At 45.6% G+C, this 62,151-nt stretch overlaps 2 protein-coding genes across 2 annotated transcripts in view; both read right to left on the reverse strand.

Moving 5' to 3' along the window:
- med6 (mediator complex subunit 6) overlaps positions 1-8,939 on the reverse strand; it is a 10,086-nt gene extending 1,147 nt beyond the window's left edge. The window contains exons 1-7 of the mRNA XM_046308687.1: positions 8,807-8,939; positions 8,350-8,512; positions 6,978-7,069; positions 4,334-4,416; positions 3,595-3,703; positions 264-382; positions 58-85 (exon numbers count right to left, since the gene is read on the reverse strand). Coding sequence (XP_046164643.1) covers positions 58-85; positions 264-382; positions 3,595-3,703; positions 4,334-4,416; positions 6,978-7,069; positions 8,350-8,512; positions 8,807-8,828 — 616 coding nt within the window. The 5' untranslated portion in view covers positions 8,829-8,939. The remainder of the gene's footprint in view (positions 1-57; positions 86-263; positions 383-3,594; positions 3,704-4,333; positions 4,417-6,977; positions 7,070-8,349; positions 8,513-8,806) is intronic.
- Positions 8,940-30,226: 21,287 nt separating this feature from the next.
- On the reverse strand, positions 30,227-60,658 carry map3k9 (mitogen-activated protein kinase kinase kinase 9). Its single transcript, XM_046309650.1, has 12 exons — positions 60,464-60,658; positions 57,341-57,536; positions 47,966-48,146; positions 43,587-43,735; positions 39,835-40,010; positions 39,396-39,636; positions 37,071-37,199; positions 36,599-36,757; positions 35,872-35,992; positions 35,523-35,635; positions 31,523-32,407; positions 30,227-31,395 (listed from the first exon to the last, which is right to left on the reverse strand). Exons 1-12 carry the CDS (start codon positions 60,602-60,604, stop codon positions 30,800-30,802), a joined length of 3,087 nt encoding a protein of 1,028 aa, XP_046165606.1. The 5' UTR covers positions 60,605-60,658; the 3' UTR covers positions 30,227-30,799.
- Positions 60,659-62,151: the final 1,493 nt, after the last annotated feature.

The raw sequence follows: 62,151 nt of genomic DNA on the forward strand, positions 1-62,151 counted from the left end.
AAATCCCATTGTAAAAGAATAACAAATGGTTCTGTAATATTAGCTGTACACTCTTACCTGGGATGGGCTTCTCACCAGGCTTAGGCTAAAATTGTTGCAAAATAAAAAATAAAAAAGAATTACACACAGAATATAGATGAGCAAATGTGAACCTCATTAATACACTGTTACAACTGAATGAATCGGTGTAGATGTATATTGGCTGAGATATTAGCAACCACGATCCCATAATTCTGACTAAACTGATTGTTGGCGTGTCGTACCTGATAAAACATCGGAGGAAACTTGGACCTCAAATCGAGTAGAAGTGTGTCAACACGTTGCCTCTGGAACAGGGAACTGGGTTCCTCTTTCTTCTTCGACTTCGGCTTGGCTTTAGCATCTATAGACATCCAATTTTTAAAAATCACAAGTTATTGGTCACATATACATGGTTAGCTGATGTTATTGGTCACATACACATGGTTAGCAGATGTTATTGGTCACATGGTTAGCTGATGTTATTGGTCACATGGTTAGCTGATGTTATTGGTCACATACACATGGTTAGCAGATGTTATTGGTCACATACACATGGTTAGCAGATGTTATTGGTCACATACACATGGTTAGCAGATGTTATTGGTCACATACACATGGTTAGTAGATGTTATTGGTCACATACACATGGTTATCAGATGTTATTGGTCACATACACATGGTCAGTAGATGTTATTGGTCACATACACATGGTTAGCAGATGTTATTGGTCACATACACATGGTTAGCAGATGTTATTGGTCACATACACATGGTTAGTAGATGTTATTGGTCACATACACATGGTTAGCAGATGTTATTGGTCACATACACATGGTTAGCAGATGTTATTGGTCACATACACATGGTTAGTAGATGTTATTGGTCACATACACATGGTTAGCAGATGTTATTGGTCACATACACATGGTTAGCAGATGTTATTGGTCACATGGTTAGCTGATGTTATTGGTCACATACACATGGTTAGCAGATGTTATTGGTCACATACACATGGTTAGCTGATGTTATTGGTCACATACACATGGTTAGCAGATGTTATTGGTCACATACACATGGTTAGCAGATGTTATTGGTCACATACACATGGTTAGTAGATGTTATTGGTCACATACACATGGTTAGCAGATGTTATTGGTCACATACACATGGTCAGTAGATGTTATTGGTCACATACACATGGTTAGCAGATGTTATTGGTCACATACACATGGTTAGCAGATGTTATTGGTCACATACACATGGTTAGTAGATGTTATTGGTCACATACACATGGTTAGCAGATGTTATTGGTCACATACACATGGTTAGCAGATGTTATTGGTCACATACACATGGTTAGTAGATGTTATTGGTTACATACACATGGTTAGCAGATGTTATTGGTCACATACACATGGTTAGTAGATGTTATTGGTCACATACACATGGTTAGCAGATGTTATTGGTCACATACACATGGTCAGTAGATGTTATTGGTCACATACACATGGTTAGCAGATGTTATTGGTCACATACACATGGTTAGCAGATGTTATTGGTCACATACACATGGTTAGTAGATGTTATTGGTCACATACACATGGTTAGCAGATGTTATTGGTCACATACACATGGTTAGCAGATGTTATTGGTCACATACACATGGTTAGTAGATGTTATTGGTCACATACACATGGTTAGCAGATGTTATTGGTCACATACACATGGTTAGCAGATGTTATTGGTCACATGGTTAGCTGATGTTATTGGTCACATACACATGGTTAGCAGATGTTATTGGTCACATACACATGGTTAGCTGATGTTATTGGTCACATACACATGTTTAACAGATGTTATTGGTCACAACACATGTTTAGCAGATGTTATTGCGGGTGTAGTGAAATGCTTGTGTTCCTAGCTCCAACAGTGCAGTAGTATCTAACTAAATGCTTGTGTTCCTAGCTCCAACAGTGCAGTAGTATCTAACTAAATGCTTGTGTTCCTAGCTCCAACAGTGCAGTATTATCTAACAATACACAACCATACACACAAATCTAAAAGTAAAAGAATGAAATTAAGAAATATATAAATATTAGAACGAACAATGTCGGAGTCCAGAGTATTAATATGTGACAGGTGTATAGACATTATGTGAATATTTAGTATACGTAGGATAGAATAGTAAATATACAGCTAGTTATTATTATTTATTAAGATGGAATTGACTAGGAATGTTGCTTAGGAGCTAGAATCAGAGCTGCCATGTCTTGTCAAACGCCATCTTGTTGCAGAGGGTAAATACCATTGATGGGGAGAATGGTTGAAATTTTTTTTTTTTAACCTTTATTTAACCAGTTAAGAACACATTCTTATTTTCAATGATGGCCTGGGAACAGTGGGTTAACTGCCTGTTCAGGGGCAGAACGACAGATTCGTACCTTGTCAGCTCGAGGGTTTGAACTCACAACCTTCCGGTTACTAGTCCAACGCTCTAACCACTAGGCTACCCTGCCGCCTCTACACTCTAACCACTAGGCTACCTGCCTCCTCTACACTCTAACCACTAGGCTACCTGCCTCCTCTACACTCTAACCGCTAGGCTACCTGCCTCCTCTACACTCTAACCACTAGGCTACCCTGCCTCCTCTACACTCTAACCACTAGGCTACCCTGCCTCCTCTACACTCTAACCACTAGGCTACCCTGCCACCTCTACACTCTAACCACTAGGCTACCCTGCCTCCTCTACACTCTAACCACTAGGCTACCCTGCCTCCTCTACACTCTAACCACTAGGCTACCCTGCCTCCTCTACACTCTAACCACTAGGCTACCCTGCCTCCTCTACACTCTAACCACTAGGCTACCCTGCCACCTCTACACTCTAACCACTAGACTACCCTGCCTCCTCTCCACTCTAACCACTAGGCTACCCTGCCTCCTCTACACTCTAACCACTAGGCTACCCTGCCTCCTCTATACTCTAACCACTAGGCTACCCTGCCTCCTCTACACTCTAACCACTAGGCTACCTGCCTCCTCTACACTCTAACCACTAGGCTACCCTGCCTCCTCTACACTCTAACCACTAGGCTACCCTGCCATGTTTAGAGAAACATGCTTTTAAAGCCATGATTTACTTCCTTCCTGCCTCAGGCCATATTTAGAGAAACATGCTTTTAAAGCCATGATTTACTTCCTTCCTGCCTCAGGCCATGTTTAGAGAAACATGCTTTTAAAGCCATGATTTACTTCCTTCCTGCCTCAGGCCATGTTTAGAGAAACATGCTTTTAAAGCCATGATTTACTTCCTTCCTGCCTTAGGCCATGTTTAGAGAAACATGCTTTTAATAGGCATCACACATTAAAAATAATGATTTATTGTTCGGAATGAAAACCAATGGACCAGTAAACTCCCCTGTAAAACATCATCAAAAAACTGTAACACAACCACAACAAAGGGTTAGAGTTCACCAAATTCACATTCCACATTTTCCTCATTGAAAAGAATTAGAATTTCAGTGTACTTTCTGAATAGACTAGAATTGACACCAACACTGGCTAACATACCTCTCTCCTCCTGGTCTTTGAAGTGCCACCAGTATCCTTTAGATGGGTGATAGCGACAGTACGACATGGCCTCATCGAAGGCAGACTGGACACCGTGGACAGCAGACAGCTGTGGGGAGAATAACAGCAGTCAATACACATGACCACAGAACCCCATCAACTCATATGTCAACCATGGATCCATTCCAATTCAGGAAGTATACTGCCATTCCAATTCAGGAAGTATACTGCCATTCCAATTCAGGAAGTATACTGCCATTCCAATTCAGGAAGTATACTGCCATTCCAATTCAGGAAGTATACTGCCATTCCAATTCAGGAAGTATACTGCCATTCCAATTCAGGAAGTATACTGCCATTCCAATTCAGGAAGTATACTGCCATTCCAATTCAGGAAGTATACTGCCATTCCAATTCAGGAAGTATACTGCAATTCCCATTCAGGAAGTATACTGCCATTCCAATTCAGGAAGTATACTGCAATTCCAATTCAGGAAGTATACTGCCATTCCAATTCAGGAAGTATACTGCCATTCCAATTCTCTTCCAATGCTTTTTAAATTTGATTTACTTTCTGAATTGACTGGAATTTTTAATGGAATTGACCACAACATAAACCAAGATAATTCCACTCTTTTCTAAAAACCCAAAGTAATAACATAGTAATAACATTAATAACAACATAGTCATAACACTATAGCATAGTAATGACAATGCCAGGAGGTTAACTCTCTCTTACCACTCTGGATCCAATAACTGTTCCCAGATCAGGAGCCTGATACACCACCCCAGCTATAATGTAGTAGTCAGACAAAGGGATGACTGGGGAAATAAACACACAATATAGAGTACAGGATATAGAATTAGAGCCTGGAATAAAGGACATGGGAAGAGGAGCTCACAATATACAGTTGAAGTCGGAAGTTTACACACACCTTAGCCAAATACATTTAAACTCAGTTTTTCACAATTCCTGACATTTAATCCTAGTAAACATTCCCTGTCTTAGGTCTGTTAGGATCACCACTTTATTTTAAGAATGTGAAATGTCAGAATAATAGTAGAGAGAATGATTTATTTCAGCTTTTATTTCTTTCATCACATTCCCAGTGGGTGAGAAGTTTACATACACTCAATTACAATTTGGTAGCATTGCCTTTAAATTGTTTGTCAAATGTTTCAGGTAGCCTTCTACAAGCTTCCCACAATAAGTTGGGTGAATTTTGTGATGGCCACTCCAATACCTTGACTTTGTTGTCCTTAAGCCATTTTGCCACAACTTTGGAAGTATGCTTGGGGTCTTTGTCCATTTGAAAGACCCATTTGCAACCAAGCGTTAACTTCCTGACTGATGTCATGAGATGTTGCTTCAATATATCCACATACTTTTCCTCCTCATGGTGCCATCTATTTTGTGAAGTGCACCAGTCCCTCCTGCAGCAAAGAACCCCCACAACACGATGCTGCCACCCCCGTGCTTCATGGTTGGGATGGTGTTCTTCGGCTTGCTAGCTTCCCCCTTTTTCCTCCAAACATAACGATGGTCATTATGGCCAAACAGTTATATATTTTTTCCGACCAGAGAAAATTTCTCAAAAAAGTATGATCTTTGTCCCCATGTGCAGCTGCAAACCGTAGTCTTGGTTTTTAATGGGGGTTTTGGAGCAGTGGCTTCTTCCTTGCTGAGCGGCCTTTCAGGTTATGTTGATATAGGACTCGTTTTACTGTGGATATAGATACTTTTGTACCGGTTTCCTCCAGCTTCTTCACAAGGGGCGGCAGGTAGCCTAGTGTTTAGAGCATTGGACTAGTAACAGAAAGGTTGCAAGTTCCAATCCCCGAGTTGACAATATAAAAATCTGTCGTTCTGCCCCTGAACAAGGCAGTTAACCCACTTTTCCTAGGCCGTCATTGAAAATAAGAATTTGTTCTTAACTGACTAGTTAAATGAAGGTTTAAAATAAAGAAGGAAAAAAAGTCATTTTCTGTTGTTCTGGGATTGATTTTCACTTTTCGCACCAAAGTACGTTCATCTCTAGGAGACAGAACACGTCTCCTTCCTGAGCGGTATGACGGCTGCGTGGTCCCATGGTGTTTATACAATGTGTACTATTGTTTCTACAGATGAAAGTGGTACCTTCAGGCATTTAGAAATTGCTCCCAAGGATGAACCAGACTTGTGGAGGTCTACCATTTTTTTCTGATGTCTTGGCTGATTTCCTTTGATTTTCCCACCATGTCAAGCAAAGAGGCACTGAGTTTGAAGGTAGGCCTTGAAATACATCCACAGGTACACCTCCAATTATCAAATGATGTCAATTAGCCTATCAGAAGCTTCTAAAGCCATGACATCATTTTCTGGAATTTTCCAAGCTGTTTAAAGGCACAATCAACTTTGTGTATGTAAACTTCTGACCCACTGGAATTGTGATACAGTGAATTATAAGTGAAATAATCTTTCTATAAACAATTGAAATAATCTGATCTGTAAACAATTGGTGGGACAATTAGACTCCAACCTGTGGATCATGCACAACAAGTGGAGATGTCCTAACCGATGTAAACTTTTTAATGCCAAAATGTAACAAGAAATGTGGATGTAAACTAGTTTTAATGACTCCAACCTAAGGGATTGAAAACTAGTTTTAATGACTCCAACCTAAGTGGATGTAAACTAGTTTTAATGACTCCAACCTAAGTGGATGTAAACTAGTTTTAATGACTCCAACCTAAGTGGATGTAAACTAATGTTTTAATGACTCTCAACCTAAGTGTATGTAAACTAGTTTTAATGACTCCAACCTAAGTGTATGTAAACTAGTTTTAATGACTCTCAACCTAAGTGGATGTAATCTTTAATGACTTCAACTGTAGAGTACAGGATGTAGAATCAGAGCCTGGAATAAAGGACTTGGGAACATGTAAACAGAGCCTGGAATAAAGGACTTGGGAACATGACGTAAACTTTCCAAGAGGTTTAAGATGTTTTCTGTGGTGTCGGAAGTCTGTAGTGTGTGTGTGTCGGAAGTCTATAGTGTGTGTGTGTCAGAAGTCTGTGGTGTGTGCGTGTCAGAAGTCTGTAGTGTGTGTGTGTGTGTGTGTGTCAGAAGTCTGTGGTGTGTGTGTGTGTCAGTCTGTGGTGTGTGTGTGTGTCAGAAGTCTGTAGTGTGTGTGTGTGTGTCTGTAGTGTGTGTGTGTGTCAGAAGTCTGTGCTGTGTGTCAGAAGTCTGTGTGTGTGTGTGTCAGAAGTCTGTGGTGTGTGTGTGTGTCAGAAGTCTGTAGTGTGTGTGTGTGTCAGAAGTCTGTGGTGTGTGTGTGTGTGTGTCAGAAGTCTGTGGTGTGTGTGTGTCAGAAGTCTGTGGTGTGTGTTCTCTGTGGATCACCTTGAGTAGGAGACTGTCTCTGCTGTTTCCTGATGATGTAGAGGATGGGCTCCTGGGCATGAAGGAGAATGTACTCCACTCCAACCATCTGACTGAAATAGACACATAAATGTATGTCAGTTAGGCTAGTAACTATATTATTACACTCACAGACAGTTTTGCTGACACAGGTCCTGGACCAGTTAGGCTAGTAACTATATTATTACACTCACAGAAAGTTTTGCTGACACAGGTCCTGGACCAGTTAGGCTAGTAACTATATTATTATACTCACAGACAGTTTTGCTGACACAGGTCCTGGACCAGTTAGGCTAGTAACTATATTATTACACTCACAGACAGTTTTGCTGACACAGGTCCTGGACCAGTTAGGCTAGTAACTATATTATTACACTCACAGACAGTTTTGCTGACACAGGTCCTGGACCTTTCAATGGACACTGTCAATGGGACTAGTCGGCTTAATCTGTGTCAGGGGCAGTGTTAGTGTAATAGATGTAACAAGTAATATGTTGGCCTAATAAATCACTATTGTAAAGTAACAATCCCTGGTAGCCTACTGATTAGAGCGTTGGGCCAGAAACCGGAATGTTGCTGGATCGACACCCCGAGCTGACATGGTAAAAATCTGTCGTTCTGCCCATGAGCAAGGCAGTTAACCCACTGTTCCCCTGAACAAGACAGTTGACCCACTGTTCCCCTGAACAAGACAGTTGACCCACTGTTCCCCTGAACAAGACAGTTGACCCACTGTTCCCCTGAACAAGACAGTTGACCCACTGTTCCCCTGAACAAGACAGTTGACCCACTGTTCCCCTGAACAAGACAGTTGACCCACTGTTCCCCTGAACAAGACAGTTGACACTGTTAACCCACTGTTCCCCTGAACAAGGCAGTTAACCCACTGTTCCCCTGAACAAGGCAGTTAACCCACTGTTCCCCTGAACAAGGCAGTTAACCCACTGTTCCCTGAACAAGGCAGTTAACCCACTGTTCCCCTGAACAAGGCAGTTAACCCACTGTTCCCCTGAACAAGGCAGTTAACCCACTGTTCCCCTGAACAAGGCAGTTAACCCACTGTTCCCCTGAACAAGGCAGTTAACCCACTGTTCCCAATTAACCCACTGTTCCCCTGAACAAGGCAGAAGACTGTGGGCAGGTCGATTTAAGGCAGCCCACTGTTCCCTTGAGCAAGCACCCACTGTTCCCAATCTGATTCAGAGGGGTTGGGTTAAATGTTTAAGACACATTCCAGTTGAATACATTCAGTTGGACAACTGACTAGGTACCCCCCTTCCCTTTTAGACTGGAAACCGGCTAATAGCCAGTGTGTCAGCCATATTCAAAGCCAATATATAAAATAAACCCTTACTTGAGATGTTCCAGAGTGAGCCGCTGCATCTTCACCACCTCGTTGTTACAGGTGCGGTCGTAGAACGGATTACTCCTCTCGGAGAAATAGTCCAGTACGTTGCCAGGGTTGAGGATGGGCACCCAGCCACTATCAACCCACGATATCCCCAGGAGGTTGTTGTCTAGAAGGAGCAGCAGGTAACGAATGAATAAGGGTAAACGTGTAGGTATAACGTGTTTTGATGAAAACAGGCTGATTGGTTTGGTAAACAGATCGTAAGCTGTCTTGCTAAGCTAACGCGCCAGCTAAACTAGCTAGCTTTGTGCTGTCAAGCAAATTATGTTCCTGAAAGCTATTTATTGTAATTCTCAGAAATCGTAAGAGAGATACATTAGTGTTCATGACTATTTATTCGATTTTCAAACGGACACACAATACATTACTTTTCAATTAATGAAAGAAACACTTCGCTTACCTCTCAAATCCACCGACGCCATCGTGTGCTGTAAACAAATGTCGCACAGAAAGCGTCTGTCGCTGGTGGATGACGTAATCGGCCTCGCTGGTGGATGACGTAATCAGCAGTGTGACGCCAGGTCAGGTCTAATGCTGCAATTCAAAACAACTGGGAACTCGGGCCTCTTGAACTCCGACCTGAAGATCACTGATGTCATGATGTGACCTCGTATTCTTCCGGGTTCCCAGTTGTTTTGAACGTGGCATAAATACAGCTTTTTGTCTAATTGACATCAAAAGTTGTTTAATTTGATCTAACCTTAACCTAATTCTCCCAATCTGCTACGTTAATTATCCTAACCTGCTGCGTAAATTCTCCTAAACCTGCTAAGAAAAATACAGTTTCTAGGTAAAACCATGAGGCCCCGTCAGAATATGCGAGGACGTAGGGAGTGTTAACTAAGATTGTATGTATGGTTGAATACGAACCCTTTTGCAATCCCTTTTAGCGTTGCTTGCGAGATTCCTGGCTAGCTACAGAGGTTAGCTACAGTAGTTAGCTACAGTAGTTAGCTACAGTAGTTAGCTACAGTGGTTAGCTACAGTAGTTAGCTACAGTAGTTAGCTACAGTAGTTAGCTACAGAGGTTAGCGAGCTAGTTAGCTACAGAGGTTAGCTACAGTAGTTAGCTACAGAGGTTAGGGAGCTAGTTAGCTACAGTAGTTAGCTACAGTAGTTAGCTGGCTAGTTAGCTACAGTAGTTAGCGGGCTAGTTAGCTACAGAGGTTAGCTACAGTAGTTAGCGGGCTAGTTAGCTACAGTAGTTAGCTACAGTAGTTAGCTACAGAGGTTAGCGAGCTAGATAGCTACAGTAGTTAGCTACAGTAGTTAGCAGGCTAGTTAGCTACAGTAGTTAGCGGGCTAGTTAGCTACAGTAGTTAGCGGGCTAGTTAGCTACAGTAGTTAGCTACAGTAGTTAGCTACAGTAGTTAGGTACTGACATCAGTTGTTGTGTTGTTATCATATTTTGCATATTCCACCGTTTGGAGAATTTGAATATGGCGCAGGAAACGGGAATCTGGACCCACTATGGACACGGTAGACACATTTAAATGTAGAGGTGTAGACGCATGACGCTTTCGGAATTCAGTGATCAGAACTCAGTGATCAGAATTCCGTGATCAGAACTCCGTGATCAGAACTCCGTGATCAGAACTCAGTGATCAGAACTCCGTGATCAGAACTCAGTGATCAGAACTCAGTGATCAGAACTCCGTGATCAGAACTCCGTGATCAGAACTCCGTGATCAGAATAATAAAGCTGCATGAACTGTCAAGTCTAGACGTGGCCTCAGACAGGCATTGTGTCCGGATATCTTACAAATGTAGACAGACCTGGATTTTTTTTATTTTTAAGTTTGTTTTTTAATTTTGACCTCTTTTTCTCCGACAATTGGTAGTTACAGTCTTTTCCCATCACTGCTACTCCTGTAAGGAGGCGAAGGTCGAGAGCAGTGCGTCCTCCGAAACACAACCCTGCCAAGCCACACTGTCCCACTTAACCCGGAAGCCAGCCGCACCAATGTGTCGGAGGAAACACCGTACACCTGGTGACCGTGTCAGTGTGCACTGCGCCCGGCCCGCCACAGGACTCGCTAGTGCGTGATGGGACAAGGACAACCCTGGGCCACCTACCCGGGTCTGTAGTGACACCTTAGACCACTGTGTCACTCGGGAACCCCGAGGTATAAACGAGGCTAAGGAATCACTTTTCCCCCAACCTCGCACTGTTAGAAACCGAGCTAACACTTGTTTTAGTTTTTATATTTATAGATGATTTAGATTTTAAAATCTTTGGCAAGTCACGTTAATACATGGGTCTTACCGTTACCTATAATAGATATATAAAGACTATATTTATAGATTGAATTTAACCGTGTTTACGTTGTAAGGGCACATATTTGCTCATTGTCATGACACTTTTTTTTAAAGCATGTCACAAAATATGAAAAAAGGCTTACTTTATAAAAGACAATGCTTTCTGTATTTGTTTTAATTGAATAATAGCAAAGCTAATTGTGCTTTTTTTTGTAAAAGCAAGCAGGGCAATTCATTCTACAAGAGTATCTTTAAGAAAACACCAACTGTTACTTTATGAAGGACTTATATTCTCGATGACAGTCATCGTTTTTGTATTTCACATGCTTTAGTACCACCAATTAGGCTCTAAAACTATTAAAAGCACATGCCAACCAATCACATTTCGGAAGAACTCAATACCATGGCTCTCTCTAAAGAGAGGTTGCAAAAATTAAAAAATCAGAATTCTCAAGTGACTTCAATCGTTCAATAGAACACATTCAAATAGAAACGTTGTCTGTTGTGGTAATATCTCTTACTGAGTCTATTAACTGAACGAGAGGAGAAGAGAAGAGCATAGCTGAGTGAGAGGATGACTCCACACATACCTTCTCCTCTTGGTATTTGTCACGGTGAGACAGATTATAATGAGCCTGCCTTGTCATTGAACTGCATGGTTTAGCAGTGTCTGAAATGGTGCCATATGCCAAAAGTGCACTACTTTTGACCAGGGCCCATAGGGAATAGGATGCTAAGTAGTGCACTAGATAGGGAATAGGGTGCCATTTGGGACGCACAGGTGGCACACTGCAACAAGGCTAGGTAGGGAAGTCACCAAATGGATCAGAACCAGTCTATCTGAAGGCACTAGATGGAACAGAACCAGTCTATCTGAGGTCACTAGAACCAGTCTATCTGAAGGCACTAGATGGAACAGAACCAGTCTGTCTGAAGTCACTAGAACCAGTCTATCTGAAGTCACTAGATGGAACAGAACCAGTCTATCTGAGGTCACTAGAACCAGTCTGTCTGAAGTCACTAGATGGAACAGAACCAGTCTATCTGAGGTCACTAGAACCAGTCTATCTGAAAGCACTAGATGGAACAGAACCAGTCTGTCTGAAGTCACTAGAACCAGTCTGTCTGAAGTCACTAGATGGAACAGAACCAGTCTATCTGAGGTCACTAGAACCAGTCTGTCTGAAGTCACTAGATGGAACAGAACCAGTATATCTGAAGTCACTAGAACCAGTCTATGGTTCTCCAGTGGATAGTCAGTCTAGGGTTCTCCAGTGGATAGTCAGTCTAGGGTTCTCCAGTGGAATGTCAGTCTAGGGTTCTCCAGTGGATAGTCAGTCTAGGGTTCTCCAGTGGATAGTCAGTCTAGGGTTCTCCAGTGGATAGTCAGTCTAGGGTTCTCCAGTGGATAGTCAGTCTAGGGTTCTCCAGTGGATAGTCAGTCTAGGGTTCTCCAGTGGATAGTCAGTCTAGGGTTCTCCAGGCAGTGGATTGTCAGTCTAGGGTTCTCCAGTGGATAGTCAGTCTAGGGTTCTCCAGGCATTGGATAGTCAGCCTAGGGTTCTCCAGTGGATAGTCAGTCTAGGGTTCTCCAGGCATTGGATAGTCAGTCTATGGTGCTCCAGTGGATAGTCAGTCTAGGGTTCTCCAGTGGAATGTCAGTCTAGGGTTCCCCTTTGGATAGTCAGTCTAGGGTTCTCCAGGCAGTGGATAGTCAGTCTAGGGTTCTCCAGTGGATAGTCAGTCTAGGGTTCTCCAGGCAGTGGATAGTCAGTCTCAACTCAATAGCATAATATTCCCATTTCAAAAACAGATTTCCCATGTCATTATGGACTATGGTATTAGTTTCAGGATACAGTACAGTAGCATGATATACTACAGTACCCATAATGCCGGAGATCCGTGTCGGAGATCTTTGTGGGCTATACTCGGCCTTGTCTCAGGATGGTAAGTTGGTGGTTGAAGATTTCCCTCTAGTGGTGTGGGGGCTGTGCTTTGGCAAAGTGGGTGGGGTTATCCTTCCTGTTTGGCCCTGTCCGGGGTGTCCTCGGATGGGGCCACAGTGTCTCCTGACCCCTCCTGTCTCAGCCTCCAGTATTTATGCTGCAGTAGTTTATGTGTCGGGGGCTAGGGTCAGTTTGTTTATCTGGAGTACTTCTCCTGTCCTATTCGGTGTCCTGTGTAAATCTAAGTGTGCGTTCTCTATCTCCTTCTCTCTTTCTTTCTCTCTCTCGGAGGACCTGAGCCCTAGAACCATGCCCCAGGACTACCTGACATGATGACTCCTTGCTGTCCCCAGTCCACCTGGCCATGCTGCTGCTCCAGTTTCAACTGGCCTGGGCCCTAGGACCATGTCCCAGGACTACCTGACATGAGGACTCCTTGCTGTCCCCAGTCCACCTGGCCATGCTCCTGCTCCAGTTTCAACTGTTCTGCCTTACTATTATTCAACCATGCTGGTCATTTATGAACATTTGAACATCTTGGCCACGTTCTGTTATAATCTCCACCTGGCACAGCCAGAAGAGGACTGGCCACCCCACATATGCTCTCTAATTCTCTCTTTCTTTCTCTCTCTCGGAGGACCTGAGCCCTAGGACCGTGCCCCAGGACTACCTGACATGATGGCTCCTTGCTGTCCCCAGTCCATCTGACTGTGCTGCTGCTCCAGTTTCAACTGTTCTGCCTTATTATTATTTGACCATGCTGGTCATTTATGAACATTTGAACATCTTGGTCATGTTCTGTTATAATCTCTACCCGTACCCCACATAGCCCGGTTCCTCTCTAGGTTTCTTCCTAGGTTTTGGCCTTTCTAGGGAGTTTTTCCTAGCCACCGTGCTTTTACACCTGCATTGTTTGCTGTTTGGGGTTTTAGGCTGGGTTTCTGTACAGCACTTTGAGATATCAGCTGATGTACGAAGGGCTATATAAATAAATTTGATTTGATTTGATTTGAATGCTCTGTAAATACAGCCTACACCTTGTAGATGTGTAAAGGATACACCTCATAGATCAGGGCTCTCCAACCCTGTTCCTGGAGAGATACCTACTGTAGGTTTACATCTATCTAGTCCAGGGCTCTCCAACCCTGTTCCTGGAGAGATACCTACTGTAGGTTTACATCTATCTAGTCCAGGGCTCTCCAACCCTGTTCCTGGAGAGATACCTACTGTAGGTTTACATCTATCTAGTCCAGGGCTCTCCATCCCTATTCCTGGAGAGACCCACCTGTAGGTTTACATCTGCAGTTGACGTCTGAAGTTTACACCTTTGCCAAATACATTTAAACTCAGTTTTTCACAATTCCTGACTTTTAATCCCAGTAAAAATCCCGTTTTAGGTTAGTTAGGATCACCGGTTTATTTTAAGAATTTGAAATGTCAGAATAATAGTAGAGATAATTATTTATTTCAGATTTTATTCCTTTCATCACATTCCCAGTGGGTCAGAAGTTTACATACACTCAATTAGTATTTGGTAGCGTTGCCTTTATATTGTTTAACTTGGGTCAAATGTTTCTGGTAGCCTTCCACAAGCTTCCCACAATAAGTTGGGTGAATTTTGTCCCATTCCTCCTGACAGAGCTGATGTAACTGAGTCAGGTTTATAGGCCTCCTTGCTCGCACACGCTTTTTCAGTTCTGTCCACAAATTTTCTATGGGATTGAGGTCAGGGCTTTGGGATGGTCACTCCAATACCTTGACTTTGTTGTCCTAAAGCCATTTTGCCACATCTTTAGAAGTATGCCTGGGATCATTGTCCATTTGGAAGACCCATTTGCGACCAAGCTTTAACTTCCTGACTGATGTCTTGAGATGTTGCTTCAATATATCCAAATTATTTTCCTCCTCGCGAAGCCATGTATTTTGTGAAGTGCACCAGCCACCCCCACAACATGTTGCCGCCACCCCCACCACATGTTGCCGCCACCCCCACAACACGTTGCCGCCACCCCCACAACACGTTGCCGCCACCCCCACAACACGTTGCCGCCACCCCCACAACACGTTGCCGCCACCCCCACAACACGTTGCCGCCACCCCCACAACACGTTGCCGCCACCCCCACAACACGTTGCCGCCACCCCCACAACACGTTGCCGCCACCCCCACAACACGTGCCGCCACCCCCACAACACGTTGCCGCCACCCCCACAACACGTTGCCGCCACCCCCACAACACGTTGCCGCCACCCCCACAACACGTTGCCGCCACCCCCACAACATGTTGCCGCCACCCCCACATGTTGCCGCCACCCCCATGTTGCCGCCACCCCCATGCTTCACGGCCTCCCCTGTATCGGTTGCCATCGGATGAAGAAGGAGACCAAGGTGCAGCGTTCATGATTGTTAATGAAACTGAACACTGCAACAAAATAACAAAGTTGAACCAAACGAAACAGTTCTGTAAGGTGCAGAACACTAAACAGAAAACAACTACCCACAAAAACCAGGTTGGAAAAAAGGCTGCCTAAGTATGATTCCGAATCAGAGGCAACGATAGACAGCTGCCTCTAATTGGGAACCACACTCGGCCAAAAACAAAGACATAGAAATAAAGAAACTAGAATGCCCACCCTAGTCACACCCTGGCCTAACCAAAATAGAGAATAAAAGTGTGACATCCCCCTTTTCCCTCCTAACATAACGATGGTCATTACAGCCAAACAGTTCTATGTTTGTTTCATCAGACCAGAGGACATTTGTCCCCATGTGTAGTTGCAAACCGTAGTCTGGCTTTTTTATGCCGGTTTTGGAGCAGTGGCTTCTTCCTTGCTGAGCGGCCTTTCAGGTTATGTGGATATAGGACTTGTTTTACTGTGGATATAGATACTTTTGTATCAGTTTCCTCCAGCATCTTCACAAGGTCCTTTTCTGTTGTTCTGGGATTGATTTGCACTTTTCGCACCAAAGTACGTTCACCTCTAGGAGATGCATCTCCTTCCTGAGCTGTATGACGGCTCCGTGGTCCCATGGTGTTTATACTGCATACTATTGTTTGTACAGATGAAAGTGGTACCTTCAGGCATTTGGAAATTGCTCCCAAGGATGAACCTGACTTGTGGAGGTCTACAATTATTTTCTGAGGTCTTGGCTGATTTCTTTTGGTTTCCACATGATGCCAAGCAAAGAGGCACTGGGTTTGAAGGTTGGCCTTGAAATACATCCACAGATACACCTCCAATTGACTCAAATGATGTCAATTAGCCTATCAGAAGCTTCTAAAGCCATGACATCATTTTCTGGAATTTTCCAAGCTGTTTAAAGACACAGTCAACTTAGTGTATGTAAACTTCTGACCCACTGGAATTGTGATAGTGAATTATAAGTGAAATAATCTGTCTGTAAACAATTGTTGGGAAAATGACTTGTGTCATGCACAAAGTAGATGTCCTTAACCGACTTGCCAAAACTATAGTTTGTTAACAAGAAATTTGTGGAGTGGTTGAAAAACAAGTTTTAATGACTCCAACCTAAGTGTATGTAAACTTATGACTTCAACTGTATCTAGTCCAGGGCTCTCTAACCATGTTCATATGGTTAATTATTAATTAATTAAATAAATATATATACAGTGCCTTGCGAAAGTATTTGGCCCCCTTGAACTTTGCGACCTTTTGCCACATTTCAGGCTTCAAACATAAAGATATAAAACTGTATTATTTTGTGAAGAATCAACAACAAGTGGGACACAATCATGAAGTGGAACGACATTTATTGGATATTTCAAACTTTTTAAAATCAAAAACTGAAAAATTGGGCGTGCAAAATTATTCAGCCCCTTCACTTTCAGTGCAGTAAACTCTCTCCAGAAGTTCAGTGAGGATCTCTGAATGATCCAATGTTGACCTAAATGACTAATGATGATAAATACAATCCACCTGTGTGTAATCAAGTTTCCGTATAAATGCACCTGCACTGTGAGTCTCAGAGGTCCGTTAAAAGCGCAGAGAGCATCATGAAGAACAAGGAACACACCAGGCAGGTCCGAGATACTGTTGTGAAGAAGTTTAAAGCCGGATTTGGATACAAAAAGATTTCCCAAGCTTTAAACATCCCAAGGAGCACTGTGCAAGCGATAATATTGAAATGGAAGGAGTATCAGACCACTGCAAATCTACCAAGACCTGACCTGGCTCTAAACTTTCAGCTCATACAAGGAGAAGACTGATCAGAGATGCAGCCAAGAGGCCCATAGGACAACAATCAGTCGTATATTGCACAAATCTGGCCTTTATGGAAGAGTGGCAAGAAGAAAGCAGTTTCTTAAAGATATCCATAAAAAGTGTTGTTTAAAGTTTGCCACAAGCCACCTGGGAGACACACCAAACATGTGGAAGAAGTTGCTCTGGTCAGATGAAACCAAAATTGAACTTTTTGGCAACAATGCAAAATGTTATGTTTGGCGTAAAAGCAAGACAGCTCATCACCCTGAACACACCATCCCCACTGTCAAACATGGTGGTGGCAGCATCATGGTTTGGGCCTGCTTGTCTTCAGCAGGGACAGGGAAGATGGTTAAAATTGATGGGAAGATGGATGGAGCCAAATACAAGACCATTCTGGAAGAAAACCTGATGGAGTCTGCAAAAGACCTGAGACTGGGACGGAGATTTGTCTTCCAACAAGACAATGATCCAAAACATAAAGCAAAATCTACAATGGAATGGTTCAAAAATAAACATATCCAGGTTTTAGAATGGCCAAGTCAAAGTCCAGACCTGAATCCAATCGAGAATCTGTGGAAAGAACTGAAAACTGCTGTTCACAAATGCTCTCCATCCAACCTCACTGAGCTCGAGCTGTTTTGCAAGGAGGAATGGGAAAAAATTTCAGTCTCTCGATGTGCAAAACAGATAGAGACATACCCCAAGCGACCCCAAGTGACTTACAGCTGTAATCGCAGCAAAAGGTGGTGCTACAAAGTATTAACTTAAGGGGGCTGAATAATTTTGCACGCCCAATTTTTCAGTTTTTGATTTGTTAAAAAAGTTTGAAATATCCAATAAATGTCGTTCCACTTCATGATTGTGTCCCACTTGTTGTTGATTCTTTACAAAAAATATAGTTTTATATCTTTATGTTTGAAGCCTGGAATGTGGCAAAAGTTCGCAAAGTTCAACGGGGCCGAATACTTTCGCAAGGCACTGTACATATATATTGGCATTAATCCAGGAACAATACATCTTTGGAGGAAAGCACCCAGGTTGGTTTAAGTATTATTAAATAGAACAGAACAGTCAGTTGTTATGTACATCCCACTGGATTCATTCTAACAACGCATGGAACTCAGGTCGATAGGATGCATGGAACTCAGGTCGGTAGGATGCATGGAACTCAGGTCGGTAGGATGCATGGAACTCAGGTCGGTAGGATGCATGGAACTCAGGTCGGTAGGATGCATGGAACTCAGGTCGGTAGGATGCATGGAACTCAGGTCGATAGGATGCATGGAACTCAGGTCGATAGGATGCATGGAACTCAGGTCGATAGGATGCATGGAACTCAGGTCGATAGGATGCATGGAACTCAGGTCGATAGGATGCATGGGCCTCAGGTCGATAGGATACATGGGCCTCAGGTCGGTAGGATGCATGGAACTCAGGTCGGTAGGATGCATGGAACTCAGGTCGGTAGTATGCATGGAACTCAGGTCGGTAGTATGCATGGAACTCAGGTCGGTAGGATGCATGGAACTCAGGTCGGTAGGATGCATGGAACTCAGGTCGGTAGGACACTTCAGGGTCTAGACCAGGGGTGTCAAGCTCATTCCACGGAAGGCATAGTGTCTGCAGGTTTTGGGGGTTTTACCTTTCAATTAAGACCTAGACAACCAGATGAGGGGAGTTCCTTACTAAACAGTGACTTTAAATCGTCAATTCACTATAGCGGAGGAGAGAGAACCTGCAGACACTCAGCTCTCCGTGGAATAAGTTGGACACGTGGTCTAGAGACTGGTCGTAAGGTGTTTTTTTTAGAGAACTTGTAGATATAATACTGAGAAGAGTCATGTTTGTCAATCGATCATCTTTTAAAGAAGACCATAATATATGCTGTGTCCATAGAAAGCAACGCTTAACAGGAAGTTCACAGAGCCTCAGGTGAATAATATAATAATAATATATGCCATTTAGCAGACGCTTTTATCCAAAGCGACTTACAGTCATGTGTGCATACATTCTACGTATGGGTGGTCCCGGGGATCGAACCCACTTCCCTGGCGTTACAAGCGCCATGCTCTACCAACTGAGCTACAGAAGAAGTGAACTCTGGGAGCAGTGTCATTAATGTTCACTCCATCCTTTTCACTGTATAACCCACGTGGACCTGTCAAACCTGCTATGTAGCTTAATGATACAGCCCCTTTTAAAACACACAAGACACAATAAAAAACTTTGAACATTTTAAAACTAATATTCGAGAGACATATTCAAAAGCAAGCGAAAACAAAATAAATACAAAAAATAAATAAATAATCAAAAATAAATACATTGTAAATAAAGAAAAATATAAATTAATTAATAAAAAAATAAAACAACTATGACATGCCACCAGGGCCTGTTTTCGTTTGGTTTGGTCAGTCAAGACAAAATGCAGTGAAGTTCGTCGCGAAAACACAATGGACACATTGAATCAAAATCTCCAAATTATTTCAACAATAGCTTATGAGACACGTTAGTAATGTACAATACAGATGTTTCTCTATGGACAATAGATCCTAGCCTAGTGGTCTCAGATAAGAGGGCATAATACCTAGCAGGCCATGAGTTAGCCAGCTAACATTTACATAATTTAGCAGACCCTGTTATCCAGAGCAACTTACCGAAGCAATTATGGATATAAGTGCTTTGCTCAAGGGCACATTGACACGTTTTTTTTAACCTAGTCAGCTCAGGGATTCGAACCAGCGATCTTTCGGTTACTGACCCAATGCTCTTAACCGCTCGGCTCCCTGCTGCCCCTAACTTTGTTAAACAACCATTAAAAAAACTATTGATTTTCTAGATCATTTAAAAGGTTCAATGCAGCCAATTTTTTTTTTTGATCAAATAATTTCTAAGGTAACAATGAAGTACCTTATTGGGATTGTTTTCAATTAAAACTGGTCAAAGAGCAATTTCTAAAGCAAAGAGTTTTGCTAGGACTGTCTGAGAGTGGTCTGAGTGAGGGGCCAAATTGGACGAGCCTAAATGGGGATTTTTTTTTTTTAACCACCTGGTGACGTCGCCATGGGAACGAAACGGGCTGACAATTTCAGGCGATCTTTTCAAAACGGCTCTCACACTAAAAAAAAAAAAAAAGCATTATCATCATGTTCACGATTTTCACAGTATTATTCCAACCTCATAGTGTGGGAAATATATATAAAACACAAGGGGAGGAAAAAAAGAAATAGAAAGTATATAATCGGGATATGTTAGGTTTGATCTGATGGATCCTGCGTTGCACCCTGTTGTCCTCTTGACATTAAAGTCAGAGTTTAGTTTTGTCTACAGAGAGAAAACTACTGGAAGAACAAGGTAAGTGGGCTGTTGTCTTGTCTATAATACTGATTCATTGACAATGAATGCCAAGGAGTTGGTATGATAGCACAGACAGGCTATACAAATAGACAGGTTTCACAGCTGCAGCACATATTCTGGTGATAATTCTCACGGATCAGACATACCCGGGGCCTCAGACAAAGTACATACAACGTTGTTTTTTTTTAATAAGCATAATCAGAGCATTATATATGCAGAGATCAGGGTTGGAGTCAATTCCATTTAAATTACAGTCAATTCATTAAAGTAAAAATCAAGTTCCCAAATTCCAAATCCTTGTTGAAAAAAGCATGGAAGAGAATTGGAATTTCAATGTATTTCCTGAATTGGCTCGAATTTAAATGGAATTGACCCAAATCGTGATAGAGATATATTTATATCTATATGGTTATAGCTATACATGTGAACTTGGTCTGATTTTACTAAATGTGGTGATGGGTGGTGTTGGTGGTGATTTTACTGAAGCCCTGTGGTGATTTGTTCCCCCCATTGGTGGTGTAAACTCTTACTGGAGCCCTGTGGTGATGGTGGTGTAATTTACTGAAGCCCTGTGGTGATGGGCCTGTGTTGGCATTTTATGGAATACCCTGTGGTGTTGGTGGTGTATTCTTCTGAAGCCCTGTGGTGATGGGCACTATTGTAAAGTGACTGTTTTACTGATGCCCTGTGGTGATGGGTGGTGTATTTTACTGAAGCCCTGTGGTGATGGGTGGTGTATTTTACTGAAATGTAAATGTGATGGGCGGAGTTAGTGGTGATTTTACTGAAGCCCTGTGGTGATGGGTGGTGGGTGGTGTATTTTACTGAAGCCCTGTGGTGATGGGTGGTGTATTTTACTGAAGCCCTGTGGTGATAGGCGGTGGGTGGTGTATTTTACTGAAGCCCTGTGGTGATGGGTGGTGTATTTTATTGAAGCCCTGTGGTGATGGGCGGTGTATTTTATTGAAGCCCTGTGGTGATGGGCGGTGTTGGTGGTGTATTTTATTGAAGCCCTGTGGTGATGGTGGTGTATTTTACTGAAGCCCTGTGGTGATGGGTGGTGTTGGTGGTGTATTTTACTGGAGCCCTGTGGTGTTGGTGGTGTATTTTATTGAAGCCCTGTGGTGTTGGTGGTGTATTTTACTGAAGCCCTGTGGTGATGGTGGTGTATTTTACTGAAGCCCTGTGGTGATGGGCGGTGTTGAAGCCCTGTGTGTTGGTTTTTTTACTGAAGCCCTGTGGTGATGGGTGGTGTGGTGATGGTGGTGTATTTTATTGAAGCCCTGTGGTGATTGGCAGTGTGGTGGTGTATTTTACTGAAGCCCTGTGGTGATGGGCGGTGTATTTTACTGAAGCCCTGTGGTGATGGGTGGTGTATTTTATTGAAGCCCTGTGGTGATGGTGGTGTATTTTACTGAAGCCCTGTGGTGATGGGCGGTGTATTTTACTGAAGCCCTGTGGTGATGGGCGGTGTTGGTGGTGTATTTTACTGAAGCCCTGTGGTGATGGGTGGTGTATTTTATTGAAGCCCTGTGGTGTTGGTGGTGTATTTTACTGAAGCCCTGTGGTGATGGGTGGTGTATTTTACTGAAGCCCTGTGGTGATGGGTGGTGTATTTTACTGAAGCCCTGTGGTGATGGTGGTGTATTTTACTGAAGCCCTGTGGTGATGGGCGGTGTTGGTGGTGTATTTTGCTGAAGCCCTGTGGTGATGGGTGGTGTATTTTACTGAAGCCCTGTGGTGTTGGTGGTGTATTTTACTGAAGCCCTGTGGTGATGGTGGTGATGGGCCCTGGGTGATGGGCAGTGTTGGTGGTGTATTTTACTGAAGCCCTGTGGTGATGGGCGGTGTATTTTATTGAAGCCCTGTGGTGTTGGTGGTGTATTTTACTGAAGCCCTGTGGTGATGGGCGGTGTTGGTGGTGTATTTTACTGAAGCCCTGTGGTGATGGGCGGTGTATTTTATTGAAACCCTGTGGTGATGGTGGTGTATTTTACTGAAGCCCTGTGGTGATGGGCGGTGTATTTTACTGAAGCCCTGTGGTGATGGGCGGTGTATTTTATTGAAGCCCTGTGGTGATGGGCAGTGTTGGTGGTGTATTTTACTGAAGCCCTGTGGTGATGGGCAGTATTGGTGGTGTATTTTACTGAAGCCCTGTGGTGATGGGCGGTGTTGGTGGTGTATTTTACTGAAGCCCTGTGGTGATGTGGGTGTATTTTATTGAAGCCCTGTGGTGATGGGCAGTGTTGGTGGTGTATTTTACTGAAGCCCTGTGGTGATTGGGTGTATTTTATTGAAACCCTGTGGTGATGGTGGTGTATTTTACTGAAGCCCTGTGTGATGGGCGGTGTATTTTACTGAAGCCCTGTGGTGATGGCGGTGTATTTTATTGAAGCCCTGTGGTGATGGGCATTTTACTGAAGCCCTGTGGTGATGGGCGGTGTATTTTACTGAAGCCCTGTGGTGATGGGCGGTGTATTTTACTGAAGCCCTGTGGTGATGGGCAGTGTTGGTGGTGTATTTTACTGAAGCCCTGTGGTGATGGGCGGTGTATTTTACTGAAGCCCTGTGGTGATGGTGGTGTATTTTACTGAAGCCCTGTGGTGATGGTGGTGTATTTTACTGAAGCCCTGTGGTGATGGGCGGTGTATTTTACTGAAGCCCTGTGGTGATGGGCGGTGTATTTTACTGAAGCCCTGTGGTGATGGTGGTGTATTTTACTGAAGCCCTGTGGTGATGGTGGTGTATTTTACTGAAGCCCTGTGGTGATGGGCGGTGTATTTTACTGAAGCCCTGTGGTGATGGGCGGTGTATTTTACTGAAGCCCTGTGGTGATGGGCGGTGTATTTTACTGAAGCCCTGTGGTGATGGGCGGTGTATTTTACTGAAGCCCTGTGGCGATGGGTGGTGTTGGTGGTGTATTTTACTGGAGCCCTGTGGTGATGGGCGGTGTATTTTACTGAAGCCCTGTGGCGATGGGTGGTGTTGGTGGTGTATTTTATCTGTGGTGATGGGGTGTATTTTACTGGAAGTGTTTCAGTAGTGAATATTTTATGAGTCCCAAATCTGGTCTAAAACTGGAGCCCTATGGTGATAGGGTGGTCTAAAGTAGTGCACTATATATTTTAATAGGGCTCTGGTCTAAACATCACATTTTATCAGGATATTTCTGGAAGTGTTTCAGTAGTGAATATTTAGTATGAGTCCCAAATCTGGTCTAAAACAGTGCACTATAAAGAGAATAGGGCTCTGGTCTAAAGTAGTGCACTATATAGGGAATAGGGCTCTGGTCTAAAGTAGTGCACTATATAGGGAATAGGGCTTTGGTCTAAAGTAGTGCACTATATAGGGAATAGGGCTCTGGTCTAAAGTAGTGCACTATATAGGGAATAGGGCTCTGGTCTAAAGTAGTGCACTATAAAGAGAATAGGGCTCTGATCTAAAGTAGTGCACTATAAAGAGAATAGGGCTCTGGTCTAAAGTAGTGCACTATAAAGAGAATAGGGCTCTGGTCTAAAGTCGTGCACTATAAAGAGAATAGGGCTCTGGTCTAAAGTAGTGCACTATAAAGAGAATAGGGCTCTGGTCTAAAGTCGCGCACTATAAAGAGAATAGGGCTCTGGTCTAAAGTAGTGCACTATATAGGAATATGGTACCATTTGGGATGCAAATATAGAGTGCTTGATACTTACAGAGATCTAACAGAAGAAAGTGTGACTGCAACACAAGCAGCAGCCCAGAAGACATTCAAGAGTGACGAGATACAAATCAATCAAGTGACCAAGTGACCCGGGAGAAAGTTGAGGTTGTTTTGCTTGCAGAAAAACATAACATATCACTGAATAAATGAAGAAATTAATAAAACTAAACCAAGCTTTACATTCATGATGCTGCCCCAAAATAAAGTGCACTTTGTTTATTAAGAAAAATGCACAATCTTGAACTCTTGAATACAGAATAAAAAAATGGTAAAGCTTTGTGAAGTTATCAGCGCCCTATAGGCCTTTTGCTGGATCCAAGCCATTATCCCAGCCAAGAGAAACTCCAGCCATAGCATCAGCTTGTCATAGCGATTTACAGTAAAGCCTAAAGTGGAACTGACAGCGTTTTTAAACAACAGGAGATCTTATTACAATCTGTTCATATACACCCCCAGGAAGAATATGACTTAAAAAAACAAACATTTTCTGACAAACAAGCACTTAGATGTGGTCATTTTCACGTTTTCATAAAAATCATAGAATGTTTAGGAATGACGTAGAGTAAGGCATTTGTGAAAATTCTACATCAATATAGAGTGGGAAAGCAGCCATGCGTTTTGGACAATTAGTAGACACTGCAGTAAATAAAACCCTCATTAAAAGCACCTGTCACATCCAGGACCAAAGTCAATGCAGACCGGTGTGCGATAGCCAATCAGAGCTACAGTAGGCCTTTATGCAAATAAGCCATTTGCCATATAGGCCTGTCATCATTCACTATGAACTGGACTGTGTGTTTACAGGCAGTAGGGCCTGCCATCATTCACTATGAACTGGACTGTGTGTTTACAGGCAGTAGGGCCTGCCATCATTCACTATGAACTGGACTGTGTGTTTACAGGCAGTAGGGCCTGTCATCATTCACTATGAACTGGACTGTGTGTTTACAGGCAGTAGGGCCTGTCATCATTCACTATGAACTGGACTGTGTGTTTACAGGCAGTAGCAACAGAGTGACTTGAGATCATTACATTTAATTCGCAAAAAAACACAAAATATACCTGAATGGATTTCTGTAAATATGTAAAATACCACGGGAGTCCTCTTGCATTTGGGAACTTTACAGTCCAATTGATAAAACATCCATGAAAAAAATAGGCTCTCTCCCTCAGTTATACACATCATCAACAACTGCCTCCAATGTGTTAGCGTGCACTCTGGGTGCGTAAACTGCCTCCAATGTGTTAGCGTGCACTCTGGGTGCGTAAACTGCCTCCAGTGTGTTAGCGTGCACTCTGGGTGCGTAAACTGCCTCCAGTGTGTTAGCGCTCTGGGTGCGTAAACTGCTCTGGGTGCGTAAACTGCCTCCAGTGTGTTAGCGTGCACTCTGGGTGCGTAAACTGCCTCCAGTGTGTTTAGCGCTCTGGGTGCGTAAACTGCCTCCAGTGTGTTAGCGTGCGCTCTGGGTTCGTAAACTGCCTCCAGTGTGTTAGCGTGCGCTCTGGGTTCGTAAACTGCCTCCAGTGTGTTAGCGTACGCTCTGGGTTCGTAAACTGCCTCCAGTGTGTTAGCGCTCTGGGTTCGTAAACTGCCTCCAGTGTGTTAGCGCTCTGGGTGCGTAAACTGCCTCCAGTGTGTTAGCGCTCTGGGTTCGTAAACTGCCTCCAGTGTGTTAGCGCTCTGGGTTCGTAAACTGCCTCCAGTGTGTTAGCGTGCACTCTGGGTGCGTAAACTGCCTCCAGTGTGTTAGCGCTCTGGGTGCGTAAACTGCCTCCAGTGTGTTAGCGCTCTGGGTTCGTAAACTGCCTCCAGTGTGTTAGCGTGCACTCTGGGTGCGTAAACTGCCTCCAGTGTGTTAGCGTGCACTCTGGGTGCGTAAACTGCCTCCAGTGTGTTAGCGTGCGCTCTGGGTTCGTAAACTGCCTCCAGTGTGTTAGCGCTCTGGGTTCGTAAACTGCCTCCAGTGTGTTAGCGTGCACTCTGGGTTCGTAAACTGCCTCCAGTGCGTTAGCGCTCTGGGTTCGTAAACTGCCTCCAGTGTGTTAGCGTGCGCTCTGGGTTCGTAAACTGCCTCCAGTGTGTTAGCGCTCTGGGTTCGTAAACTGCCTCCAGTGTGTTAGCGTGCTGGGTTCGTAAACTGCCTCCAGTGCGTTAGCGCTCTGGGTTCGTAAACTGCCTCCAGTGTGTTAGCGTGCGCTCTGGGTTCGTAAACTGCCTCCAGTGTGTTAGCGCTCTGGGTTCGTAAACTGCCTCCAGTGTGTTAGCGTGCACTCTGGGTTCGTAAACTGCCTCCAGTGCGTTAGCGCTCTGGGTTCGTAAACTGCCTCCAGTGTGTTAGCGCTCTGGGTTCGTAAACTGCCTCCAGTGTGTTAGCGTACGCTCTGGGTTCGTAAACTGCCTCCAGTGTGTTAGCGCTCTGGGTTCGTAAACTGCCTCCAGTGTGTTAGCGTGCACTCTGGGTGCGTAAACTGCCTCCAGTGTGTTAGCGCTCTGGGTTCGTAAACTGCCTCCAGTGCGTTAGCGTGCGCTCTGGGTTCGTAAACTGCCTCCAGTGCGTTAGCGTACGCTCTGGGTTCGTAAACTGCCTCCAGTGTGTTAGCGTACGCTCTGGGTTCGTAAACTGCCTCCAGTGTTGTTAGCGCTCTGGGTTCGTAAACTGCCTCCAGTGTGTTAGCGTGCGCTCTGGGTTCGTAAACTGCCTCCAGTGTGTTAGCGTGCGCTCTGGGTTCGTAAACTGCCTCCAGTGTGTTAGCGTGCGCTCTGGGTTCGTAAACTGCCTCCAGTGTGTTAGCGTGCGCTCTGGGTTCGTAAACTGCCTCCAGTGCGTTAGCGTGCGCTCTGGGTTCGTAAACTGCCTCCAGTGTGTTAGCGTGCGCTCTGGGTTCGTAAACTGCCTCCAGTGTGTTAGCGTGCGCTCTGGGTTCGTAAACTGCCTCCAGTGTGTTAGCGTGCGCTCTGGGTTTGGAAACTGCCTCCAGTGTGTTAGCGTGCGCTCTGGGTTCGTAAATTCAGAGCGTTTCGCTTCGAAAGTACACTGTACTAATAACACTGAACGCTGTTGCTGAGGGTTGATCCTAGCGTTCCTCACAACCGCAGTCAAGCTTCCAAGCTAACTGTCTAATTTTAGCTAGTTTGATAGCTACTTCCAGACACAACTGAGAGAACACTTCACTCTGACCATTTTACTCGCCCTAGCAGAGCTGGTTAGGCAGTTTTCATGTTATCCAGAGCGTTGGTGACTGTAACTGTGCTGCTGGCAACAATTTAATTACATTTTTTGCCAAAGTTTACCGACACCGGTCATATTCAGCGGGTGTTGCGCATTCGTACATTCATCAGTTATTCTGCGTTCTCAGACGATTCACTCAGACGAGAGTGCTCTAATATCGGAGTAGATAGCCTGAGTGAATTTACAAACGCAAGAGATATGCTAACTGGATATCAGTCATTCAAGTTCAGCATAGCTAGCTAGCTAGCGAAGCGATTTTTATATATTTCTTGCTAGCTAACCAAATGACACCTGTGTCTCTCGAACTGTGGCCACAGAAAAACTCGGATGGGGAGGGGGGGTGGTAAAGAGGTCACTCACTCCTCCAATGACATGATATCCTCCCAGCAGATAGCTAGCTAATGTCAGGCCCTGTGTTTTTAACTTGCACTATCAATAGATACGCTAACCTATTAGCCATGTTATGATTGACTTGTGATCATTGGCTAGTTTGATTGTATTGTCAAATATCGAGTCATTGAAACTGAAACAGTGCATCCCGAATGGGTGGAGGCAGACATCCATCTATTCTGACAACAAGATACAAGCTGTGATTTACAACCTGATAGCAATTTTTTTTTTTGACCACCAAGAAATGTATTGGTGAATTATATTAATCATGTAGTGAACTGCATCCATCTATTCTGACAACAATGCCTTAGTGTACGTCATGGAACGTTGAGTCAAATATAGTACCTATTTTTTTTAAACCTCTTATAATGTTGGTTTTGTAGCATGAACTGGGAAGTTGATATTTTTTGACTGATATTATTATTGTCTGTTTGTTTCGTATCTGCAAAGTAACTAAAATTAGCTGCCAGTTCCACTTTCATAATGGACAAACAGTACCAGAGCCATATATTTAAAGAGTAGGTCCAACTTTTAGAAGGTTGAATATTGTTTTAAATTCTAGACATTCAGTGACATTGCATTGTTTAAATATTCTCCATGTAATGTTAATGGGGGAGATAATATGTCTGTTATAGAATGTTGTAGTGTCATGTTAATGGGGGAGATAATATGTCTGTTATAGAATGTTGTAGTGTCATGTTAATGGGGGAGATAATATGTCTGTTATAGAATGTTGTAGTGTCATGTTAATGGAGAAGATAATATGTCTGTTATAGAATGTTGTAGTGTCATGTTAATGGGGGAGATAATATGTCTGTTATAGAATGTTGTAGTGTCATGTTAATGGGGGAGATAATATGTCTGTTATAGAATGTTGTAGTGTCATGTTAATGGGGAGATAATATGTCTGTTATAGAATGTTGTAGTGTCATGTTAATGGGGGAGATAATATGTCTGTTATAGAATGTTGTAGTGTCATGTTAATGGGGGAGATAATATGTCTGTTATAGAATGTTGTAGTGTCATGTTAATGGGGGAGATAATATGTCTGTTATAGAATGTTGTAGTGTCATGTTAATGGGGGAGATAACATGTCTGTTATAGAATGTTGTAGTGTCATGTTAATGGGGGAGATAATATGTCTGTTATAGAATGTTGTAGTGTCATGTTAATGGGGAAGATAATATGTCTGTTATAGAATGTTGTAGTGTCATGTTAATGGGGGAGATAATGTCTGTTATAGAATGTTGTAGTGTCATGTTAATGGGGGAGATAATGTCTGTTATAGAATGTTGTAGTGTCATGTTAATGGGGGAGATAACATGTCTGTTATAGAATGTTGTAGTGTCATGTTAATGGGGGAGATAATATGTCTGTTATAGAATGTTGTAGTGTCATGTTAATGGGGGAGATAACATGTCTGTTATAGAATGTTGTAGTGTCATGTTAATGGGGGAGATAATATGTCTGTTATAGAATGTTGTAGTGTCATGTTAATGGGGGAGATAATATGTCTGTTATAGAATGTTGTAGTGTCATGTTAATGGAGGAGATAACATGTCTGTTATAGAATGTTGTAGTGTCATGTTAATGGGGAGATAATATGTCTGTTATAGAATGTTGTAGTGTCATGTTAATGGGGAGATAATATGTCTGTTATAGAATGTTGTAGTGTCATGTTAATGGGGAGATAATATGTCTGTTATAGAATGTTGTAGTGTCATGTTAATGGGGGAGATAATATGTCTGTTATAGAATGTTGTAGTGTCATGTTAATGGGGAGATAATATGTCTGTTATAGAATGTTGTAGTGTCATGTTAATGGGGGAGATAATATGTCTGTTATAGAATGTTGTAGTGTCATGTTAATGGAGGAGATAACATGTCTGTTATAGAATGTTGTAGTGTCATGTTAATGGGGGAGATAATATGTCTGTTATAGAATGTTGTAGTGTCATGTTAACGTGGAAATAACATGTCTGTTATAGAATGTTGTAGTGTCATGTTAAAATGCATCATGATGCAGAAACCTCAATGTCCCAGATTCCTAAATATATTGCTCCGGATAGGGTTCCTGTCTGCAGTGAGAGAAGAACTCCTCAGACCAGACTAAAATATAATGTTGTCACATGAACAATCCATAGCCTAAGAGCCTAATAGTGGACCCAGTCCTCCTCCCTTCCTCTGCAACAGTGTGGTCTGGCCCAGTCCTCCTCCCTTCCTCTGCAACAGTGTGGTCTGGCCCAGTCCTCCTCCCTTCCTCTGCAACAGTGTGGTCTGGCCCAGTCCTCCTCCCTTCCTCTGCAACAGTGTGGTCTGGCCCAGTCCTCCTCCCTTCCTCTGCAACAGTGTGGTCTGGCCCAGTCCTCCTCCCTTCCTCTGCAACAGTGTGGTCTGGCCCAGTCCTCCCCCCTCCTCTACAACAGTGTGGGCTAGCTGGCCCAGTCCTCCTCTCCAACAGTGTGGGCTGGCTGGCCCAGTCCTCCTCCCTTCCTCTACAACAGTGTGGGCTGGCTGGCCCAGTCCTCCCCCCCCCCTCCTCTACAACATTGTGGGCTGGCTGGCCCAGTCCTCCCCCCCTCCTCTACAACAGTGTGGGCTGGCTGGCCCAGTCCTCCCCCCTCCTCTACAACAGTGTGGGCTGGCTGGCCCAGTCCTCCCCCCCTCCTCTACAACATTGTGGGCTGGCTGGCCCAGTCCTCCCCCCCTCCTCTACAACAGTGTGGGCTGGGTGTATTTCTAGGACTCCAGGAAAGGATTCTGTTGGTGTTTTTAAGAGAGGATCCAAAGTTAGGCTGGTAGCAGTACGGAGACTGGGTTAGGACCAGAACCCAGGCTGGAACAGGTTAGGGCCAGAACACAGACTGGACCAGGTTAGGAGCAGAACCCAGGCCAATAGCGCAAGAGGGACCAGGTTAGGACCAAAACCCAAGCTGGTAGCGCTAGATGGACCGAGTTAGGATCAGAACCCAGGTTGGACCAGAGGAGGACCAGAACCCAGACTGGACCAGGTTAGGGCCAGAACACAGGCCAATAGCGCAAGAGGGACCAGGTTAGGACCAAAACCCAAGCTGGTAGCGCTAGATGGACCGAGTTAGGATCAGAACCCAGGTTGGACCAGAGGAGGACCAGAACCCAGACTGGACCAGGTTAGGGCCAGAACACAGGCCAACAGCGCTAGAGGGACCAGGTTAGGACCAAAACCCAAGCTGGTAGCGCTAGATGGACCGAGTTAGGATCAGAACCCAGGTTGGACTAGAGGAGGACCAGAACCCAGACTGGACCAGGTTAGGAAAAGAACCCAGGCCGGTAGCGGTACGGGGAACATTTGGGAAACTGGGACTCGGGTTTGCAGAGTGGGAGGGTTGGGTCCAGACACTGTTCTTCATCCTGTTGGTCCAGCAGACTGTCCCCCCTCCGCCGCGGGGAGGTTGAGCAAGCGTAAGGGGGCTCCATGGGGGTGGCTAGTACCTCCATGTCTCTGGGCTCCATGTGATGGGTTAGCAGTGGGTGTCCCCTCCTTGGTGAGGGCGTCGGGGCCTCCAGACTGTGTCCCCTCCTTGGGGATGGTGTTGGGGGCTCCAAGGGGGTAGGAAGAACTGTCATGTCCCTACCAAACTCCACCGTGGGAGGAGTGTCTGTGCTGGTGGTGTGGGCTGGGGACTCTCCATTCCCCTGCCCCCCTCCTCTGCCCCGTCCAGGTGACTGGCCCAGGAAGACGTCACAGCGCACCCGTGGCGAGGGACGTGGTCTAACCAGGAAGTCCAGGGTTTTGGGTCGTTCAGGAGGGCAGCGGCGGCGCGGTGTAGGGGGAAACACCAGATTTGGATCTGGCAACCGGGGAACCTGGGATACGTTGTCACTTAGACCCCTGAGACCTCCATCTGTTTGAAAATAGAGAAAAAAGAAAAACAGTTGTCGAACATCTAGGGATATTAAGACAGGATGAATCAGGCCATATAGCTAGAGCAGATCAACAACAAACCGTCTGTAGGGGAACAGTAAAGATACCTGAAGGCTCCAGAGCTGCTCTGACAGGTAAAGGAAAAGGGTGGATATAGTTTGGAGGAGGGCAGCGTGTCTCGATGGCTCCGTCGGAGGGAGTACGGTGTAGACAACGTGAGGAGGACGGAGCGGAGGGAAGATGGGTCGGGGTCAGGGACTGCCGAGGGTGACGCTTGAAGCTCTCCAGGTGTGTGTTGACCAAGGGGTTGAGTGAGGCATGCTGGGGCTGTGGGTGAACAGAGGTGTGGGGCTGGACAGCAGGCTGAACAGAAGGCTGAACAGGGGCCTGGGGAGAGGCAGTGCGGTAGACCAACAGTTCCTCACTATCAGATCGTAACAGAGACCGCGTAGAATTACAGTCCGACACAGACGACAGTGACAGCAGTGTGAGAGAGGACGGAAACAGTCCGCCTCCAACCCGCTCCGTCACCGGGGCAACCGAGTGCTTCAGGGGGCTCTCCTTGTCCCCTCCCCGCCTGAAGAGCTTGCGTGTGGGGGGACTGGTGCTCCGTCTCTGGCCCCCTGTCCCTGTACGGTGGAAGAAGCCCTCCCAGCGAGGTGGCTTGCTGCTTTCCCCAGCCCCCTCAGTCCCAGACCCAGAACCAGTCCCAGGCTGGGCCAGAGTCATCATATTGAAGCCCAGTCCTACTGCAGCCAGCAAGGCCCCACACCCCAGTAGCACCAGCTCTGACCTCCCCCGCCCGGCAGGACTCTTCCTACTGGGGGGTGTGTCCGGGGCCTGGGTGCTACGGTAACTAGGGTAGTACTCCCCGCCTCCTCCTGCGTTACCATCGACAACGGGCCCCTCCTTGTGGAAGGGGATGCAGAGGTAGGATTGGCTGGGGGATGCGTTGGCCCCTGGGTCAGTGGTGTAACAGCAGTCTTCATTCTCTACAGGGAGGAGAGGGTTTCACCACATTACATTATTGTTGCTAAGGTACATGTTCCTTACCTAGCTCTGTTACATGCTGACCACAATGCTTTCGTCGCGTGTTAGAGCGTTGCAAAAGAATATATGTACACATACGGCATGGTAGCCTAGTGGTTAGAGTGTAGAGGAGGTAGGGTGGCCTAGTGGTTAGAGTGTAGAGGTGGTAAGGTAGCCTAGTGGTTAGAGTGTAGGGGAGGTAGGGTAGCCTAGTGGTTAGAGTGTAGAGGAGGTAGGGTGGCCTAGTGGTTAGAGTGTAGAGGAGGTAGGGTAGCCTAGTGGTTAGAGTGTAGAGGAGGTAGGGTAGCCTAGTGGTTAGAGTGTAGAGGTGGCAGGGTAGCCTAGTGGTTAGAGTGTAGAGGAGGCAGGGTAGCCTAGTGGTTAGAGTGTAGAGGAGGCAGGGTAGCCTAGTGGTTAGAGTGTAGAGGAGGCAGGGTAGCCTAGTGGTTAGAGTGTAGAGGTGGTAAGGTAGCCTAGTGGTTAGAGTGTAGGGGTGGTAGGTAGCCTAGTGGTTAGAGTGTAGGGCAGGCAGGTAGCCTAGTGGTTAGAGTGTAGAGGCGGCAGGGTAGCCTAGTGGTTAGAGTGTAGAGGAGGCAGGTAGCCTAGTGGTTAGAGTGTAGAGGAGGCAGGTAGCCTAGTGGTTAGAGTGTAGAGGAGGCAGGGTAGCCTAGTGGTTAGAGTGTAGGGACGGCAGGGTAGCCTAGTGGTTAGAGTGTAGAGGCCGCAGGGTAGCCTAGTGGTTAGAGTGTAGAGGAGGTAGGGTAGCCTAGTGGTTAGAGTGTAGAGGAGGTAGGTAGCCTAGTGGTTAGAGTGTAGAGGTGGTAGGGTAGCCTAGTGGTTAGAGCGTAGAGGTGGCAGGGTAGCCTAGTGGTTAGAGTGTAGAGGTGGTAGGGTAGCCTAGTGGTTAGAGTGTAGAGGAGGCAGGGTAGTCTAGTGGTTAGAGTGTAGAGGAGGCAGGGTAGACTAGTGGTTAGAGTGTAGAGGTGGTAGGGTAGCCTAGTGGTTAGAGTGTAGGGGCGGCAGGGTAGCCTCGTGGTTAGAGTGTAGAGGAGGCAGGGTAGCCTAGTGGTTAGAGTGTAGAGGCGGTAGGGTAGCCTAGTGGTTAGAGTGTAGAGGCGGTAGGGTAGCCTAGTGGTTAGAGTGTAGAGGTCGCAGGGTAGCCTAGTGGTTAGAATATAGAGGAGGCAGGGTAGCCTAGTGGTTAGAGTGTAGAGGAAGCAGGGTAGCCTAGTGGTTAGAGTGTAGAGGAGGCATGGTAGCCTAGTGGTTAGAGTGTAGAGGCCGCAGGGTAGCCTAGTGGTTAGAGTGTAGAGGGGGCAGGGTAGCCTAGTGGTTAGAGTGTAGAGGCCGCAGGGTAGCCTAGTGGTTAGAGTGTAGAGGAGGCAGGGTAGCCTAGTGGTTAGAGTATAGAGGCCGCAGGGTAGCCTAGTGGTTAGAGTATAGAGGAGGCAGGGTAGCCTAGTGGTTAGAGTGTAGAGGAGGCAGGGTAGCCTAGTGGTTAGAGTATAGAGGCCGCAGGGTAGCCTAGTGGTTAGAGTATAGAGGAGGTAGGGTAGGCTAGTGGTTAGAGTGTAGAGGAGGCAGGTAGCCTAGTGGTTAGAGTGTAGAGGCCGCAGGGTAGCCTAGTGGTTAGAGTATAGAGGAGGCAGGGTAGCCTAGTGGTTAGAGTGTAGAGGAGGCAGGGTAGCCTAGTGGTTAGAGTATAGAGGAGGCAGGGTAACCTAGTGGTTAGAGTGTAGAGGAGGCAGGTAGCCTAGTGGTTAGAGTGTAGAGGCCGCAGGGTAGCCTAGTGGTTAGAGTATAGAGGAGGCAGGGTAGCCTAGTGGTTAGAGTGTAGAGGAGGCATGGTAGCCTAGTGGTTAGAGTGTAGAGGCGGCAGGGTAGCCTAGTGGTTAGAGTGTAGAGACCGCAGGGTAGCCTAGTGGTTAGAGTGTAGAGACCGCAGGGTAGCCTAGTGGTTAGAGTGTAGAGGTCTCAGGGTAGCCTAGTGGTTAGAGTGTTGGACTAGTAACCGAAAGGTTGCAAGTTCGAATCCCCGAGCTGACAAGGTACAAGTCGTTCTGCCCCTGAACAGGCAGTTAACCCACTGTTCCTAGGCCGTCATTGAAAATAAGAATTTGTTCTTAACTGACTTGCCTGGTTAAATAAAGGTAAAATAAATAAATAAAACATGTTATTCAATCACTGCTCGCGAGAGCGTCAACGAGCGTCTGCGTAGCCAGGCGCTAATATAGAACTTGGTTCAATTTGTGACGCTTGATGTCCCGCCTCTCCCATCTCCTCATTGGTTTTTAGGAGCATATACCCACGTGGCTGATTGGAAGATGAGGTCCATACTCCAGTCCAGTTGGTGGTGGTAAAGCACCTTAAAGTTGGTTGCCAACTGCCATATAAAGTGCAGAGAAGAAGAAGCCTGAAGGAGGAGAGATGACTAGAAACAAACTCGGTTTGCCCATTTCTCTGTGGATTAATTGTCAGAGTAGAGGTGCCTTTCAGGTAAAATAACAACCCAATATTTATCCCAGGACAAATTAACTAGCAACAACAAGCTCGCTAGCTAAATTGCCATAAATGTTTAATGCTTTTCGACCTGCCCCCAAATTAATATAGTTGGTTCAGAGTTCGTTTTGATATTTCAAATCTCCGTATCGCGTCTGGTGTGGATGGACAGAATCAACATGCTTGCAGTCTGGTCAGCATGTTAGGCTATCAGTATCAATCTTATTTCAGTCCTTACCCATCTCTGATAGTGCTATTTCAGTGCTTACCCATCTCTGATAGTACTATTTCAGTCCTTACCCATCTCTGATAGTGCTATTTCAGTCCTTACCCATCTCTGATAATGTTATTTCAGTCCTTACCCATCTCTGATAATGTTATTTCAGTCCTTACCCATCTCTGATAATGTTATTTAAGTCCTTACCCATCTCTGATAATGCTATTTAAGTCCTTACCCATCTCTGATAATGTTATTTCAGTCCTTACCCATCTCTGATAATGTTATTTCAGTCCTTACCCATCTCTGATAATGTTATTTCAGTCCTTACCCATCTCTGATAACGTTATTTCAGTCCTTACCCATCTCAGTGAGGCTGGGTACCCCTGGTATGGCAGGGCTGTGTCTCGGTGACCTGCGGAGATTTGGGGCGCTGCAGGACCTCTGTCTGTTCCCCTCCTGAGGGACCTTGATGCTGGTAGGGGCAGGAGATAAAGAGCTATAGAGAACCACTAAATAGTGGCATGTTAAGGTCTGTTGTAGTCTGGTCGTTGCATGCAAGACAGCACAAACATGTATGCGATCAGGTTAGATACCCTGGTCCTTCCCCACCCTCCCTCACTCTGCCCCGCCCTGGTCCTGCCCTACCCTCCCTCACCTTGCCCAATACCCGACCCTTCCTCCCTCACCCTGCCTCACCCCTCCTCTCACCTCTCATCATCACTGTGTTCTCTGTGTGAGCCCCTGATACGGCCTTTCTTCCTGGAGCCTCTCTTCTCTTCCTCCTCATCCAACCGGCCCCAACCTTTACACCCCTCACCTCCAGGAGTCACTGGAAAACAAGACTCCATTTTAGAAGTTCACAAGTTCACAAAAAATCAAAAACATGGAATGAGTTTTTTTGTCATGAGAGCTGTGGTTAGTAAGATGTTTTCGTTACACACGGTATATAAACATTACATAACAATACATAATGGTAACATAATGGTAACATAATGGTAACATAATGGTAACATAATGGTAATATAATGGTAACGGTTCCAAATAATACCCATCTCTGATGACGATCTTGAGACTGATTCCCTGACCTGTCAATGTTTTTAATTTGCTGTTTTATACTCTTGCGAATTCAACGGTTTTTACTAGATTACTTGTAGTTTTGCCTGTAATTTTTGTAATGACTTGGTGCTGCCTATCCTGGCCAGGACGCTTTTGAAAAATATATTTTAAATCTCAATGAGCCCTTCCTGGTTAAATAAAAGGTTTAAATAAAAAATAAATAAAAATACAGAACATGTACTGAACTGTAAATATGGTCAATAGTCAACCCAAACCTCCGAGGATATACAGTATCAGCTGATTGTAAGTCACTCACTCTTCTGTTAAAAAAATATTAATTTAAAGGTCAAAGGTAATGTAAACAGTATACAGTGTTTACGTTGTATGGCTCTGAGGCGTGGTAGTAACGGGGCCTGGGGACTGGTGGGAGGGCTGGAGAGACTACCCAGTAAACTCCTGCATCGATCATGGTAATGTAAATAGTATACAGTGTTTACGTTGTATGGCTCTGAGGCGTGGTAGTAACGGGGCCTGGGGACTGGTGGGAGGGCTGGAGAGACTACGCAGTAAACTCCTGCATCGATCATGGTAATGTAAATAGTATACAGTGTTTACGTTGTATGGCTCTGAGGCGTGGTAGTAACGGGGCCTGGGGACTGGTGGGAGGGCTGGAGAGACTACCCAGTAAACTCCTGCATCGATCATGGTAATGTAAATAGTATACAGTGTTTACGTTGTATGGCTCTGAGGCGTGGTAGTAACGGGGCCTGGGGACTGGTGGGAGGGCTGGAGAGACTACGCAGTAAACTCCTGCATCGATCATGGTAATGTAAATAGTATACAGTGTTTACGTTGTATGGCTCTGAGGCGTGGTAGTAACGGGGCCTGGGGACTGGTGGGAGGGCTGGAGAGACTACCCAGTAAACTCCTGCATCGATCATGAGAGGGAGAGGCCTGTACGGTGATCTTGTGTTGAAAATCTGGAGAAAGAAGAGCACAAACATATCAAACGATGTCCATATAAATAAAACAATTCATGTAAATCGCTGGCTTCATACAGGCTACATACAGGCTACATACAGGCTACATACAGCCTTCATACAGGCTACATACAGCCTTCATACAGGCTACATACAGGCTACATACAGGCTACATACAGCCTTCATACAGGCTACATACAGCCTTCATACAGGCTACATACAGGCTACATACAGGCTACATACAGCCTTCATACAGGCTACATACAGGCTTCATACAGGCTACATACAGGCAACATACAGGCTACATACAGGCTTCATACAGGCTACATACAGCCTTCATACAGCCTTCATACAGCCTTCATACAGGCTACATACAGCCTTCATACAGGCTACATACAGCCTTCATACAGCCTTCATACAGGCTACATACAGGCTACATACAGGCTACATACAGCCTTCATACAGGCTACATACAGCCTTCATACAGGCTACATACAGGCTACATACAGGCTACATACAGCCTTCATACAGGCTACATACAGCCTTCATACAGGCTACATACAGGCTACATACAGGCTACATACAGGCTACATACAGGCTACATACAGGCTTCATACAGGCTACATACAGGCTTCATACAGGCTACATACAGGCTTCATACAGCCTTCATACAGCCTTCATACAGGCTACATATGGCGAATAACACTAACGCCTGTTACAGCTGGCTAAGAGGCTAACTCAACTCTGTAGTGGTGGGGCGTGAGGAAGCAGGTTCAACTGTAAACCTGACCCCGTCCTTTATAAATCAAAATATTACAAGTGGCGGTCTTTCACGTTATTTTAGCACAGAGGAGCACTGTTCTTTTGTTATGGAAACCCAGAGGAGTCATACCTAACCGCCCAGGGGCTTTCCATAGCCCCCCAGTGCACTCTGTCCATGGTGCTGACACAGCGCAGCAGAGGTACTGATTTTGCACCTACCTGTCACTCAATCATTTGAACTTTTTTGCTATTTTCTATATCGGGACATATACAGTGGGGCAGGTCGCAATTGTAAGAGGACAGAGGAGCCTCTTAAAGAAGAAGTTATAGGTCTGTGAGAGCCAGAAATCTTGCTTGTTTGTAGGTGACCAAATACTTATTTTGCACCATAATTTGCAAACAAATTCATTAAAAATCCTATGTGATTTTCTGAATAAATATAAATATATAACTAAATAAGTATAAATATATAACTAAATAAATATAAATATATACTAAATAAATATAAATATATACTAAATAAATATAAATATATAACTAAATAAATATATAACTAAATAAATATAAATATATACTAACTAAATATAAATATAAAACTAAATAAATATAAATATAAAACTAAATAAATATAAATATAAAACTAAATAAATATAAATATATACTAAATAAATATAAATATATAACTAAATAAATATAAATATATAACAAATAAATATAAATATATAACTAAATAAATATATAACTAAATAAATATAAATATATACTAAATAAATATAAATATATAACTAAATAAATATATAACTAAATAAATATATACTAAATAAATATAAATATAAAACTAAATAAATACAAATCTATACTAAATAAATATAAATATATAACTAAATACATATAAATATATAACTATATAAATATATAACTAAATAAATATAAATATATAACTAAATAAATATAAATATATACTAAATAAATATAAATATATACTAAATAAATATAAATATATAACTAAATAAATATAAATATATAACTAAATAAATATAAATATATAACTAAATAAATATAAATATAACTAAATTAATATATAACTAAATAAATATAAATATATACTAAATTAATATAAATATATAACCAAATAAATATAAATATATACTAAATAAATATATAAGTAAATAAATATAAATATATAACTAAATAAATATATAACTAAATAAATATATAACTAAAACTGTAGGAGTTAAGCCACTCTTTGCCATGGCAACATGCATTCACACATAGAAACAGAAACAAACATTCAGACACAGATGCACTCAAACGCACACAAACAGTCAACTCTTCAATGGACAGTAGCGCAGCGCCATTGTGGATCCTATCCCTGCATGTGAGACCCACAGACATCAGATTGCTGGCCCTGTCCTACTGATGAAAATTACCTACCTGAAGGCAGACTGATCCTGTTCCCGTCCTTCAGTTTGAGCCGTGAGCGTCTGAACTTGCCCTGCCTGCTCTCCACGCGGGGTTTCTCCTGATACAGCTGGTGGATGATAACGTTCAGCTCTCTCTCCAGGATGTGGATCTCCCTCTCCGCCAGCTCCTGCTCCCTTCTCCTAAGCTCCTCCTCTTGGCTCTTCTGCTGCAGCGCAGCACGACTCAGCTCCTCCTCCCACGACCTCAGCTCCTGGAGACAAGGTTAGAGGTCAGGGGAGATTTAACACTTGTGGTCAGATTTTTGTTTTTCGGTGGGGGTGGGGGGAGATTATAGATTACACTACAGCATATCACACTCCATAGCCTGGTTCAACAACCATTAAAGTTGGCAAGACAGCACAAACAAATCTCATGGGCCCCTTTGAAAGCTGACTGAGAATCCCGCTACCTTCTCCTTGACCCTGAGCTGGTCGAACATCTCCTGAATCTCCAACTTCCAGTCGTCCTGCAGGGAGTGGAAGGACTCGACTGGCATCTCGAAGAAGCCCGATTCCTCTATAGTTGTCAGCTGGTCCAGGATACTGGTGAAGAGAGGTCGTAGGTGGGGGTCTGGACTCCAGCAGTCTGGAGGAGAGAAGAAGAAGGACTTAATAAAGGTTGCGTGTTTAGATGTACCACAGATAGAAAAATTAGACAGATATTTCACTGGATGTGATAAAATGTGAACTGGATGTGAAGCTTCTTATTGGCTGTTTCCACTCACTACCAAATATGGTGGTCAGAGGAAGCCCAATGGGAGAAAGTAAACTGACATTCTGATTTTTTTTTGTAAAAACAATTCACCTTTATTTAACCAGGTAGGCAATTTGAGAACAAGTTCTCATTTACAATTGCGACAGGGCCAAGAAAAAGCAAAGCAGTTCGATGGATACAACAACAGAGTTACACATGGAGTAAAACAAACATACAGTCAACAATACAGTAGAAAAATAAGTCTATAAACAGCATGTGCAAATGTGAGCAAATGAGGTGAGATAAGGGAGGTAAAGGCAAAAAAAGACCATGGTGGCAAAGTTAATACAATATAGCAAGTAAAACACTGGAATGGTAGATTTGCAGTGGAAGATTGTGCAAAGTAGAGATAGAAATAATGGGGTGCAAAGGAGCAAAATAAATAAATACAGTAGGGGGAGAGGTAGTTGTTTGGGCTAAATTATAGATGGGCTATGTACAGGTGCAGTAATCTGTGAGCTGCTCTGACAGCTGGTACTTAAAGCTAGTGAGGGAGATAAGTGTTTCCAGTTTCAGAGATTTTTGTAGTTCGTTCCAGTCATTGGCAGCAGAGAACTGGAAGGAGAGGCGGCCAAAGGAAGAATTGGTTTTGGGGGAGACCAGAAAGATATACCTGCTGGAACGCGTGCTATGGTGACCAGAGAGCTGAGATAAGGGGGACTCTACCTAACAGGGTCTTGTAGATGACATGGAGCCAGTGGGTTTGGCGACGAGTATGAAGCGAGGGCCAGCCAACGAGAGCGTACAGGTCGCAGTGGTGGGTAGTATATGGGGCTTTGGTGACAAAACGGATGACACTGATAGACTGCATCCAGTTTATTGAGTGGAGTGTCGGAGGCTATTTTGTAAATGACATCGCCGAAGTCGAGGATTGGTAGGATGGTCAGTTTTACAAGGGTATGTTTGGCAGCATGAGTAAAGGATGCTTTGTTGGGAAATAGGAAGCCAATTCTATATTTAACTTTGGATTGGAGATGTTTGATGTGGGCCTGGAAGGAGAGTTTACAGTCCAACCAGACACCTAGGTATTTGTACTTGTCCACATATTCTAAGTCGGAACCGTCCAGAGTAGTGATGTTGGACGGGCGGGCAGGTGCAGGCAGCGATCGGTTGAAGAGCATGCATTTAGTTTTACTTGTATTTAAGAGCAGTTGGAGGCCACGGAAGGAGAGTTGTATGGCCTTGAAGCTCGTCTGGAGGGTAATTAACACAGTGTCCAAAGAAGGGCCAGAAGTATACAGAATGGTGTCGTCTGCGTAGAGGTGGATAATAGAATCACCAGCAGCAAGAGCGACATCATTGATGTATACAGAGAAGAGAGTCGGTCCAAGAATTGAACCCTGTGGCACCCCCATAGAGACTGCCAGAGGCCCGGACAACAGACCCTCCGATTTGACACACTGAACTCTATTAGAGAAGTAGTTGGTGAACCAGGCAAGGCAGTCATTTGAGAAACCAAGGCTATCTAGTCTGCCGATGAGGATGTTGTGATTGACAGAGTCGAAAGCCTTGGCCATGTCAATGAATACGACTGCACAGTATTGTTTCTTATCGATGGCGGTTAAGATATCGTTTAGGACCTTGAGCGTGGCTGAGGTGCACCCATGACCAGCTCTGAAACCAGATTGCATAGCGGAGAAGGTTTGGTGGGATTTGAAATGGTCGGTAATCTGTTTGTTGACTTGGCTTTCAAAGACCTTAGAAAGGCAGGGTAGGATAGATATAGGTCTGTAGCAGTTTGGGTCAAGAGTGTCCCCCCCCCTTTGAAGAGGGGGATGATCGCAGCTGCTTTCCAATCTGAGACGACACGAAAGAGAGGTTGAACAGGCTAGTAATAGGGGTGGCAACAATTTCGGCAGATAATTTTAGAAAGGGTCCAGATTGTCTAGCCCAGCTGATTTGTAGGGGTCCAGATTTTGCAGCTCTTTCAGAACATTAGCTGACTGGATTTGTGAGAAGGAGAAATGGGAAGGCTCGGACGAGTTGCTGTGGGGGGTGCAGTGCTGTTGATCGGGGTAGGGGTAGCCAGGTGGAAAGCATGGCCAGCCGCAGAAATGCTTATTGAAACTCTCAATTATAGTGGATTTATCAGTGGTGACAGTGTTTCCTATCTTCAGAGCAGTGGGCAGCTGAGAGGAGGTGTTCTTATTCTCCATGGACTTTACAGTGTCCCAGAACCTTTTTCAGTTTGTGTTGCAGATAGCAAATTTCTGCTTGAAAAAGCTAGCCTTGGCTTTTCTAACTGCCTGTGTATATTGGTTTCTAACTTCCCTGAAAAGTTGCGTATGACAGGGGCTGTTCGATGCTAATGCAGAATGCCACAGGATGTTTTTGTGTTGGTTAAGGGCAGTCCGGTCTGGAGAGAACCAAGAGCTATATATGTTCCTGGTTCTAAATTTCTTGAATGGGGCATGCTTATTTAAGATTGTGAGGAAGGCATTAAAAAAAATAACCAGGCATCCTCTACTGACGGGATGAGATAGAACAATGAGACAGATATTTCACTGGATGTGATAAATGTGAAGCTTCCTGTTGGCCGTTTCCACTCACTACCAAATATGGTGGTGAGAGGAAGCCCAGTGGCCCGGCAGTGGGAGAAGGAGATGGATTTTGGCCGACATTCTGCTACTGTTCTCATTGATGAAACATTTGATCTCAATACAGTTTTCGGTTTCCAAAACAATATTTTACAAACAGAGTGTACTAAGTTTTATAGATTTTACCCTTTGCCAAAGTTGCGTTGTTCAGATGGAGTGGAAGGGCGAATTAAATTACTGCACAAGCGCATTTCAAAGAGTAGGCGTTCCTTAATGGAAATATGCAAATAGATGCTAGAACGCGCCAATAGGCTCCTGCTAGTTCGTGCTTGGCTCTACCCACCTTCTTGCTTGTTCTGCCCCAGTATGATTAATTTGTTTCCATTGGAAACGACATGCTGTGATCTATCTTGGGTTAGTTATAAAACATCTTTGATGTAATGTTTTGTTAGTATCTCTCTCTCTCTATATATACACTACCGGTCAAAAGTTTCTATCTATCTATCTATCTATATCTATATCTATATCTATATCTATATCTATATATATATATATGACGGCACTCCATGGATCTACAGAGGACCTCAATGAAAATAAGTTATAATTTATTTTTTTGCACAAATATCAATCTATCCTATTATGGATCATGATGGAGATGGATATATCTATTTATATACATATTCTTATAATCGAATAATCTGTATTATTAAGGTAACGATGTGTACGTTCTGTCAACCAACAGGTGGCTGTTGGCCTCATTGAAGAATACCTAACAGAACGCAGCTCACCTTCCATAAGACGGGCGAAGGGCTCTGGACAGGAGGCTGTTGGCCTCACTGAAGAATAGCTAACAGAAAGCAGCTCATCTTACCTTCCATAAGACGGGCGAAGGGCTCTGGGCAGGTGGAAGGGATGGGCAACGCCAGCTTATTCATGGCTACTCCATACGCCACCGCGAGACAATCGATGCCCCTGAATGGGACTTCTCCCGTCAGCAGCTCCCACAGAAGAACCCCGTAGCTACAGGGTCGGGAGGAAGAGATCAGGAAAGAGATGGAAGACGTTATGGAAACAGAAAACTGGGATTTCTGGGAATTTTGGGAAAGGTACCGGAATTTTGAAACCTTTTGCTTCATAGGCTTATATTTCTCTTTCTAACCCTAACCCTTTCTGTCTTTCTTTTGTCAGAATCAGCAGGAAACAGAATGGCAGAATTCAGAATAGACAGCAGAGACAATAGACAGCAGAGACAATAGACAGCATACAGAATAGACAGCATACAGAATAGACAGCATACAGAATAGACAGCAGAGAATAGACAGCAGAGACAATAGACAGCAGAGACAATGGACAGCAGAGAGAATAGACAGCAGAGACAATACAGCAGAGACAATACAGCAGAGACAATACAGCAGAGACAAGACAGCAGAGACAAGACAGCAGAGACAAGACAGCAGAGACAAGACAGCAGAGACAAGACAGCAGAGACAAGACAGCAGAGACAAGACAGCAGAGACAAGACAGCAGAGACAATAGACAGCAGAGACAATAGACAGCAGAGACAATAGACAGCAGAGACAATAGACAGCAGAAAGCTGATGGACAGAGAGAGAGAATTAACAAATTCCTTAATAATCACAATATCTTGAGCAAAAGCCTGATTTGATTTATACCAAAACATTGTACAACTGATCATATTTACACCCGAGAGACCCTGATAGATAAACCTGTCCACCAAAATAATACCAAAATGGACTGTTCTACAAAGTTATTGAAAGTGGTGTAGGGGGTAAAACGCATCATTAAATCACTGTCTACTGGCAATACATTGCAGCATTAAAATTGGCACGTAAATAACAGAATTCTTTAACCAGGGGCGGGGCCTTCGCCAGGGTTGCAATCTGAGCCCTGCACTCTTCAATATTTACATCAACGAATTGGCCGACAATTCTAGAACAATCCTCAGCCCGAAGTGTTAGTGTCCACAATTCAGAGCTTAAGTAAATTATCCAGATTTCAGGGAATTAGACCAAAGTTCTCAAATGGATTAAATTTAGATTTTTTGTTGTTGTCACTGCACACAATTATTATTATTATTTCTATTTTTTACAAATGAATTACACATTAAAAGCCTAAATAAGTTCAGGAATAAACATTTGCTTAACTTGTCATGTTACAAGTTGTATAGATTCACTCTGTGTGCAATAATAGTGTTCAACATGATTTATGAATGACTACCTCATCTCTGTACACCACACATACAGATAATTGTAAGGTCTCTCAGTCGAGCAGTGAATTTCAAACAGAGATTCAACCACAAAGACCAGGGAGGTTTTCTAATGCCTCGCAAAGGACACCTATTGGTTGATGGGTAAAAAATAAATAAAAGCAGAATAGCCCTTTGAGCATGGTGAAGTTATGAATTACACTTTGCATGGTGTATCAATACACCCAGTCACTACAAAGATACAGGTGTCCTTCCTGACTCAGTTGCCGGAGAGGAAAGAAACCGCTCAGGGATTTCAACATGAGGACAATGGTGACTTTAAAACAGTTACAGAGTTTAATGGCTGTGATAGGAGACAACTGAGGATGGATCAACAACATTGTAGTTACTCCACAAGATTCTCCTACATGTCCAGAGGAAACTACAAACAATGCACGCAGAGCAGAATTTGGCCAATATCCACTAATAATACAAACGTAAGTTTTAGAAACATCTAAAATACAGTGACCCCCTCTCATATCAATACCAAGCCCTGCAATGCCAAGAGCTGAGCAAAGAAAAGAGTCCCCTCATCCAGCTGGTCTTGAGGCTGAGTTCACAAACCAGTTCTACTAACACACTGAAGCCTCAGTCCCCTCATCCAGCTGGTCCTGGGGCTGAGTTCACAAACCCATTCTACTAACACACTGAAGCCTCAGTCCCCTCATCCAGCTGGTCCTGAAGCTGAGTTCACTAACCTGTTCTACTAACACACTGAAGCCTCAGTCCCCTCATCCAGCTGGTCCTGAAGTTGAGTTCACTAACCTGTTCTACTAACACGCTGAAGCCTCAGTCCCCTCATCCAGCTGGTCCTGAGTTCACTAACCTGTTCTACTAACACACTGAAGCCTCAGTCCCCTCATCCAGCTGGTCCTGAAGCTGAGTTCACTAACCTGTTCTACTAACACGCTGAAGCCTCAGTCCCCTCATCCAGCTGGTCCTGAGTTCACTAACCTGTTCTACTAACACACTGAAGCCTCAGTCCCCTCATCCAGCTGGTCCTGAAGCTGAGTTCACTAACCTGTTCTACTAACACGCTGAAGCCTCAGTCCCCTCATCCAGCTGGTCCTGAGTTCACTAACCTGTTCTACTAACACACTGAAGCCTCAGTCCCCTCATCCAGCTGGTCCTGAAGCTGAGTTCACTAACCTGTTCTACTAACACACTGAAGCCTCAGTCCCCTCATCCAGCTGGTCCTGAAGCTGAGTTCACTAACCTGTTCTACTAACACACTGAAGCCTCAGTCCCCTCATCCAGCTGGTCCTGAAGCTGAGTTCACTAACCTGTTCTACTAACACACTGAAGCCTCAGGACCAGAACATCCAATCAATCAGAATAAAACAAATTACAACACAGTCAAAACAAAACTACATTACCTATTGGGGAAACACAAGTACAAACACAAAGCAAAATGCAGTGCTATCTGGCCCTAAATCGAAAGTACACCGTGGCTAAATATTTGACCATGGTTACTGATCAAAAGTACAAACTCAGTGAGCACAGCCTTGCCATTGAGAAGGGTAGACACATGAAAACATAACTTCCTGTAGAGGAAAGGCTGTTCAACCACTGCACCATAGCAGAACCTGGCTCCCTGTAGAGGAAAGGCTGTGCAACCACTGCACCACAGCAGAACCTGAGACGGAGCTGCATTATTAAAAAGTATCAAACGATGAGTGTCATTTCCCCAAAATTTGACAACCTTATTAAAGGTTTCAAAGACCTCTCTGATGAGGATAGGCTACTCGTCCGGTTGGGGGAGGACGCAGAGAGCTGTGGGTTGGCAGAGCACTACATTGAAGACCTCTCTGATGAGGATAGGCTACTCGTCCGGTTGGGGGAGGACGCAGAGAGCTGTGGGTTGGCAGAGCACTACATTGCTGCCTGCCATAAGATGACAGACAGTGTCTGACAGACCAACGAACGTGCCCATTTACTATTCATTATTATTGTTACTGATTACCCTGTTGACAATCTTTATTATTCTTATTATAATTGAGTTAATATTGTAAAAATTAACAATATTGGGGGTGGGAGGGGAGGCATTATGGCACCACAGAGAGACAGGGACAGGGCCCTCCCTGTCCACAGCCTCCAACTACCTCCACACCTCCAGCCAGGCAGGTATTTCATACTAAAACCAGGGCTGGACTCAAGCCACCTGGCATCTTCAATGAGAAGTCATGAGAGTCTGCTGCAACATAGAAAGCCCTGCTTCTGCTGCATATCGAAAATTACCTTTCCAATGCCGCATAGCTGACGAAGCTCAACGGAATTAAATCCTGTCCTTATCAGAGCTGATGTGGCTAGGTTATTCTAGGATTTCAGACGAGGGTAAGACGTTGAAAACAATTACAGTGTTGGTTCCTTATTTAGGTGCAGTCATCATACTACTACTGCAATGCTTTACCAGATCCAGAACTGAGTAAATGACTCAATGCTTTACCAGATCCAGAACTGAGTAAATGACTCAATGCTTTACCAGATCCAGAACTGAGTAAATGACTCAATACTTTACTAGATCCAGAACTGAGTAAATGACTCAATGCTTTACTAGATCCAGAACTGAGTAAATGACTCAATACTTTACTAGATCCAGAACTGAGTAAATGACTCAATACTTTACTAGATCCAGAACTGAGTAAATGACTCAATGCTTTACCAGATCCAGAACTGAGTAAATGACTCAATGCTTTACCAGATCCAGAACTGAGTAAATGACTCAATGCTTTACCAGATCCAGAACTGAGTAAATGACTCAATACTTTACTAGATCCAGAACTGAGTAAATGACTCAATGCTTTACTAGATCCAGAACTGAGTAAATGACTCAATACTTTACTAGATCCAGAACTGAGTAAATGACTCAATGCTTTACTAGATCCAGAACTGAGTAAATGACTCCTCCAGCCCTCTAGATCTAAGTGAGATAGACAGTTTCCTGCCTCATCAACTTCCTATCCCGGCCCATGCGCCCCGCCCACCTCCAGACGTCGCTGCCTTTAGAGAAGGTGGAGGAGCGGATGACCTCGGGCGCCATCCAGGCGTAGGTGCCGGCGGCTGACATCTTGGTGGTACGGTGCCACTCCCTCGCCAGGCCGAAGTCTGTGATCTTCAGGGTCTTGTTGGTCAGATCCTCCATCTCGACCTTCTCCAGGATCAGGACTGGTCCAAAGGTCGCATGTGAGATCCAGGAGAGGGCGGGTGTTGGTGAGGGAGGGAGTGACGAGGAGGGTTTTGGTTGGAGCGGGTGGGGGGATAACGGTAACAGGGGTGTGTTGTAAGGTAGGAGGGGTTTGAATGTAAAGGGATACAGGCCATTTTGGGGTTTTGGTGGCGGGATGGCAGGCAGTGATTCAAATATAAATGATTAAAAGTTGTTTTCCAAAATAAAGATGAGAACAAAAGGGAAAACAAGGAGAGGCCACGATGAAAGGAGAGAGAGAAGCAAGCAGGAAGAGAAAGAACAAAAGAGAAAAGTGAATGAGATGGTTAAAGTATAAAATGAAAGAAAGCAGGGAAGAAGCACAGGCCTGGATTAATGTTACGATTTTACTTGGGCCTTGTGAGTCTGTGTCACACACACACACACACACACACACACACACACACACACACACACACACACACACACACACACACACACACACACACACACACACACACACACACACACACATATATGCATACACCAACACACATATGCACATGCACACAAGCATATACACACAGACATGCACACACAAGAGGAGACTGGTGGGAGGAGCAATAGGAGGGATAATTGTAAGGACTGGAATGGAATCTTTGGAATGGATTCAAAAAGTTTCCACAAGTCCCCATATACACCACCCAGTCCCCATATACACCACCCAGTCCCCATATACACCACCCAGTCCCCATATACACCACCCAGTCCCCATATACACCACCCAGTCCCCATATACACCACCCAGTCCCCATACACCACCCAGTCCTCATATACACCACCCAGTCCTCATATACACCACCCAGTCTCCATATACACCACCCAGTCCTCATATACACCACCCAGTCCTCAAATACACCACCCAGTCCTCATATACACCACCCAGTCCTCATATACACCACCCAGTCCCCATATACACCACCCAGTCCCCATATACACCACCCAGTCCCCATATACACCACCCAGTCCCTATATACACCACCCAGTCCCTATATACACCACCCAGTCCTCATATACACCACCCAGTCCTCATATACACCACCCAGTCCCCATATACACCACCCAGTCCTCATATACACCACCCAGTCCCCATATACACCACCCAGTCCCCATATACACCACCCAGTCCCCATGTACACCAACCAGTCCTCATGTACACCACCCAGTCCCCATGTACACCACCCAGTCCCCATATACACCACCCAGTCCCCATATACACCACCCAGTCCCCATATACACCACCCAGTCCCCATATACACCACCCAGTCCCCATATACACCACCCAGTCCCCATATACACCACCCAGTCCCCAAAAATGCCACCAGTCTCCATTTACACCTCCAGTCTCCATACACACCACCCAGTATCCACATACACCACCCAGTATCCACATACACCACCCACTCTTCATAAACAGTGGGAGAACTTGCTATGATGAAAATTACAGGCCTCATCTTTTTAAGTGGGAGAACTTGCACAATTGGTGGCTGAATAAATACTTTTTTGCCCCACTGTATGTATAGTCACTTTAACCATATCTATGAGTACATACTACCTTCAATCAGCCTGACTAACCGGTGTCTGCCAGTGCTCACCAGGTAAACAACAACCTAATAGTGTGAGGATGCCCCCTGGACCTGGGCTTACATTAACAGGTTGTATCTGGGATGGACCGGTCACTTTACTGATACGATGATGCTATTGGCCTTGTCACCTCAAAACAGTCAATCACAGCCAAGGGAACGGGGCTAACCACAAGCCAACGGGAGAGGAGAAACTGCCTGTGTTGACTGGAAGTAGCCAATAGGAAGCCATGGACTGAGCATGGGACAAAGCCTGTCTAATAGGCTTGGTGTTAAGGGATCCTGCAGGGCTAACACACACACACACTGTCTACAACTCTCATTGTTGTATTGATATCAATGCTCATCTAACTGGGTATTATTGGGGATCTCCTAACGTTTTCCTACCACTTAGAAAATACTTGGCTGACGAGTGTGAGGTGTCATGTGATCTCAGCTCTGTGTTGGGGCCCTATTCTGTGTGGAGAGATCTCAGCTCTGTGTTGGGGCCCCATTCTGCATGGAGAGATATCAGCTCTGTGTTGGGGCCCCATTCTGTATGGAGAGATATCAGCTCTGTGTTGGGGCCCCATTCTGTATGGAGAGATATCAGCTCTGTGTTGGGGCCCCATTCTGTATGGAGAGATATCAGCTCTGTGTTGGGGCCCCATTCTGCATGGAGAGATATCAGCTCTGTGTTGGGGCCCCATTCTGTATGGAGAGATCTCAGCTCTGTGTTGGGGCCCCATTCTGTATGGAGAGATTTGTGTGAGGTGTCATGTGCAACCTCATAGCAGTGGGAAGAAGTGATGCTGGAGGTGCTGGTTGTGAGATGGTAAAACTGCAGAAAGCGATCTCAGCTCTGTGTTGGGGCCCCATTCTGTATGGAGAGATCTCAGCTCTGTGTTGGGGCCCCATTCTGTATGGAGAGATTTGTGTGAGGTGTCATGTGCAACCTCATAGCAGTGGGAAGAAGTGATGCTGGAGGTGCTGGTTGTGAGATGGTAAAACTGCAGAAAGCGATCTCAGTTCTGTGTTGGGCCCCATTCTGTATGGAGAGATCTCAGCTCTGTGTTGGGGCCCCATTCTGTATGGAGAGATTTGTGTGAGGTGTCATGTGCAACCTCATAGCAGTGGGAAGAAGTGATGCTGGAGGTGCTGGTTGTGAGATGGTAAAACTGCAGAAAGCGATCTCAGTTCTGTGTTGGGCCCCATTCTGTATGGAGAGATCTCAGCTCTGTGTTGGGGCCCCATTCTGTATGGAGAGATTTGTGTGAGGTGTCATGTGCAACCTCATAGCAGTGGGAAGAAGTGATGCTGGAGGTGCTGGTTGTGAGATGGTAAAACTGCAGAAAGCGATCTCAGTTCTGTGTTGGGCCCCATTCTGTATGGAGAGATCTCAGCTCTGTGTTGGGGCCCCATTCTGTATGGAGAGATTTGTGTGAGGTGTCATGTGCAACCTCATAGCAGTGGGAAGAAGTGATGCTGGAGGTGCTGGTTGTGAGATGGTAAAACTGCAGAAAGCGATCTCAGTTCTGTGTTGGGGCCCCATTCTGTATGGAGAGATTTCAGTTCTGTGTTGGGGCCCCATTCTGTATGGAGAGATCTCAGCTCTGTGTTGGGGCCCTATTCTGTGTGGAGAGATCTCAGCTCTGTGTTGGGGCCCCATTCTGCATGGAGAGATCTCAGCTCTGTGTTGGGGCCCCATTCTGTATGGAGAGATATCAGCTCTGTGTTGGGGCCCCATTCTGTATGGAGAGATCTCAGCTCTGTTTTGTAAGTGGTGTGCTCATGATATGCTCTCATCTATTCAGTTGTGGGAGTTTGGAGTCAGACACATGAATTTGGTGTTCTGCAATTTCACCGGATGTTGTAGAGGTGGGTCGCTAGCGGAACGCCTATCCCTAAAAATTAAGTAGCGCCCTCTAATTCTCTCTCTTCTCTCGGAGGACCTGAGCCCTAGGACCATGCCTCAGAACTACCTGGCCTGAGTCCACCTGGTTGTGCTGCTGCTCCAGTTTCAACTGTTCTGCCTGCGGCTATGGAACCCTGACCTGTTCACCGGACGTGCTACCTGTCTCAGACCAGCTGTTTTCAACCCTCTCTCTCTCTACCGCACCTGCTGTCTCTAACTCTGAATGATCGGCTATGAAAAGCCAACTGCCATTTACTCCTGAGGTGCTGACCCTCTACAACTACTGTGATTATTATTATTTGACCCTGCTCGTCATATATGAATGTTTGAACATCTCGTACTGTTATAATCTCTCCCCGGCACAGCCAGAAGAGGACTGGTCACCCCTCATAGCCTGGTTCCTCTCTACCCGGCACAGTCAGAAGAGGACTGGCCACCCCTCATAGCCTGGTTCCTCTCTAGGTTTATAATCTCCACCCGGCACAGCCAGAAGAGGACTGGCCACCCCTCATAGCCTGGTTCCTCTCTACCCGGCACAGCCAGAAGAGGACTGGTCATCCCTCATAGCCTGGTTCCTCTCTACCCGGCACAGCCAGAAGAGGACTGGCCACCCCTCATAGCCTGGTTCCTCTCTACCCGGCACAGCCAGAAGAGGACTGGCCACCCCTCATAGCCTGGTTCCTCTCTACCCGGCACAGCCAGAAGAGGACTGGCCACCCCTCATAGCCTGGTTCCTCTCTACCCGGCACAGCCAGAAGAGGACTGGCCACCCCTCATAGCCTGGTTCCTCTCTACCCGGCACAGCCAGAAGAGGACTGGCCACCCCTCATAGCCTGGTTCCTCTCTACCCGGCACAGCCAGAAGAGGACTGGTCACCCCTCATAGCCTGGTTCCTCTCTAGGTTTATAATCTCCACCTGGCACAGCCAGAAGAGGACTGGTCACCCCTCATAGCCTGGTTCCTCTCTACCCGGCACAGCCAGAAGAGGACTTGTCACCCCTCATAGCCTGGTTCCTCTCTCCCCGGCACAGCCAGAAGAGGACTGGTCACCCCTCATAGCCTGGTTCCTCTCTACCCGGCACAGTCAGAAGAGGACTGGCCACCCCTCATAGCCTGGTTCCTCTCTAGGTTTATAATCTCCACCCGGCACAGCCAGAAGAGGACTGGCCACCCCTCATAGCCTGGTTCCTCTCTACCCGGCACAGCCAGAAGAGGACTGGTCATCCCTCATAGCCTGGTTCCTCTCTACCCGGCACAGCCAGAAGAGGACTGGCCACCCCTCATAGCCTGGTTCCTCTCTACCCGGCACAGCCAGAAGAGGACTGGCCACCCCTCATAGCCTGGTTCCTCTCTACCCGGCACAGCCAGAAGAGGACTGGCCACCCCTCATAGCCTGGTTCCTCTCTACCCGGCACAGCCAGAAGAGGACTGGCCACCCCTCATAGCCTGGTTCCTCTCTACCCGGCACAGCCAGAAGAGGACTGGCCACCCCTCATAGCCTGGTTCCTCTCTACCCGGCACAGCCAGAAGAGGACTGGTCACCCCTCATAGCCTGGTTCCTCTCTAGGTTTATAATCTCCACCTGGCACAGCCAGAAGAGGACTGGTCACCCCTCATAGCCTGGTTCCTCTCTACCCGGCACAGCCAGAAGAGGACTTGTCACCCCTCATAGCCTGGTTCCTCTCTCCCCGGCACAGCCAGAAGAGGACTGGTCACCCCTCATAGCCTGGTTCCTCTCTACCCGGCACAGTCAGAAGAGGACTGGCCACCCCTCATAGCCTGGTTCCTCTCTAGGTTTATAATCTCCACCCGGCACAGCCAGAAGAGGACTGGCCACCCCTCATAGCCTGGTTCCTCTCTACCCGGCACAGCCAGAAGAGGACTGGTCATCCCTCATAGCCTGGTTCCTCTCTACCCGGCACAGCCAGAAGAGGACTGGCCACCCCTCATAGCCTGGTTCCTCTCTACCCGGCACAGCCAGAAGAGGACTGGCCACCCCTCATAGCCTGGTTCCTCTCTACCCGGCACAGCCAGAAGAGGACTGGCCACCCCTCATAGCCTGGTTCCTCTCTACCCGGCACAGCCAGAAGAGGACTGGCCACCCCTCATAGCCTGGTTCCTCTCTACCCGGCACAGCCAGAAGAGGACTGGCCACCCCTCATAGCCTGGTTCCTCTCTAGGTTTATAATCTCCAACTGGCACAGCCAGAAGAGGACTGGTCACCCCTCATAGCCTGGTTCCTCTCTACCCGGCACAGCCAGAAGAGGACTTGTCACCCCTCATAGCCTGGTTCCTCTCTACCCGGCACAGCCAGAAGAGGACTGGCCACCCCTCATAGCCTGGTTCCTCTCTACCCGGCACAGCCAGAAGAGGACTGGTCACCCCTCATAGCCTGGTTCCTCTCCACCCGGCACAGCCAGAAGAGGACTGGCCACCCCTCATAGCCTGGTTCCTCTCTACCCGGCACAGCCAGAAGAGGACTGGCCACCCCTCATAGCCTGGTTCCTCTCTACCCGGCACAGTCAGAAGAGGACTGGCCACCCCTCATAGCCTGGTTCCTCTCTACCCGGCACAGCCAGAAGAGGACTGGCCACCCCTCATAGCCTGGTTCCTCTCTACCCGGCACAGCCAGAAGAGGACTGGCCACCCCTCATAGCCTGGTTCCTCTCTACCCGGCACAGCCAGAAGAGGACTGGCCACCCCTCTTAGCCTGGTTCCTCTCTACCCGGCACAGCCAGAAGAGGACAGGTCACCCCTCATAGCCTGGTTCCTCTCTACCCGGCACAGCCAGAAGAGGACTGGTCAACCCTCATAGCCTGGTTCCTCTCTACCCGGCACAGCCAGAAGAGGACTGGCCACCCCTCATAGCCTGGTTCCTCTCTACCCGGCACAGCCAGAAGAGGACTGGCCACCCCTCATAGCCTGGTTCTTCTCTAGGTTTATAATCTCCACCTGGCACAGCCAGAAGAGGACTGGTCACCCCTCATAGCCTGGTTCCTCTCCACCCGGCACAGCCAGAAGAGGACTGGTCACCCCTCATAGCCTGGTTCCTCTCTAGGTTTATAATCTCCACCTGGCACAGCCAGAAGAGGACTGGCCACCCCTCATAGCCTGGTTCCTCTCTACCCGGCACAGCCAGAAGAGGACTGGTCACCCCTCATAGCCTGGTTCCTCTCTACCCGGCACAGACAGAAGAGGACTGGTCACCCCTCATAGCCTGGTTCCTCTCTAGGTTTATAATCTCCACCTAGCACAGCCAGAAGAGGACTGGTCACCCCTCATAGCCTGGTTCCTCTCTACCCGGCACAGCCAGAAGAGGACTGGTCACCCCTCATAGCCTGGTTCCTCTCCACCCGGCACAGCCAGAAGAGGACTGGTCACCCCTCATAGCCTGGTTCCTCTCTACCCGGCACAGCCAGAAGAGGACTGGCCACCCCTCATAGCCTGGTTCCTCTCTACCCGGCACAGTCAGAAGAGGACTGGCCACCCCTCATAGCCTGGTTCCTCTCTACCCGGCACAGCCAGAAGAGGACTGGTCACCCCTCATAGCCTGGTTCCTCTCTACCCGGCACAGCCAGAAGAGGACTGGCCACCCCTCATAGCCTGGTTCCTCTCTACCCGGCACAGCCAGAAGAGGACTGGCCACCCCTCATAGCCTGGTTCCTCTCTACCCGGCACAGCCAGAAGAGGACTGGCCACCCCTCATAGCCTGGTTCCTCTCTACCCGGCACAGCCAGAAGAGGACTGGCCACCCCTCATAGCCTGGTTCCTCTCTACCCGGCACAGCCAGAAGAGGACTGGCCACCCCTCATAGCCTGGTTCTTCTCTAGGTTTATAATCTCCACCTGGCACAGCCAGAAGAGGACTGGTCACCCCTCATAGCCTGGTTCCTCTCCACCCGGCACAGCCAGAAGAGGACTGGTCACCCCTCATAGCCTGGTTCCTCTCTAGGTTTATAATCTCCACCTGGCACAGCCAGAAGAGGACTGGTCACCCCTCATAGCCTGGTTCCTCTCTAGGTTTATAATCTCCACCTAGCACAGCCAGAAGAGGACTGGCCACCCCTCATAGCCTGGTTCCTCTCTACCCGGCACAGTCAGAAGAGGACTGGCCACCCCTCATAGCCTGGTTCCTCTCTACCCGGCACAGCCAGAAGAGGACTGGTCACCCCTCATAGCCTGGTTCCTCTCTACCCGGCACAGCCAGAAGAGGACTGGCCACCCCTCATAGCCTGGTTCCTCTCTACCCGGCACAGCCAGAAGAGGACTGGCCACCCCTCATAGCCTGGTTCCTCTCTACCCGGCACAGCCAGAAGAGGACTGGCCACCCCTCATAGCCTGGTTCCTCTCTACCCGGCACAGACAGAAGAGGACTGGCCACCCCTCATAGCCTGGTTCCTCTCTAGGTTTCTTCCTAGGTTCCTGCCTTTCTAGGGAGGTTTTCCTAGCCACCGTGCTTCTACATCTGCATTGCTTGCTGTTGGGGGTTTTAGGCTGGGTTTCTGTACAGCACTTTGAGACATCAGCTGATGTATAATGGGCTTTATAAACACATTTGATTGATTCTATTTTCTATTAGTTTATAATTCTAAAACTTCGGAGAAAAGGGAATGGGACCAATATCAAATAAGGAACATGGCATTCTCTCTGCCTGGCCTCGAAGGCCTGCTCCTGCCCATGTCAATGAGGTAGAGCACCAGCCCAGTAGTCAAACACAGTGTTGGGGTGCAAGTGAGTGGCGCTTTCCACCTGATGGTGCTGGATCGAGGGGAGCGCTTTTCTCTCGCGACGGATCACATAGCTGTCCATTTATGCTCAGTTTTAATAGGCACAACGTTGTGTTTCCTAATTTAGTTGCAACACTCCTCTTGTTCTCTCCACACACACACACACACACACACACACACACACACACACACACACACACACACACACACACACACACATTGTAATTATGCAGCACAAATGTGCGCTGTTTTGAAAACATGAGTTAAATTAACTTAGGCGGCAGTGACTACTGTTATCCAATCTTAACCTATACTCAGGCTACTCCCATCCCCGCAGTCAGAACCCCCCAACTCAAAACATCTTCCCACGGCTATGTTATGCACATTGAATGTTATGCACATGTTACTATGGTACTACTACAGTATTACTATGTTATTACTATATTACTATGGTACTACTACAGTATTACTATGTTATTACTATATTACTACCATGTCACTACGATGTTAAAACTATATTAGTACATGTTATTACCATGTTACTACTACAGTATTACTATATTACTACCATGTCACTACTATGTTATTACTATATTACTACATGTTATTACCATGTTACTACTATGTTACTACTACAGTATTACTATGTTATTTCTATATTACTACCACGTCACTACTATGTTATTACTATATTACTACCATGTTACTACCATGTTACTATGTTGTTACTATGTTATTACCATGTTACTACTACGTTACTATGTTGTTACTATGTTATTACCATGTTACTACTACGTTACCACTACATTACTACCCTGTTACGACTATGCTATCACCATGCTATCACCATGCTATCACCATGCTATCACCATGCTATCACCATGTTATTACCATGTTACTACCATGTTACTACCATGTTACTACTATATCACTATATAAACGTTCTCTTACTGTTGCTAGACTTGAGGTCTCTGTGTATGACGGGGACGATGGCCTCACAGTGGAGGTAGTGCATGGCACGGGCGATCTGCACTGCCCAGTCTACCAGGGTGCATGGTGGGATACGTTTCCCTGACAGGGCTCGGTTCAGTGGTCCTCCCCGGGCAAACTCCATCACCAGGCACAGTGTTGGCTCCTGGAGACACACCTGTTAAACAAGAAGAATGAAAATGAACCAAATCAGGAATCAGTACAGGAAATTGTATCATTAGAAACTGAAATTATTGATTTTACACATCGAAAACATACCGATTATTGATTAGCTGATTATTAGGGTTCAGAAAAATGCAATACATGTTTATTATTCTGATTATTGTGATATGTGTATGTCTTCATCAACCCAGGTGTAGGTCTTCATCAACCCAGGTGTAGGTCTTCATCAACCCAGGTGTAGGTCTTCATCAACCCAGGTGTAGGTCTTCATCAACCCAGGTGTAGGTCTTCATCAACCCAGGTGTAGGTCTTCCCAGGTGTACAGTGCCTTGCAAAAGTATTCACCCCCTTGGCGTTTTTCCTATTTTGTTGCGTTAGAACCAGTAATTTAAATTGATTTTTTAATTTGGATTTCATGTAATGGACATAAACAAAATTGTCCAAATTGGTGAAGTGAAAAAAAAAACAGAAAAGTGGTGTGTGTATATGCATTCACCCCCTTTGCTACGAAGCCCCGCCCTTGGCGACGAAGCCCCGCCCTTGGCGACGAAGCCCCGCCCTTGGCGACGAAGCCCCGCCCTTGGCGACGAAGCCCCGCCCTTGGCGAAAAAAGTCCACCTGTGTGCAATCTAAGTGTCACATGACCTCAGTATATATACACCTGTTCTGAAAGGCCACAGAGTCTGCAACACCACCAAGCAAGCGGCACCATGAAGACCAATGAGCTCTCCAAACAGGTCAGGGACAAAGTTGTGGAGAAGTACAGATCAGGGTTGGGTTATAAAAAAATATTCAAATCTTTGAACATCCCACGGAGCACCATTAAATCCATTATTTCAAAAGTGAAAGAATATGGCGCCACGACAAACCTGCCAAGAGAGGGCCGCCCACCAAAACTCACGGACCAGGCAAGGAGGGCATTAATCAGAGAGGCAACAAAGAGACCAAAGATAACCCCGAAGGAGCTGCAAAGCTCCACAGCGTTGATTGGAGTATCTATCTATCTATCTATCTATCTATCTATCTATCTATCTATCCACTTTAAGTCGTACACCCCACAGAACTTGGCTTTATGGAAGAGTGGCCAGAAAAAAAGCCATTGGTTAAATTAAACAATAAGCAAACACATTTGGTGTTCGCCAAAAAGCATGTGGGAGACTCCCCAAACATATGGAAGAAGGTACTCTGGTCAGATGAGACAAAAATGTAGCTTTTTGGCCATCAAGGGAAACGCTATGTTTGGCACAAACCCAACACCTCTCATCACCCTGAGAACACCATCCCCACAGTGAAGCATGGTGGTGGCAGCATCATGCTGTGGGGATGTTTTTCATCAGCAGGGAAACAGGTCAGAACTGGAGGAATGATGGATGGCGCTAAATAAAGGGACATTCTTGAGGGAAACCTGTTTCAGTCTCCCAGAGATTTGAGACTGGGACGGATGTTCACCTTCCAGCAGGACAATGACCCTAAGCATACTGCTAAAGCAACACTCGAGTGGTTTAAGGGGAAACATTTAAATGTCTTGGAATGGCCAAGTCAAAGCCCAGACCTGAATTCAATTGAGAATCTGTGGTAAAACTTAAAGATGGCTGTACACCAGCAGAACCCATCCAACTTGAAGGAGCTGGAGCAGTTTTGCCTTGAAGAATGGACAGAAATCCCAGTGGCTAGATGTGCCAATACATATCCCAAGATACTTGAAGCTGTAATTGCTCTTAAAAGGTGGCTCTACAAAGTATCGACTTTGGGGGGGTGAATAATTATTCACACTCAAGTTTTATTTTTTTGTTAATTTCTTTCCCAAAAAATATTTTGCATCTTCAAAGTGGTAGGCATGTTGTGTAAATCAAATGATTACAACCCCCCCCCAAAATCTATTTTAATTCTAGGTTGTAAGGCAACAAAATAGGAAAAATGCCAAGGGGGGTGAATACTTTCACAAGCCACTGTATGTTTTCACCAACACAGATATATGCACCTAAACATACACCTGGGTTAAAAGACATTCACCTCGATACACCTGTGTTAAAATATATTCACCTGGATTAGAAAACATACACCTGGATTACACCTGGGTTAGAAGACATTCAACTGGATTACACCTGGGTTAGAAGACATTCACCTGGATTAGAAGACATTCACCTGGATTACACCTGGGTTAGAAGACATTCACCTGGATTACACCTGGATTAGAAGACATACACATGGATTACACCTGGATTAGAAGACATTCACCTGGCTTACACCTGGATTAGAAGACATTCACCTGGATTACACCTGGATCAGAAGACATTCACCTGGATTACACCTGGATTAGAAGACATTCACCTGGGTTAGAAGACATTCACCTAGATTACACCTGGGTTAGAAGACATTCACCTGGATTACACCTGGGTTAGAAGACATTCACCTGGATTACACCTGGGTTAGAAGACATTCACCTGGATTACACCTGGGTTAGAAGACATTCACCTGGATTACACCTGGGTTAGAAGATATTCACCTGGATTACACCTGGGTTAGAAGACATTCACCTGGATTAGAATACATTCACCTGGATTACACCTAGATCAGAATACATTCACCTGGATTACACCTAGATTAGAAGACATTCACCTGAATTACACCTGGATTAGAAGACATTCACCTGGGTTAGAAGACATTCACCTAGATTACACCTGGGTTAGAAGACATTCACCTGGATTACACCTGGATTAGAAGACATTCACCTGGATTACACCTGGGTTAGAATACATTCACCTGGATTAGAAGACATTCACCTGGGTAAGAAGACATTCATAGGGAGACTCATTTATCCACTGTCCCATGGCCATGATTCTTATCAGCAGGGATCTCATATCTCAGTCCTCCATCCCCCAGTAGGGCCATGATATCGGGGTGATATAGCAGGATTCTTACCCCCAGTAGGGCCATGATATTGGGGTGGTGCAGCATTGCAAACAGCTTGGCCTCCTGACGAACGCTCTCTAGGATCTGTCCCTCCTCCTCATCGGGGTCCCGCCTCGCAGCCTTCACCGCCACCTCCGCCCCTCGCCACATGGCACGGTACACCTTCCCAAAACCACCCACCCCGATGATCTCCTCCAGGGTCAGCTCCGAGAAGTCAACCTCCAGAACTGAGGGAGAGAGGGAACAGGGTATGAGAGGGAACAGGGTATGAGAGGGAACAGGGTATGAGGGGGAACAGGGTATGAGAGGGAACAGGGTATGAGAGGGAACAGGGTATGAGAGGGAACAGGGTATGAGAGGGAACAGGGTATGAGAGGGAACAGGGTATGAGGGGGAACAGGGTATGAGGGGAACAGGGTATGAGAGGGAACAGGGTATGAGAGGGAACAGGGTATGAGAGGGAACAGGGTATGAGAGGGAACAGGGCATGAGGGAACAGGGCATGAGGGAACAGGGCATGAGGGAACAGGGTATGAGGGAACAGGGTATGAGGGGAACAGGGTATGAAGGAACAGGGTATGAGAGGGAACAGGGTATGAGGGGGAACAGGGTATGAGGGGGAACAGGGTATGAGAGGGAACAGGGTATGAGAGGGAACAGGGTATGAGGGAACAGGGTATGAGGGAACAGGGCATGAAGGAACAGGGTATGAAGGAACAGGGTATGAAGGAACAGGGTATGAAGGAACAGGGTATGAGAGGGAACAGGGTATGAGGGAACAGGGCATGAGGGAACAGGGTGAGAGGGAACAGGGTATGAGAGGGAACAGGGTATGAGAGGGAACAGGGTATGAAGGAACAGGGTATTTTTGTTGTCTTAGAAAGCTGTGAGTCCTATTATAGAATACAGGGTATTTTTGTTGTCTTAGAAAGCTGTGAGTCCTATTATAGAATACATTAGTACCGGTTGTATTTACAGCCGGTCTGTCCTGTCATCAACTGATGTCAACCAGTGTATTGACGTGGAAGGACTGCAGTGTTTCAATGGAATGTTGGCATATTGGCAGTTAAACATGGATAGAATCATTCCTGTAAAACCGGCAGGCTAGCAGATAAAGTCTTCAGATGTATTATTTTTACACAATATCTCATCACAGCACTGGCTGACCATGGTTCACCAACTCCCTGACCAAAATGGCTGACCATGGTTCACCAACTCCCTGACCAAAATGGCTGACCATGGTTCACCAACTCCCTGACCAAAATGGCTGACCATGGTTCACCAACTCCCTGACCAAAATGGCTGACCATGGTTCACCAACTCCCTGACCAAAATGGCTGACCATGGTTCACCAACTCCCTGACCAAAATGGCTGACCATGGTTCACCAACTCCCTGACCAAAATGGCTGACCATGGTTCACCAACTCCCTGACCAAAATGGCTGAACTTTATCCCATCGTAAGAAGGTCCATTCTAGAATTCAAACTCCTAATTCCATGGAACAGACACTCCTGTCCACCAATGAGAGGAGATAAGGAGGACGAAGAGGGGGTAAAGGATATGAAGATGACAGGAAAAGAGTGGGACAGAGAACGTACATACATCACAGGACAGAGAGAGTCAACCTCTATAACTGAAAGAAGAGAAGGAGGAACAGAGACCTATGCTGTACAGTATACAGTAGGACAGAGAGACA

This window comes from Oncorhynchus gorbuscha, linkage group LG17, assembly GCF_021184085.1.
Source record: "Oncorhynchus gorbuscha isolate QuinsamMale2020 ecotype Even-year linkage group LG17, OgorEven_v1.0, whole genome shotgun sequence".
NCBI lineage: Eukaryota > Metazoa > Chordata > Actinopteri > Salmoniformes > Salmonidae > Oncorhynchus > Oncorhynchus gorbuscha.

What these genes read in the sequence shown, in the direction of transcription:
- map3k9 (XM_046309650.1), bottom strand. Translation starts at nt 60,604, where the DNA reads ATGTGGCGAGGGGCGGAGGTGGCGGTGAAGGCTGCGAGGCGGGACCCC. An exon ending in AAAGGCAGCGACGTCTGGAG is followed by an intron (nt 43,736 to 47,965) that starts GTGGGCGGGGCG and finishes CCGACCCTGTAG; the next exon opens with CTACGGGGTTCTTCTGTGGG. An exon ending in ACCCAGCCTCACTGAGATGG is followed by an intron (nt 32,408 to 35,522) that starts GTAAGGACTGAA and finishes TCCTCCCTGTAG; the next exon opens with AGAATGAAGACTGCTGTTAC.